A 72,089-nucleotide genomic window follows, 5' to 3' on the forward strand; every position below is an offset into this window, starting at 1 on the left:
ATTCCTAGGTATTTACCAGATTGGTTAAAAACTTATGTTCCCATAAAAACTGCATGTATATAGGAACTTTATTCATAATTACCAAAAACTATAGAAAACCAAGATGTCCTTCAATAGGTGAATGGATTAAAAAAACTGTGGTATATCATACAATGGATTATTTAGCAATAAATAAAATAAGGTATCATGTCATGAATGTATATTCAGGAAACTGAAGTGTATATTGCTAAGTGAAAGCAGCAAATCTGAGAAGGCTGCATACTTATTCCATCTATATGACATTATGGAAAATGCAAAACTATGGAGGCAGTGAAAAGATGTGTGGTTATCAAGGGTTCAGGGGTTCAGTGGGGTGGATGAATAGGTGAGGTACAGGAGATTTCAGTGCAGTGATACTATTCTATATGATAGTATAATTTTCGATATGTGGTTTTATGCATACTGTGTCATCAATAAGAACCTAAAAGGAATGATGCCCTGGCAACAATGAGCATGCGTAGTGCCCAGATGTTTGTTTCTAATATCATCTCCAGTAAAAGGAACAGACATCCTTCGAGAAGTGGCTGATTATAGAAATAGGGCAGAAATACACAAGATAAGCCTGGAACATTCTGTAATGCCAGAAAATAAGGAAATGTTCAAATATATACACACTCACCCATTTTGATGGAGGATATCAGGGTATATCAGGAACCAAATGAAAGAGCTCCCACTGGGCTAAACTGAAAAAATTTGTAAAACAAAATAAAATAATATTTAATCCAAATAAGTATCTTAATCCAAGTTATAAAATAAATATCCATGAGCCCATATTGATATAAATGATTGAATAAATTAATGAGTAGGGTAGAAATTTTCCATACAGAAGAATTGCAAGTAAATTATATAGACACTCTAACCTAAACCTAAACCTGGAGGAACATAACCCCTCATTTCTTAAATACGGGTTCAGCATGATGATTTCTTTCCAAAGTGTACAGTATGGAAAGCAGGGAAAAGTAACTTTACAATGAAGAAAACTGACAAACACTATTTCAGCCTGATAATCAAGGCCACGAGAAATGAATATAACCTTGATAGGAGGTGATTAAAATGGCACTTTATTTGTGGTGTTCCTCCCCCAAACCCATGACTCTGGTCTAATCATGAAAAAAAAAATCAAATACATTCCAATAGAAGGGTATCCTACAACATTTATGACCAGTGCTCCTTAAAACTGTCAAGTTCATTAAATACATAGAAAGTCTAGGTAAGTATTACAGCCAAGAACAGCCTAAGGAGGTATGACATCAAGAAAAAATAAATAAATAATTGTGTATCAAAGTACAATATCAAGAAAGTGAAAAGATAGTATGTTAGAATTGGAGAAAATATTTGCAAGTCATATATCTGATAAGGGTCTTCTATTCACAATATTTAAGGAACTCTTATAACTCAACAGTAAAAATAAAAACCAACTCAATAAAAATGGGCAAAAGACCCGAATAGACATTTCTCCAATGAAGATATACAAATGGCCAACAAACACATGAAAAGATACTCCACATTGTTAGTCATTAGGGAATTATAAGTCAAAACCACAATGAAATACCGCCTTTTGACCATTAAGTTGTCTATTAGCAAGAAAAAAAAACAAAAAAACAAAATGAGTGTTGGCTAGGATGTGGAGAAATTAGAACTTTTGTGCATCATTAGTATGAATATAAAAAGTGACACCCACTGTGGAAAACAGTATTGCATTTCCTTAAAAAGTTAAACAGGGAATTACCATATAATCCATTAATTCTACACCATATAACCCATTAATTCTACTCCTAGGTATTTATACAACATATTTGAAAACAGGTAAAAAAAAATCTTGTGCATGTATATTTTTAGTAGAACTTTTCACAATAGCCAAAGGTGGAAACAATGCAAATGTTTATCATCTGATGAATGGAGAAACAAATGTGGTTTATCCACACAAAGGGATATTACTCAATCATAAAAAGAAATGTACTGATATACACTTCAATATATATAAACTTGAAAATTCTAAATGAAAGAAGCCAGACATTAAAGGTCACATATTGTTTTGATTTTATTTATATGAAATATTCAGAATAGGTAAGTGCATGGAGACAGAAAGCAGATTAGTGTTTGTCAGGAGCTGGAAGAGAGGAATGGCCAGTGACTGCTCGATGGATATGGAGTTTTCCTTGTGGTGATGGAAATATTTTGGAACTAGATAGAAGTTGTGGTTGCAAAGAATTGTGCCATTGGATTCTACCCTTCAAATGATCTTGTGTTGTGTGAATTTTCCCTCAATAAAATTAAATACCTGAGAAAGATAAATGAGGACATATTATTTTCTATTATGAATTAAGATTTTAGTTGTCCACTTTGTTTTGGCATATTGTTTTTCAGTCATAGTTGGATTAGGTTTACCTTTCCCTCTGCTAGATATTTAGGTGAAAATTCAGTTTTGATCTAAAAAAGTATCTTAAAATTCACACACTAAGTTTTTGCTCATTTTAAACTCTCCAGGTCAGATATTATGTAGAATTTAGTTTAAAAAATTTTATATAATGAGAATAATTATTAACAATTTAATAACAATCAAGTTTATTAGAACAATATGTTGAAATGGAGCTCTTATAATAGTGTTACAAGATATGAGAATGTGTGATATTTTTTCTTCTTTGTGTCTTAAAAACAGACATTGCTTTTCTAAGCAGTTAGAGACATTCAGTACATCTGAATTCAGTTAATGAATAAAAAGATCACTGCACTGAATCCCAAGGAACATGAATTCTAACTATTTTCTGCTATTAACTGGATATAACTGACAACCTGTTTCTTCATCTTATAGGGAGGAATATTGCATTTCCATCTCACCATTTTGTTTGAAAAAATAAATGAGATAATATGTGTAAAAACACTCAGAAAATTTAAAAGACAAATCTGTAAGTTCTTATTTTTATGTTATAGCAATCATATAAAAGGATGCAGTAGAGTGTAGGATTAAATCCATGTACTTTGAAATAAAAAAATAACGGTTTTTGAATATAGATCTGACTCTAGCATAGTGACCTTTGCCAACATGTTTAGTCTTTTTCTGGTATATAATATTAGTATCTCTAAAATGGGGATGTTAATTGTATAAATGAGGTAAAAAGCAAGTACAGTGTTTCCAAGGATAGTCCATGGATATGCTTTCAAAAATATCCTAAATAATTCTTAATGAGTTTGTTAGTAACTATTCCTTTTTCACTGGTATTTGATCTAAATGATAATTAGTTTATAAATAGACATTAAAATTTTAGAAGATGCTAACTTTCCTTAAAGATATTTTGCTGTCATAGTTTATTATACGTAGTTTCCTTTGCTTTCCATTTACTTATTTAACCAAACTTCTAATACTCTTTCCTTCTCTTAATGCCATGCCATGAGAACTAAGTAAAACTCCCATGATGAATGGCTTGGGGACTCAGGTCATGGAACCATTAAGTGGTCCCCAAAAGGTGTTGTTAGATTATTGTTAGAGCAGGAGCAGCTGTGAGAAGCACTACCCATATAGCATCAAAGAGGGAAACATTTTTTTGAAAGATCCAGTAACAGTGAAAATATTACTTTCTGGGTTAAAAAAATTTTTTTTTGGCCAGGTAAGTGGAGATATTATGTCAATAGCCTGCTAAAATTATTGGCTATTCTTTTTATCCTAACAGTGTATACATTTATGGCACAACATTAGAAAATCTCTCCCTCTTTCCTTTTTTTTCAAATTCCATTTCTGGGTGGAGATTTCCACTGGGTGGCTCAGTCGGTTAAGCAACCAACTTCGGCTCAGGTCATGATCTCATGGTTTGTGGATTCGAGCCCCGCGTTGGGTTCTGTGCTGACAGCTCAGAGCCTGGAGCCTGCTTCAGATTCTGTGTCTCCCTCTCTGCCCCTCCCTTGCTTGTGCTCTCTCTCTCCCAGAAATAAATAAATAAAATTAAAAAAATAATAAAAATAATAAATATCCATTTCTGTTTTCCAATTTGACAAGCACTTTTTGGACACCCAGTGGTGCTGGTCTCTCCAAGGGAAGTGAGAATTTTCATTTCAGGCTGTATGTATTGCTCCATAAGCCTAGATTATGTCTTGATTTACAGGGAAATTTCTGAGTCTTGATTGTATTACATTTGGATAGAGACTAGAAAAGATCTTAGCAACTGGTTTTAATGTGAGTAACCTTATACCTGCCATATATTTGTGGCAATTTCTAGAGTGGCAATTGTTTTCTATTCTACTGGAAACAGTTTTCAATAGGAATAAAGTATAAAATCAAAGTCTTTATCACAAAACCATTACCATCAACTATCCATGCATCTATATACATATGCATGCCCACATCCATCCAACCACTCATCTTTTTCCCCAAACTCACAACACTCACATGGGCCAGCATTTATGACTAAGCACAGTCCCTTCTCTCAAGAAGCTCATAGACCTAGCAGGGGAGATGGAGAGACTATTTAAGTGTAAATTATATTATCATGAAAAATTTATTATGAAAGGTTTGCAAGTATGATGTGAAAGCATAGAAGGGGAATATCTAATCCAGACTGGAGGAGAGTGAGACATCATTGACTAGTTGTGGAATAGATGGAATGAATTTTTATAATAAGAAATAATCAGCTAAATGAAAAAAGTCAGGGTGCCTTAAGTGCAGAACAAAAGTATGGGTAAAGCTGAGCATTCATGAAGGAGCAAGGTAGTTCATGACATTTGTGAGGTGCTAGAAAGATGGACAGCTCCCAAGAGTTTTATATGCCAAAATGCTGTGATGTTGAGAGAGCAGGAAAAATTACTGCGTAATTTTAAGCAGTAAGTAGGCGACAGAAGAAACAGGAAATATTCTCCTGGTATGTATGTTAACTGCCTCTCTTAAAACCTTTATGGTAGTCCTTGCTTCTATTCCTCTCTCTTTCTTTTCTTTCATTGCTCCTGTCCTTTCTCGCTCCTCCCTTCTCCTGCCTTTTCCTACCCTCTCCTTTCTTACTAGTATCCATCAACTAAACAATAGCAATAGACTGCTCACAAGTCACTTTATCATGGCAATGAATCTCTGAGAACATTTTTAAAGTGACGGTTGTGATACTTTTATGACTATACAGTTGTTCACACATTTGTAAAATTTTATTTCAATTTTTAAATGCTTATTTGAATATTGATATCACTATAATCTGAATTTGAAAGGGTGCACATCTTGAACCCCTTATTTTGTATTTAAAAATCATACTTTTTAAGTCAAAAACAATAAAAGTTGTTTCAGATCATTTAAACAGAACAGAAATACAGACTTGAGGAAGTGAAAGCCACATGTAATCTTACTTTTCAGGACTTACTATTTATAATATTTTGTATTCATTCTTGGAGAATTTTTTTATTCAAACACAAAGTTTCATATTAATTTTATGCACTTTCTTTTCACTTAAAATTTAAATATTTCCAGATCTGTATGTGTAGAATTATTTAGTTGATTTTAAGAACTTCAGGGTGGGGCGCCTGGGTGGCGCAGTCGGTTAAGCGTCCGACTTCAGCCAGGTCACGATCTCGCGGTCCGTGAGTTCGAGCCCCGCGTCGGGCTCTGGGCTGATGGCTCAGAGCCTGGAGCCTGCTTCCCATTCTGTGTCTCCCTCTCTCTCTGGCCCTCCCCCGTTCATGCTCTGTCTCTCTCTCTGTCCCAAAAATAAATAAACGTTGAAAAAAAAAAAAAAATTTAAAAAAAAAAAAAAAAAAAAAAAAAAAAAAAAAAAAAAAGAACTTCAGGGTATTCCATTATATAAATATACTAAAATGTGATTAATACCTTTTCTATTGATTGACATGGGCCAACAACATTCTATTATTTGTATACATGTGTGTATCTGTTTGTAAATACATATATATTATATGAACATATGTGCTGCATGTACATAATATTTGCTCTTATGCTAGTACTTCTAGGAATATATTTGTACATTTTAAATTCTAACAAATATCAATTTATAATCCCTTCATCAATGTATAAGAGCACCTTTTTTTTGAAACCTTGATAATACTGAGAATTCTCTTTCTCTGTTGATCAGTAAAACACAAAACAATGAAGATTGATGATGATCACTGATGATGATGAGACTAAATATCAATAAATATGTTTATTGGCCAGTTGTATGTGTTGTTGCTGTTCCTGGTGTTAGTTACCTGTGCATGCCTTCCCACTTTTTAAAGTTAGACCTTCTCCTTGTAGAGTTAATATATTGATTTTTCTATCAAATATACCACTCTGATTGATGAGAATATTTTTCCTATCTATTGAAATGTGTCAAATTAAGACCACTTGTTTAATAAAGGATTTTTTAACATTTGGAAGATAAAGAAAATAGAAAAACAGGGAAAAACACCTAATTTTCCTGCAACTAAGAAAAAAAATAATCTTTTATTTTTACTGACTTTTCTGTTGGTCGTTAAAATATTTTTATTTATTTTATACAGTTGGGAACATACTAAATGTGTGTCTTTTTGTATTCAAGAATATCCATATTTTAAAATATCCACACATTGTGTGCTCAAAATCTTTAGATAGAGTTGATTATAGGTCCTTTGAGATATCATATCCACTGCTATTCAGTTCTGTAATTACCCCATTATTCTTTGCTAATCTTTATGTATTTTATCTCAGTTATTGGCTATAAAATTCTACATCCATTGCCCTTGTGGTGGGTCCTCTTAGTAGGACCTCTGTAGTGTTTCCTTTTGGCTACAGTAACCCTCAGGATTCCTATTACTGCCTGGCCTGACTCCTCTCAAGTCTATTCTTGGCTATAGTGGGAGCATGGTGCTCCCACCTTCTTATGCTGCTTTCCTGCTGAGGAAGCACAGACTTGTGACATGCAGGAACCTGGGTATGATGTGGGGTAATAAAAGGGAAGAATGATGACATAAGAAAGAATGGTTGTTAGTAGTGTGGGGCTGGGGGGAAAATTGGTGGTGGCAGTGCATTGGGGGAACCACGTTACTTAATTCAGGCATGAAATAAGCATCCATAATTTAGTTTGGTTGCTTAATGGTAGTTTAGAAAATTATGTAAGAAACAAATTAATTAATATATTAGATTGAAATTTATAACATTAAAATTTAATCATCTTTGGACCTACAGAAAGAACAATTCCATATGCTTCAAACTAATAAATACACAGAAGTCCAGAGAGTAACAATTTATTGATAAGCATAGAAGATAAGAATTTCTATTTTTTTTTTCCTGGACATATAAGTTTAAAAAATGGGTTTCCTATTCATTTGTTTCTCTCAGATCTAGGGTTAGGGTTAGGGTATGTGCCTAATATCCTGCTGTTCAGAGACCTCTCCCAAGGTTATGGATTAGGGGTTAGGATTTCCTATTCATCTTATTTGATAACCATTTCTTTTTATTCAATGAAAATTATTCATATATTTTCATGTTACTGACTTTTATTTCATTATACATGTTTGAATGGCTCCTCAGGTGGAATTATCATTAATAATTTAATTCTCTATTGTAGACATTTAGGTTATTTCTAATATTTTTTAATAAGTATGGTTCTAATATATATGTAGCCCTATAGCTTATTTTTTAACTAATCTATTCTAGCATTAAGCAAATTTTCTTCAAGTGATATTCTTGGTCATAAATGAAGGATAATTGAAACTTTTTGGTGTGTATTATTATTATTTTTTTTCAACATTTATTTATTTTTGGGACAGAGAGAGACAGAGCATGAACGGGGGAGGGGCAGAGAGAGAGGGAGACACAGAATCGGAAACAGGCTCCAGGCTCTGAGCCATCAGCCCAGAGCCTGACGCGGGGCTCGAACTCCCGGACCGCGAGATCGTGACCTGGCTGAAGTCGGACGCTTAACCGACTGCGCCACCCAGGCGCCCCTGGTGTGTATTATTATTGTCATGTCAAAGAATTCTGGTTTATTTTTTATTGAAGTATAGTTCATATACAATGTTATACTTGCTTCAGGTGTAGAGTATAGTAATTCACCAATTCTATACATTTCATAGCACTCACCATGATAAGTGTAGTTACTGTCTGTCACCGAACAATATTATTACAGTATTATTGCCTATATTCCCTAGTGAGCTACTTATTTTATAATAGGAAGAGTACCTCTTTGTTTTAAAATTTTTAAATGTTTATTTAGTTTTGAGAGGGAGAGACAGAGCATGAGAAGGGGAGGGCCAGAGAGAGAGGGAGACACAGAATGTGAAGCAGGTTCCAGGCTCCAAGCTGTCAGCACAGAGCCCAACATAGGGCTTGAACCCATGAGCTGTGAGATCATGACCTAAGCTGAAGCTGGACACTTAACTGACTGAAAACATACTGTTTTCCACAGTGGGTATGCCAATTTACACTCTCACCAATAATATATAGGGAGGGTTCTTTTTTCTCCACATCCTTGCCCAAACTTGTTATTTCTTGTTGTTTTGATTCTAGCTATTCCAACAGGTGTGAGTTGATATCTCATAATTTTGATTTGCACTTCCCTGACAATTAGTGAGTGAGCATCTTTTTACTTGTCTTTTGGCCATTTGTAGGTCTTTTTTTGAAAAATGTCTATTTGGGTACTTTGGTGATTTTTTAAAATTATTTGGTATTTGGTATTTGGTTTTTTTGGTATGAGTTTTATAAGTTCTTTGATATTTTTTGATATTTTTTGATATTAACCGCTTGTCAGATGTATTATTTACAGATATCTTCTCCCATTCATAGGTTGCCTTTTTTGTTTTGTTGATGGTTTCCTTCATTGTGCCAAAGCCTTTTAGATTGATGTAGTCCCAATAGTTCATTTTTGCTCTTATTTCCCTTGCCTGAGGAGACATATCCATATGCATGTTGCTAAGGCCAATGTCCAAGAGATTACTGCCTATCTTTTATTTTAGGAATTTTATAATTTCAGGTCTCATATTTAGGTCTTTAATGCATTTTGGGTTTATTTTTATGTATAGTGTAAGAAAATGGTCCAGTTTCATTCTTTTGTATGTAGATGTCCAGTTTTCCCAACACCACTTATCGAAAAGATTGCCTTTTCCTTATTATTGCCTCCTTTGTCAGAGATAAATTGTTCATATAATTATGGGGTTGTTTCTGGGCTCTTTATTATGTTCCATTGACCTAACATGTCTATTTTTGTTCCAGTTCCATAATATTTGATTATAAATGATAGCTTTGTAGGATATCTTGAAATCAAGGCTTGTGATAATTCCAACTTTGTCCTTTTCTCGAGATTGTTTTGGCTATTTGGAGTCTTTTGTGTTCCATACAAAGATTAGGTTTATTGGTTTTAGAGCTGTGAAAAATGCTATTTGTATTTTGATAGGCATTGCCTGAAATCTGTAGGTTTCTTTGGGTAGTATGGACATTTTAGTGATATTAATTCTTCCAGTTCATGAGCATGGTATATCTTTCCATTTCTGCATGTTGTTTTCAATATCTTTCTTCAATGTCTTATAGTTTTCAGAGCACACTTCGTTGATCTTCTTTGTTAAATTTATTCTTAGATATTTTTTCTTTTGGGTACAATTGTAACTGGTGTTTGTGTGTTAATTTCTCTTTGTTACTTCATTATTAGTGTATACAAATGCAACAGATTTCTGTATATTAATTTTGTTTCCTGTTACCTTACTGAATTGATTTACCAGTTCTAGTAGGTTTTTTTTTTTTTTTGAGTCTTGAGGATTGCCAATGTAAAGTATTATGTTATCTGCAAATAGTGACAGTTTTACTTCCTTCTTATCAATTTGGATGTCTTTAATTTTGTTGTTATTGTTATTGTTGTCTGATTGCTGTGGCCATGACTTCCAGTGCTATGTTGAATAAAGGTAGCACTAAGGGACATCCTTGTCTTGGTCCTGTTGCTAGAGGAAAAGCTCTCAGTTTTTTTTTTTTTTTTTTTTTTTTTTTTTTTATCATGGAATATGATGTTAGCTGTGTGTTTGTCATATGTGGCTTCTATTATGTTTTGGTATATTCTATCTAAACCCACATTGTTGAGAGTTTTTATCAGGAACAGATGTTCAATTTTGTCAAATGCCTTTTCTGTATGTTTTTATATGATTATATAGTTTTAATTCATTTTGTTAGTATGATATTGATTTACTTGTGAATAGGGAACCATCTTTGCTTCTGTGGCATAAATCCCACTTGATTGTGGTGAATGATCCCTTTAATATATTGTTGAACTCAGTTTGCTAATATTTTATTGAGTATTTTTGCATGTCTATTCATAAGGAATATTGGCCTATAGTTTTTCTTTTTAGTAGTGTCTTTGGTTTTGATATTGGCGTAATGCTGGCCTAATAGAATGAATTTGGAAACTTTCCTTCCTCTTGTATTTTTTGAAATAGTTTGAAAGAAATTGGGAATAAATCTTTAATTGTTTGATAGAATTCACCTGTAAATCCTGGTCCTGGACATTTGTTTGTTGAGAGTCCCCCCTGCCTCCCCAACTCAGTTTCATTACTAGTAATTTGTCTATTCAGATTTTCTATTTCTTCCTGATTCCATTTTGAAAGGTTGTATGTTTCTAGGAATTTATCCATTTCTTCTAGCTTGTCTAATTTGTTGGCCTTTTTGTATCTATTTTGAATGTACCTTCTGGAGAATTGTATTAGTTTGTACTACCATTATCAGTGTATGAGTGTGTCTGATTCCTCACAGCCTCATCCATGACAATCATCATTTTTTTAAACTTAGACAATTTGTTAGAACTAAATAGCACTCTAGTGTAATCTTAGTTACATTTATCTTATTAAAGAGTGTTTTATTTTTCATGATTATGATTAATAGACATTTTGCTTTTGTCAATAGTCTTCATATGTTCTACTCATTTTAAAATTGATATATTACATTTTTGAAATGTATTTGCAAGAGGTAATTTCATATTACAAATATTAATCATCTGGGAGTGCCTGGGTAGCTCAGTCAGTTGAGTGTCTGAGTCTTGATTTCAGCTCAGGTCATGATCCCAGGCTAGAGAGACTGGGTCCTGTGTTGGGCTCTGTACTGAGTGTGGAGCCTCCTTAAGATTCTCTGTGTCTCCCTCTACCCCTTACCTTGCTCGCATGCACATACTCTCTCTCTAAACAAACAAACAAACAAATCTATTTCCACAGTGTTTTTACTTTTATTTTTATAGCACTCTTATCTTCATGTAAAAATACCTATGTGTATATCTATATATACTGTCCTATATCTGTGTATATCGACATATAATGTGATTTTGATTTCCATGTCTTGGTTACTGTCAACTATTTCCTCCTTGTTTTGTTAATGAAGGGTGTTAAGAATGAATTTTCCATCTTAATGTTTGTTTTTAGTATTTATATATTTCTTGTGTTTTTTTCTTAACATTTAAGTATTCATTAAAAATTTCCTTATGTTTATGTTAGAAGGCAAAGATCTCCATTTATCCAAGTTCCATCTGCTGTTCCAATCTTGTTAGTTGGATACTTCACCCTATCCACACTGATATGATTCTTCAGTAGTCTCACTAAGTTTACTTTAGGCCTTTCATTCAATTCCTTACATTGAAGCCTTGTGACTGTTTGACAGCAGAAATATATCAAGCCACTCCTTAAAATCCCTAATAATTCTCTATTGCTCATAGGATATAAAGCAAAGTTCAATTTATGGATACAAACTTTCATCCTATCTGGCCTGTTACTCCAGCCTGATCTCAATTGTTTATCCCTTTGCCCTGCTAACCTTCCTGTTTCATGATCTTTGCACTTGGCATTTCCATAGTGTGGGCTCTACTTTTCAGTAGTAACTCCCTGTTAAGCAGAATCTGATCAATCACCACTTGGATGAGCCACATTGTTCTTATGGTACTCTGTTCTTTAAAGGAAAAGAGGGTTCTATCTGTCTCTAAAGCTATTTAATGTCTAGATCCACCATTAGCCTGTAAGCCTCCTAAAGTCAGGGTCAGTGTTTTACCTCAAAACTGGACATATGGTAGCCTTCAATAGGAATATTAGTTATACTATGTGTGTATATTAGCTGAACAGATAAATTAACATGATATTTTAAAAACACCTGTTGGCTGTTACTAAAGATTTCTTCTTAAAACCAGATTTAATGAAAGGTTAAATCTGTTTTAAAATAATAATTTTTGGTAAATTCCTTTTTTATTGTTTTGTTTTTGCTCTTTTAGGTATCACCAGGTAAAGCCAATGTTTGAAACAAATTACTCTGAAGTGTCTCAATTTGTGTTGCTGGGACTTTCTACCTATAGACCAGTGCAGCATTTCCTCCTTGCTTTCTCTACCGTGTTTTATGTAACAATTGTTTTGGGAAACCTTTTTGTTGTGTTTACAGTGACTTTTGACCCATATTTACATTCCCCCATGTACTTCCTTTTAGCCAATCTCTCATTTATTGATTTGTGCCTTTCTACCTTAACAGTTCCTAAGATGATTCATAACCTATGTTCTGGGCACAAAACCATATCCTTTCAGGGCTGTGTTATCCAAATATTTGCCCTACATGTCCTGGGTGGATCCGAGATGGTCCTGCTCATCGCCATGGCCTTGGACAGATATGTGGCCATATGCAAGCCCCTCCACTACCTGACTATCATGAGCCCACAGATGTGCATTTTGCTTCTGTCCGGTGCTTGGGTTATTGGCCTCATTCATGCAGTGGTCCAGGTAGCTTTTGTTGTCCATTTGCCTTTTTGCGGTCCTAATGAGATAGATAGCTTTTACTGTGACCTTCCTTGGTTTATCAAAGTTGCCTGCACAGACACCTACAGAATGGAATTCATGGTTACTGCCAACAGTGGGTTCATTTCCATGGGCACCTTCTTCTTATTGCTCATCTCCTATATCGTCATCCTGGTCACTGTATGGAAATGTTCCTCAGGTGGTTTGTCTAAAGCCTTTTCTACTCTGTCAGCTCACATCACTGTGGTGGTTTTGTTCTTTGGACCGTGCATCTTTGTTTATGTGTGGCCATTTCCCACAGTGCCAGTGGATAAGTTTCTTGCCATTTTGGACTTTATGATCACACCCATTCTGAATCCCATTATCTACACATTGAGGAACAAGGACATGAAGATGGCAATGAAAAGACTGAGTAGTCAATTCCTGAGTTTGAGAATGATCTCCTAAATAACTCATGGGAAAACAAGTGGTGCCTTCTGCAAGCAATACTGTATGGATAAGTGTTGAAGGGTTATATACTATCTTAAGACAATTAATTTTTCAGTAGAACAAAAATCTCAGATAGTTTATTCCATGTTAATGGTCAGTGGTGTGGTTATATGCATATTTATTTATCTAAGACCATTTTGCCTATTTTAAAATTTTAAAATACTGAAAACCTGCATTTTGTGTGGCTCATGAATTTGAAGTCACTGTGCTGTATTTGCAGAGCAATGGTGTAAACAAAGTTTTCTGTGTTACTGGATTGGAATATATTCTCATGTAGACAGAATGATTGATTCTTACAACTTTTTTTTTCGGGGGGGGTGAACAAAGCATTTAAGTTGGTTCAGGTGTGCTGCTACTTTTTCCTTTTCTTTGTTACTTATGTTAACAGATATACTCCATTACATGAATATAATTTTTGTCATAGATTATATATTGTCTGATATTCACATAAGCAGAAAACAACAAAGTGGGCAAACAACAACAACAACAACAACAAAAAACAGTCAAACAGCTCTTAGTATTTGCGATCATATTAAGATCTGGTTTCCAAGTGGGCAAAGTTATAACTTCTTCCTCTCAACTCTGCTTTTAACTATTCCCTTTAAATGTGTACTGGTGTTAGAAAGATGTGAATTAAGAAATAACATATATTAAAGAGAATAGAACTAGGATGGGGTTTAGAAAATGTTAAAGACAAGGAACTCCTATGTAGTATTGCCACATATCTTTATGTAGCATGGATACAATGCAATACTGAATACCACTCCATGCTCAAGCATTAAGCCTGTGCTGTTTAGACTTATAGGCCTGACAGTTCACCACCCCACGAAGCAAAACGATGCCTTTTGAAAATGCTTACGTATTGAAATTTTATTGTTTCATTTTGTTTTTAAAGTTTATTTATTTTGAAAGAGAGAGAAGGAGGAGCAGAGAGGGAGGGAGAGACAGAATCCCAAGCAGGCTCCGCATTGTTAGCACAGAGCCTGATCCTGCAGATAATGAGATCCTGACCTTAGTGGAAATCAAGAGTGGGATGCTTAATTGACTGAGCCACCCAGGCACCCCTGACATTTTATACTGATATTGAGATGGAATTTGCTTCCTTATGTATTTCATATTGTATTTCTTATTTGTAACCTAGAATTGTGCCTAATGAAATATCTTCCATAATGTCTCCTCCTTTTATGTCTGAAAATAAAAATGGCAATATAATATCTTCTACTGTTAAGATAAACATTCCTTCTGAGGCTACACATCTTAAGTCTTTTTAAGCAAAATTCCTCATTTAGAAATTTTCATGAGGGTTATGTATGTATGTATTTATGAGGCAGCCTGAAATGTCAACTTAATTTTCTGTTAAAACTTATTTCTTTTGGAATCTGGGCATAAGCTGATACTGATTCTAGCCACAAAGCAGAGAAAAATTATATGATAATATTCTATCATAAGTGAAATGTCATTAAACCTGTAACACAAGATATATAAGAACATTTGGATCAGAAATTCAAAATCTCTAACTGAAAATGAATAATTTGGAAATAAAAAGTAAGAGCCAACTTATACTCAGAACAAAATTTGAACAAGACAAAATCATTTCAGAAATGAGAAATAAACTACTAGGTACTCAAAAGAGACCAGAATGGCCAAAATTACAATGAAGGATACAGGAAACAAAGATGAAAAGAATCAAGAAAATAAAACCCAGTTAAAGACAAAAGTAAAAAATTTTCAGAGAGAAAGTTGTATAGAAGTAGGCAAATGATATTCAATATTTGTATAATTTGAAAATGAGACAATATAATAGAATTAACATTTTATACTGTTATTAATGTGTCAGAAATAAAAGACCGGAATCTGTATAATGAAATACCTTATAGTCATCTTGGGAAATCTGATCCAAGATGGTCAATTTCAAGATGTATACTAATAAAATTATTGCTATTTAAAGTATTGTATCTTCTGAGCCTCCTTTCAAAGTAACTGAAGTAACCTAAATAGGACAGAAAATCAGGCTGGCGGCAATGTATAGTTGCCCTTAAGGTATAGTTAGTCCATCCTTCAAATCTATCAGTATTAAAGAAAAATGATGTTAAGAAAGTAACATTTTGTACAATGTTGGATGTATAGCAAAACAACAAAATAGGACAGATTTATTGACAGTCGTTGATAAACAGTGTTCAATCTAAGACAGGTCAAGTGGGAAATACAATAATTGAAAATTAAAATTATCAGAAATATGATCACACTAAGCTAGATGTTTTGGGTCTGTGGATATATATCAGATTTTTTAACCTAATTATAATGAATACACTTTTCAGGTGTACATGTAACATGTAACTGGATACACCAGTGAATGGTTATTTAATGTCTAGTTCCTTCACTAGGGAGTATACTTCCTGAAGGCAGGTGAAAGTTTTATGCCAGAACTTGACACAGTATCTGGTGTTTATTGGGTATTTTCAGTAGGAGGTCAGGGATGGAATGAATGAATTCTTAAAAGCAGCTTGTTCCTGGTAATGAAGATTGTTTCCAATTGCCCACATTTGGAAACCAATTGAGATCTTCTTTCAACATTTCTAACATACTATATTTCAGTTTTTTTTCTTTCATGTGAACATCCATGAATAGAGGAAATTAATTTGTGGTGAGTGAATTTACATTCCTGACCTTTTATAAATTTTGGCCAATGCAACACTTCCTATTTTTCATTTCCTAAAACATGTTCATCACCCAAAATAAACCCCATACCAGTTAGTAGTCAGTCCCAATTCCCTTCTCATCGCATTTCCTGGCAACCATGAAACCACTTTTTGTCTCTATGGATATGACTATTTTGGACATTTCATATAAATGGAATTTTGTGTGTTTGTGTGTGTGTCTGGCTTCTTTCACTGGGCATAATGTTCTGAAGGTTCATCTATATTGTAGCATGTATCAGAATTTCATTCATTTCAATGGCTGAATAATATTCCATTGTATGACCATACCACACTTTGCTTTTCCACTCATATGTTGACAAATATTTGGATTGTCTCTACCTTTGGCTATTGTGAGTACTGTTCTACAAACATTTGTGCTATTTTTTTGTTTGCTTGTTTGAACACCTGTTTTCAATTATTTTGAGTGGAATTGCTGTCATATAGTAACTTTATGTTTAGCATTTTGAAGAACTGTTAAACTTTTCCACAGTAGCTGCACCATTTCACAATCACATCAGCAGTGTATGAACATCCTAATTTCCCCATATCCTCAGCAACACTTGTTATTTTATTTTATTATTTTTTTATTATGGCCAATCTAATGCATATGAAGTAGGATCACATTGTGGTTTTGATTTGCATTCCTCTAGGTGTCGAGCACCTTTTCATGTGGTTCCTGGTTAGCCACTTGTTCATCTTCTTGAGAGAAATGTCATCTCATATTTTTTGTCGTTTGTGGTTTTTTTTTCCCTTGTGATACATTTATTTCCCAAGCTTCTTTTTTTTTTTAATTTACGTCCAAATTAGTTTTGTCGTTTATGTTTTTATTATTGAGTTTTGAGAGTTCTTTATATTTAGACCTGTATTAGCTTTCTAGGGCTGTCATAACAAATTAACAGCCTTGGTGGTTTAAAACAGAAATTTGGTCTCTGCAATTTTGGAGGCTAGAACTCTGAAATCAATCTGTTGGCAGGGCTACGTTTCCTCCAAGGCTCCAGGGAAGAATCCTTCCTTGCCACTTCCAGCTCTGGTTGCTCCAGATGTTCCTTGGCTTGTGACTATAAGAGTTCATCCTCTACCTCCATCTTCACATGGTCTTATCCTCTGTATTCTTGTCTTTTCCGCTTTGTCTTTTATTAGGACAGTTGTTAATTAGATTTAGAGCCAGCCCAGGTTCTCCAAATTAATGTCATCTCAGCACCCTTATTACATTTGCAAAGACCTTTTTTTTCCCCAAGGGAGGTCACATCAACAGTTTCAGGAGTTGTGATATAGCATATAGACCTATCTCTTTGAGGGCCACCACTCCACTGGCTACAAGACCCTCATCAGAGGGTCTTACAACTACGTTCTCTCATCCGCAGGTTTTATTTTCACTTTCTTGAGTGGAGGCTTTGACACAAATATTTTTAGTTTGGATGAAGTCCAGTATACCTATTTTTTCTTTTGTTGATTGTGCTTTGGGTGTCCTTGTAAAGAAACCATCGCCTACAATAAACAAACAGCAAATAATAAATATACTATGAATTTCTAGGATTGTATCATCTGTGGTTTTTGTTTTGTTTTCCATTCATGGCCTGGAGAAGCTGAGATGATAATGAGGAGCATGGTTTTGAGGTGTGTCTGCAGACAGAAACCACATTATGCAGGTATTGAAAAACATCACAGTTTGAACTTTATCCTAACAATAAATGGATGGCCTTTGGGAGCTTTCATAGTATGTATGTTTGCTTTGTGAAAGACACTGTTAAGTGTTTTATGTAAGTTATGCATTTTATCCTTAACATGCTATGAGAATGTAGTGCTATTTTACAGAAACTGGTTTAGAGAAGTTATGTTTCTTCTCAAAACTCCTACACTGACCCCCTTTCATAGGTGTGAGTTTCCAGTGTGTGGGGTCCTCTAAGCTTCTGAGTTTTAATAATGCCAAACTCTCCCCTTTATTCCTGCAGCCCTGAAGCTGGTATTTTTTTTTCCTTCAGCTGCTTTTAAAATGATCCCTTAGTGCTTTAAAAAGTCTGTTTTTAGTTCTTCAATACCTAGGTAACCATCTTTAAATGATATTTTTTTATTAAAAGAACAAGTAAGTCTTTTTTTGGTGTGTTCTAATTTTAAATTTGTAACAGAATTGGTCCCAGGAAGTAGCTCCTTAAATATGGGGATTGGGAATTGGCTTGGTCTTGTCCTTGGGAATGAGCACAGCCTGAGATCCTTGCCCATGGGAAATGGCATGCTAGTGACCCATTACCAGTAGGCAGTGGCATTACAAATAATTGTGTTGATTGTATTGAAGGCTAACTGAAAGCAAGTGGCTATTGTACTTGACCATTTTGTTACTAATGATGATTTTAAGGAGTGTGGTGAGTGGTGGATTCTTCTGAATACTTATAGAAAGAATTGACAAACTCAGATTTTTAAAAGTTGACTTCAGGTTGTAGTCTGAGAACCAGAAAAACATTATGGCAGCTCTTAAATATCTTACTTCTGTACATATAGATATGATCCTGCTGAAGTTGGCCACAAAATTTATTTTTGTAGTTTGCAGAATAACAATATAGTTTGTGAAATTTAGGGCATTACTTAGGAAGAAGTGGAAATATTTAGAATTAAACATGTAGGGGCACCTGGGTGGCTCAGTTGGTTAAGTGTCCAACTACGACTCGGGTCATGATCTCCTGGGTGGTTCATGAGTTTGAGCCTCCCTTTTGGCTGTCAGCACGGAGCCCTCTTCAGATCCTCTGATCCCCTCTCTCTTTGCCCTTCTCCCACTCATGCTCTCTATCAAAAATAAATAAACATTAAAAAAAAACATGTAGGGGCACCTGGATGGTTCAGTTGGTTAAGCTTCTGGCTTCAGCTCGGGTCATGATCTCATGGTTTGTGGGTTCAAGCCCTGCATCAGGCTCTGTGCTACAGTTTGGAGCCTGGAGCCTGCTTGGGAGTCTGTGTCTCCCTCTCTCTCTGCCCCTCCCCCCCGCCCACACTCTGTCTCTCTCTCAAAAATAAATAAACATTAAAAAAATTAAAAAAAAAGTGTAAACATTCTTACAAACTTCCAATTATTTCCCTCTTTTGTTCATTAAAATATGCAACATAAAGCGGTAAAGTGTCCAAAGCTTATTGGAGGCAATCTTAGTGACCAGCCAACTATGTTATTTAAGTAAAATACATGGTACTATCTTTAAAAAAAAAACTAAAAAAGTACCTCTTACATTTTCTGCTAGTTAACAAGTGTATTTTTAGCAACCCTATAGGATATACAGATGCAAAAGAAGTTTCAGACATGCTGCTTGCTTTACAGTAGCTTAGCAACTTTTTCACCTTTTACTTCTGGCTTTATCCAAGAGGGGTTATTCAATTTTAAGAATCTCTACCAGAGGCATTAGCACATTCTATTAAAGCATGTTTGAAATTCTTAGCTGTAATTCAGAGAATTTTCACAAGAAGTGTAATAATAACTTTGGGAATAACTTGAAAAAACAGGGAAAGGAGACAAATTGAGTTACTCTTTTAGGAGTATTAAAATATGGCAACACATTTTCCATGCTCTTCTGGATTCAATGTCCATCCACTAAGATTTTTTTAAATAATAATTTTTCTAAAACTGTGAGAATCTTATCATTTATGTTTTTTCAAGGAGAGACTTGGACTCAGCGAATTTAATCATTGCCTAAGATACCCCCTTGGTGAGGTGTTCAGGAAGTAAGTCCAAGTTCCTTCTGCTAGCTTAAGGTGCTTTCTTTTTCTCTCAGGTTCTGAGTTTTATCTTATTTCTGTAGTAATTCAGTTTTATATCACTTCTCACCGGATATATATCCGTTTTTACTTCTATCTCTATGTTAAAAGTTGTTTTAAGATAAAATACTCTATCTGATGTGAAAAACTTTATCTCCTTAAATGGAAAAAGCCACTTGAGTCAAGATAGCTGGAATTTGCTAATATCCAGTAGCCATCAAAGAATGGAGATCTTCCAAAAGCTGACCTGAGAACTTCTCTGTGGTTCTGCATGATGATGATATGTACACCTTTGTCAAAGAGACCATAGAAGCTCCCATAGGAATAGGATGGGAGGAGAAAAACTATATTACCTTCTTTAAAGGTCAGAAGTTAAACAAGCCACACTCAACTCGAAGCAAGTGGGCATGGGTAATGCAGATACATACAGATATTCTAAAAATTACTTTAAGAAGAGAGTTACAGAGAACATGAGATAACTTACTAAACACAAATTTTCTCTAAGACCAGATTGCTATTTCCTCTTCTCTTCTGATTTATGCTTGAGACGACATTCGCAGTTGGGTGGAGACAGTATCTGTAGAAGTACTTTCCCTCAGGCTGACACATATTCACCACTAGAAGGAATCCTTTGGGTGAAATTCTCCTATTCTGTATTCTGGGAAGAACAAGAATCATGAAAATACATTGGACATCTCTTGGGGACTTCTTTGTCAAGAAAAACTTTTTCATATTCTAGAAATCAGAACAAGGAGACAAGACAAATTACACTTTAAACAGCTATGGTTTAACATTAGTGAAGTTTTAAAGTATTTTTCATTTAACATATAAGTACTCAGGACATGTCTTTTGCAATATTAATCTCTAAGTAGATTTATATCATCAAATTCAATTAAGGTTTTACTTCCAGTTGCCAGAGGAGTCATATCCTGACTGGTATGATACATAACCAACATCATAGGTGACCTCATGATGAGAAGCTCTCTGTACCCACCTGCCCAATCTTAAAGTTAATATAGCGGCCTTAAGTGGATTCAGCCATGTATAGTGTCCAGACAGTCTCAACACCACATCACTCTCTCAAGGCTGTATCCTTGGGGCAGCTTCTGGGAGGGAGGAAGGTATGTGGAATGCACATTCCAAGTACAGGGGAGGTGGGGGGAGCCTCCCATTGCCCAGTTCTAACTCATGGATCAACTGGTGATCATGTCCTCTCGATGACCTCCCCTTCCAATTCTCTGATTATATTTTTAAAAATTATTTCCCCTTGCAGCTCTATCAGTTTTTGTTGCATATATTTTAAAATTCTGTTATTTGGGACATAAATAATTAAAATTGTTACTACCTCCTGATTAATTGATTTCTTTCTTAGTATGAAATAACTGTCTTTATCCCTGGTAATATTCTCTGCTCTGAAATATACTTTGATACTAAAATAGCCACTGATGATTTCTTTTGATTTGTGTTCATATGGTAAATATATATCTCATTCTTTTATTTAAATTTTTAAATGGACTTTTTCTTTAGAGTAGTTTAAGATTTACAGCAAGATTGAGTGGGATGTACAGAATTCCCATATACCTCCTGTACTCCCACATACACAACCACCTCCACAGTCAACATTTGATATTACAGTGGAACATTCCTTACAATTAGTAAATCAACACTGACATATCACTATCGCTCAAAGTCTATAGTTTACATTAGGGTTCACTTTTGGTGTTGTACATTCTGTAGGTTTTGGAAAATGTATAATGACATGTATTGACCATTGTAGTATCACACAGAATAGTTTTACCTCCCTGAAATCATCTGTGCTCTGCTTACTTACTTTTCCCTCTTTCCTAACCCCTGGAAACTACAAATTTTACTGATTCCATAGTTTTGCATCTTCCAGAATGGCATATACTTGGAATCATACAAAATATACCCTTTTCACATTGGCTTTTTTTTTTTTTTTTTTTTTTTTTTTTAGTAATATGCATGTAAGTTCTTCTGTGTCTTTTTGTGGCTGGATAGTTTATTTACTTTTAGCACTGAGTAATATATCATTGTCTGGATGTAATACAGTTTATATATCCATTCACTGTATGAGGCAGATCTTGGTTGATTCCAAGTTTGGGAAATTTTGAAAAAAACCTCCGTGAACTTCAGTATGCAGGGTTTTGTTCCAATGCATTTGGGTAAATAGCAACCAGCACAGCTGGATTGAATTTGGTAAGAGTTTGTTTAGTTTTGTAAGAAATTGCCAAATTGTCTTCCAAAGTGTCTGTACTGCTTTCCATTCCCAATCAGGATTGGAGTTCCTGTTGCTCCATATGCTTGCCAGCGCTTGATGTTGTCAATGTAGGTAGTAAGTAAGCCTAATAAGTTTATTGTGGATCTTGTTTTCATTTTTAGTTCTCTAATGATACATGATGCTGAACATCATTCACATGCTTATTCGCCATCTATATATTTCTTTAGTGAGATGTTTGATCAGGTCTTTTGCTTATTTTTTAATCAAATTGTTTTCTTATTGTTGTGTTTAAAGAAATATTTGAGTATACTGGATAATAGTTCTCTCTCAGATATATCTTTTGCAAATATTTTCTCCAAGTCTGGCTTGTTTTCTCATTCCCTTGACATTGTCTTTGGCAGAGAAGTGGTCTAAATTTCCATGCAGTCCAGACTGTCAGTTACATCTTTCGTGGACTGTGCCCTTGGTGTTGTATCTAAAAGATAATTGCCACATAAAAGGTCATCTAGATTTTGTCCTATGTTATCTTCTAGGAGATTTATTTTTTTTCACTTCACAGATCTGTGATCTATTTTGAGTCAAATTCTGTGAAATGTGTAAGGTCTGTATAGATTCTTTTTTTTTTTTTTTGCATGTTGATGTCCAGTTACTCAAGTGTTATTTGCTGAAAAAACTATCTTTGCTCCATTGCATTGCCTCTGCTACTTTCAAAGATCTGTTGCCTAAATGTATGTGGGTCTATTTCTGGATTGTATATTTCATTCCACTGATATGTGTCAACACCATATTGTCTTGGTTACTGTAGCTGTATAGTAAGTCCTGAAATTGAGTAGTGTCAGTCCTCTGACTTTGTCCTTCTCCTTTTCTTTACATGTTTAACCTATCTGTCTTTATATTTAAAGTGGGTTTCTGTGCTGTAGTATATCATTGAGTCTATATTGATGGAAGATTGGTTTATAGTTTTTTTGTTTGTTTGTTTTTATTTTGTGCTGTTTTTGTCTGGCTTTGGTATCTGGGTAAAACTGCCCACATAGAGTGAGTGGGCATTCCTCCATTTTCTGGAAGAATTTTTGGAGAATTGGTCTTATTTCTTCTTTAAAAATTTGGAGAATTTATCAGTGAAGCCATCAGGGCCTGGAGTTTTCCTTTGAAAAGTTTTAAAATTATGAACAAAATGTCTTTATTTCTTACATGTCTCTTTAGATTTTCTATTTCTTATTGTGTCTTTTAGGCATTTGTTCATTTTATATAATTTATGTAATTTGTTGGCATATAGTTTTCCATACTATTCCTTTAAAATGGTTTTTATTTTTTTTAGGGTCCCTAGTGGTGTTTCTTCTGTGACCTTGATTGTTTCAAACAATAGGCCTTGGACATAGATTTTCTGCATTTGTCTCCAAATGAAGTCCCCTCCCTCAGGCGGGGCTTCCAGACCCCTCTTGTTTACAATGTTCACACTGGGCATCTCTCCATATCATGAGGCCAGATCCAAGAGGGGAAATGGGAGCCACTAGATATTAAGGCCACAGCATTTGCTTACTTTGTGTCTCTGTGTTATATTTTGGTAATTCTTACAATATTTAAACTTTTATATATTTGTTAGGGTTATCTGAGATCATTGATCTTTGTTGCTTTCATTGTAATTTTTTGGGGTATATGAACCATACCCATATAAGATAGCAAATTTAATTGGTAAATGTTTGTGTTGACTGCTCCAACAACTGTTCCCCCATCTCTCTCCATCTCCACAGGGCTACCTATTCCCAGAGGCAAACAACATTGATATTAGGCCAGTTAACAATCCTACAGTGGCCTTTAGGTGTCCAAGTAAAAAGAGGAGTCACACATCTCACCTCAAATTAAAAGCTAGAAATGATTACGCTTAATGAGGAAGGCATGTTGAAAACTGAGACAGGCCAAAAACTAGGCCTCTTGTGCCAAACAGCCAAGTTGTGAATGCAAAGAAAAAGTTTTTGAAGGAAATTAGAGGTGCTGTTCCCAAGAACACATGAAATAGTAAGAATGCAAAACAGCATTTTTGGTGGTAGGCAGAAAGTTTTCGTAGTTTTGGATAGAAGATCCAACCAGTCTCAGTATTCCCTTAAGCCAAAGCCTAAGCTAGCACAAGGCCCTAACGCTCTTCAATTCTAGAAAGGCTGAGAGAGGTGAGGAAGCTGCAGGAGAAAAGTTTGAAGTTAGCAGAAGTTGGTTTATGAAGTTTAAAGCAAGAAACTACCTCTAAAACATAAAAGTGCAAGGTGAAGCTGCGAGTACTGATGTAGAAACTGCAGAAAGTTATCCAGAAGGTCTAGCTAAGACAGCTGATGAAGGTGGCCACAGTAAACAACAGAATTTCAATGTAAATGAAACAATCTTATATCTAAAGAAGGTGTCATCTAGGACTTTGACAGCTATGAAGGGAGAGTCAGTGCCTGGCTTCAAAGCTTCACAGACAGGCATACTTTCTTGTCAGGGGCTAATGCAGTTGGTGACTTTACGTAGAAGCCAGTGCTCAGTTACCATTCTGAAAATCCGAAGGCCCTTAAGAATTATGCCAAATCTTCTCTGCTTTGCTCTATAATTTCAACAACAAATCCCGGTAACAGCAAATCTGTTTACAACATTATTTACTGAATACTTGAAGCTCACTTTGAGACAACTCCTTAGGAAAAAAGATTCCTTTCAAAATAATACTATTCATTGACAACGTACCTGGTCACACAAGAGCTCTGGTGGAGATGTACAATGAGAATAATGTTGTTTTCCTGCCTGGCAATGCAACATCCATTCTGTAGCCTGGCGATCAAGGAGTAATTTCAATTTTCAAGTCTTATTATTTAAGAAATACATTTTATAAGGCTATAACTGCCACAGATAGTGATTCCTCTGATGGACTTAGGAGAAGTCGATTGAAAACCTTCTGGAAAGGATTCACCTTTCTAAATGCCATTAAGAACATTTTTGATTCATGAAAAGGTCAATATAGCAACATGAACAAGAGTTTGAGGAGCTTAAACTTTATTTCTGAATTCATAGTTTTAGATGGAACTAACACCTGTCAGCTTTCAAGATTCCTCAGTGCTCGAAGACTTCTCCAGTCCCAGTAATTGTTCCCTCCCTGCCTTCCCCAAGCACTCCCAACTATAAACATTATGTTGCTCTTTTATTGACTCCCATTCTTTTCCTCATTCCTCAAATGGTAAGGTCCAATTTGTTGTTTTCTTTACTTTGACCTAGTCAGTCTTTCCAGAGCCCCTTTTCCTTTCTTTGTTTTCTAGCTCAATATACAACGAAAAGAAAGTGGGTGATGAATTTTTGCTCTTCCCACTGAGGATAGGAATTGGACAGGGCTGCTGAGCACATCATACAGAAAAGGGAGCCCAGGCTCAGGGAAGTAGAGGTAATTATGGGTGAGGTCACTGGAATTAAGCTGATCCCAGGTGATCTCATTTTGGTTGTTTATGCAGGTTCTGTATTGTATAGCATCGTGTTATACTTTCTAAACTCTTTGTTCTTTCTAGCTGCACAGGAACAGTTCCAAGATCAGCAATACATCTCCTATAATTTCTTTATTGGAGCTGGTGTAGTCTAAACAACCACATCAAAAGAAAACCCTAAATAAAGCTATCTGTTTAGGTACAAAAATGCTTAAATTTTCTTAAATTAGCATGGGTTATTGATAGCTGGCTATAAGTTTTAATAGCTTAATTTAGAAGCAGCCTCACTCTCTTTGAAAAGGCTTGTAAAAAAGATAGATTCAGGAAATTTAACTCCATATCAAGAAGAGATACATGGACCTACATAAATGAATCCTCTTGACTTTATCACTGTTTTGCTTTGTCCTTAATGCCTACATAAAATTCTCAGTGGATCTTTTCCTAACAAGTTGAGTCATAATTAATGCTTCTCATCTCTGTGCCCTCATGGTACCTAGTGATATAATTATTTGTATATATATAGAAATATATATCTTTCTTCAAAGACTATAAATTTTTAAAATTTATTTATTGTCATGTTAGCTCCTAGCATGCTGCCTGGCAAAAAAATCTTTCCTCAATGACAAATGCAGTCATTTATTGAGATTCTGCTATTTGCCATATTATGTTTTTAGGAAATTCATGTAAATTATCGCTCTTAATTCTCATAGCTCTGACTTAAATTTTCTTTCTAGCTCATCCAGAATCTCTGACACATCGTTCCAAACCTGAGTGTGCTTTTCACTACTGATTATAACAAACTCAGCTAACATTTGCTATTTTGTGTGAGCTTTAACAGGCAAGTGGTTTGACTTTATTATCTTTGCAACATCTCTTTTGCTTACCAGTTCAGAGACAGTTACAGGCAATGTGTTGAGATGGGAAAATTTCTAGATGGCTGCGAATCTTCTGAATTCATAATTCTTTTAGAAGGATCAGATTGATAAGATGTATAAACTCCAACCTAGATTTCTGAATATAGTTTCTATTGGTATCAGGTAGTGTGTACTAGAAAATTCTCAGAATCTTCAGTAGGTGATTCTATTGGGAATTCTGTCTGTTGAGAGAATAATGCTTCACAAAAATGTGTTTTGTGATGGTTTCATCTTTTAGAGCAGTAACAGTTTGAAAGGACAGATGAGGTGAGACCACTAGGGAGATTAGGGATATTTTTAGAGCTGGTGGCTTACTTTCTTCTCTTGTCTTCAGGTGGCTATGCAACCATTAAGTTTTAAAAATTTTTTTGGTTGTAAAACTCTCCCATGGATAGAGATATGAGATGGATGGAATATAAGTCATGTACTTGCATCTTGGCTGTGAATCTGGTTGAGAAATATAGTTTTTATTTTATTTTATTGTATTTTATTTATTTTATTTTTTAAATGACTTTTTAATGTTTGTTTTTGAGAGAGAGAGAAAGAGAGAAAAAGGCAGAGGATTCAAAGAAGGCTCCACTCTGACAGCAGACAGCCCAATGTGGGGCTCAGACTCACAAACCGTAAGATCATGACCTGAACTAACTGAGCCACCCAGGTGCCCCAGGAAATATATCCTTAAAAAAATCCCTTATTGGCAAGGCAGTTACACTAATGGGATTACCAAAATGTGAAGGTGTTCAAAGCTTTTAATAGAAGACACAAAACATAGAATTCTCTACATATAAATCATTTGCAATGAACTCAGATATTAATGCAAAAACATGTCACCTCCTTACCCCAGGGAAGATGTGATCGGATTACTTCCCTAGAATTTAAATGTGGTTCAATCCCTCTCTAAGTGTCCTACAGTGGGATAGGAGAGATGGGGAGCAAGTTTTCAGTGTTTGTACTTTGAATCAAACCTCACCAGCAGAGAATATGGAATTCATACAGGATGCTGTTATAATGTAACTATGAAAACAAAATAATGACATCCCTGATATATTGGCATCCAGATATTAGTGAATATAGACTCTTTAATTGAGGTCAAACTCTGGTGACACCGATATGAGAAGAAAGTGAATGATCTGAGAAACTAGAGTAAAATTTATGAGAATATCTTGAAGCATATGGTAGCCCTGATCTGACATGAATACTTTAGTCCCAGGCAGATGAGGGCTTGTGAGGGTTGTGTGACAAGCTGCCACAGAACATTTGATTTGTGCTGCTTTTCTTTTCTTTTTTCATTATATTTAGTAGAATATTTGATACACACAGCTGTGATGAAGAATGGGAAAGATCTTTATGACCTGATACGGAGGTCATGTGACTTGTCATTTCTAGGATACAGTGTCAAATGAAATGACCAAAATAATGTCTATAGTATGCAAGCAAAGAGGAAAATAAGGGGGGAAGGAACCATATAGCTTCACATTTGTGCAAAATTAAACATAGGAAACAAACCACCAAATAATGAGATTAGTTACTTACAGGCAGTGAGTGCATGAAAATTAAAGAAAGATTGAGGAATTGTTGAAGATTACTTTAAAACAAGAGACATGGCATTGGAATACAACTTGTGATCCTGGATTGGTCCTGGACCACATACTTTCTTTTCTTAAAGGACATTATTGCCATAATTGGCAAAAAAAGGAATAAGTTTGATAGATTAGACATCCATATCATATTAATATTCATTTCCAAATTTGAAAATTACATTTTTTTAGAAAATACATACTGAAGTAGCTAGAGGTAAAAGAGCATTATGTCTAGAACTTACTCTCAAAATTCAGAAATAAAAATATATGTGTATACATATAATATACATATATCACATATGTATTATATACATATGAATATATACACATATAATTATATCTATATACACATATAATTTAATATATGTAAATATCTATTTATCTTATATTTACATAGATTTATATATGCAAATATATTTTTTGTATACCTATACTATATACCTTTATATGTACCTATAAAAGCACTGTTAAATATTATTAATATTACAGCAGAAATGAACTTTACTAATTACCTATAATAGGCAAACTTAAAATTATGTTTGCAAGTTGAAAATATGGATGATACTATAGAAAAAATTAAAACCTCTGTTAGGAGATAAGGATTACATTTTGATTAAATGGAAGGACATATCATGCTCATAAATTGAATGACATAACATAGCAATGACATTAGTATTGTCCTAAATATATGTATTCTACTGCTAAATACTGTCCTAAATATATGTATTCTTACCTGCTTTTTTTATTAAATTTTTAAATTTAAGTTTATTTATGTTGAGACAGAGAGAGAGAGAGAGAGAGAGAGAGAGAGAGAGAGAAAGTAAGTATGAGTGGGGGAGAGGCAGAGAGAGGGAGAGGGAGAGAATTCCAAGCAGGCAAAGTCAAGAGTTGGATGCTAAACCTACTGAGCTGCTCATGCCCCAAAATTTAGCTGCACTTTAAATGAGCTTACAGTGAAACCTACATAAAGGTGCATGATTTTCTAAGTGAACTGTGAATAGAATAACAAAACGGGTGAACATATCAACTAGATATTAAACCATATGTCAAGTGAGAGCACCAAAAATAATAAGGTAATGATAAAAGACGAATAGATGGAACTGAGTAGAAAACTCAAGTCATGTATGTATATGCATACAAATGTCTTCTGAGATACATATATGTAAGAGTGTACATATGAGATATACATATACAATGTACATATAAACATATATACACACACATATATACATATTTACACACACACACACACACACACACACGTACTTATGTGATGACCAAGCAGAACAGTAAAGAAAGGACAGATTGATTTGTAGTTGCTTCTGAGACTAGTGGTACTAAGAGGAGAAGAATAAATTTGGGTCCCTACCTTTCAAATATACAAAGGTGGTCTGCCGAAACCATTTTCGGCACATTTTAACCACAAAATGTGGTTAAAACCATTTTCGGCACATTTTAACCACAAAAATGTGAAAAATATGATCATAATAGAAGAAAATGTTGAGGAATATCTGTGTGGTTTATGGTTGAGGAAGAATTTCTTATAATCATATCTTTTTTAAATGAATAAAAAGACAAACGTTTAATAAGTTCCTGAACACAAATTTTTATCCAGTCAAGGAAACTAGAGACAAGAGTAATGCATGAGAAATTCAAAAGAAATATTTGTAATCTATTAATTAAAGTTATATTAATATCTAATCACTTTTGCCAAATAGAACTTTCTATGATAATGAAAATGGTTTATACCTACCTGTCTTGTCCCATTTGGTAGCCACTATTTACATATATCTATTAAACACCTGAAGGAGACTAATATGAGTTAGTCTCCAATTTTATTTTAATTTATTTATTTTAATTCATTCAACTTAGAATTTAAACAGACATATAAGGGGTGCCTGGGTGGCTCAGTTGGTTACGTGTCTGATTCTTGATTTTAGCTTAGGTCATGATCTCGTGGTTTGTGAGATCAGCCCCTAGTTGGGCTCTACACTGTGCTGACAGTGGAGCCTGCTTGGAAGGAACTCGCTCCCTCTGCCGCTCCCCGACTTGCACTTTCTCTCTGTCTCAAAATGAATATAAAAACTTAAAAATAAACAGATATATATGTTACCAGCTACTGTATTGAACAGTGCAGAAGTACAGCATGCAAATCAACAAGAAAAGCTCAAAAACTTAAGTCGGCCAGAATCTTAAAAGAATAGCCATAGGAAAACTTGAATAGCTAATAGGTATGAGAGGGGTACAAAATTCACTGATAACCAAAAAAAAAAAAAAAAAAAAAGCAAAAAGAAGGCAAATTAGAGCAACAAGATATTCTTTTACATTTAAACAAAAATTTAGAAAGGCTAATTACAGTAAATTTTTTAGTGGGGACATGAGCAATGGGAATTCTTGCTGTGTAGCTGGAATTAGAGTCACCCTGGAAAGCAGTTTGTAATATTTAGTGAAATTATGTGGGTAAATGCTTTATTATCCAGTTTTGCTTCTTTTGGGTGTTTATCTCAGAGAAATGCTTACTCCTACATAGGGCTGTTGGACAAATATTAATCATGAAATCATTTATGGTAATAGGAAATCATAAGCAGTTTAGCTGTCCATCATTTGATGAGTAGGTAGTAACGAGAGTTTACTAGTGAATAATAACAATGCTTTGAATAACAATGCTTTGATGAACTCTCTTTGTATTAAAACAATATGAATTGTATTCAGAGGAAAAGAAAATAGAACGGTATTTTTGTAAATTAATGCACATAGATTTATAAAATAAGGAAATTGTCATATTTAAAGGGGAATAAATATATTTAGAATGAGATCATTTCAGTGAAGAATTAATTTAGGAAGAAAAGATAAAAATAAATAGACTCTTATGTACAATAAACTGCGGCATTGTTTTTATCTCGATGCTACATAAAGGATACTATAGAAAAGGGAAAAACGACTGATAAATGACATCTAAATCTTTTCCTCTCTGCATGATATAAAGAAGCAATTAATTAATTAAGTCCTGTTATGAAGAAGAGTGTCTCTCAAATTTTGGCTACAATTTCCCTTAAAAATTACAAGGAAGAATGAGCTTATGTATTTGACAAGGTAAGTCAGTGACACCTGAAATCTAATTAGTCACTCAGTCAAGCAGTGTTTATTAAGTAACTACCGTATGGCAGACATGTGCTAGGGATGTTCCAGTGAGTACGGTAGACATGGTCCTTGACTTCATGATTCCTTTATGTTCTATTGGGAAATATAGATAGATGTAAGCATTTGATTAAATAATTTACAGTATGACAGACATAAAAAACAGCAATCTAGGCTGCTTTGGAGTCCTGCAACAGAGTTCTGCTCACGTTTGCAGGATTAGGGAAGGCTTCTCTCAGATGAAGTCAGAGCTCTCCCTGAAAATGAGTAGGTGTGAGTTTAGAGAAGATGGTGGTAGGTGAAAGAGCTTATAGTCCTTTTAAAACTGAGCTATCGTTAATGTATTTTAAACCTTTTCAGAAAATAGAAAGAGAAAGTTACACAATGAACAATTCTAAAACAAACCAAAACAGAAACAACTGGTAAAATAATTCTGATAAGATGAAAAGCAAAATAAAATCCATATTATTACAAACTGGAGCTTCAAGTACAAATTCAAGGACATGTTGACAATATTAAGTCAATCCACTAGTGTAACAGATTAAATGAAGAAAGATACAATTATCTCAAAATGTGCATAAATTTTTCATAAATTCAACAATCATTTATGATTTTAAAAGATTGGAAATTAATAAAAGAGACATATCTTAATTTTAAAAAATATAGTCCATGATATTTTGTGAACAAACGCTGTAAATTCAGGGTTAAAAAAATGCCTTCCCTTCAGCATTGTACTGATTGTTTTAGCCAAATTAAATCCAACCTACTAAAATATCACTAAATATATTATAAAATAAAATATAACAAAATGAAAAGATATGCTACACTGATGAACTAGAATAATAAAAATTACAAAGTTGTTAATTTTTTCTAAGTCTATAAATTCTGATTTCAATTGCTATTCTAAATTGTTTCTCTAGAATTTGGTAAGTTATCCTAAAATCATCTGAATGAGTTGATTGACAAGAACAGGGATATATTTAAAGTAGAGCATTTTGAGGGTGCAGATTCCCTATGACAAATAGCAACTATGTTTAAGATTGTGTAGTGTTTTCCTTGAGAAATAAAATGTCCATTAGAAGGGGTGACAGAGGCCAGGAATGGATGCCTGGATACTCGGCATATGGCAAGGGTAACAATCAGTAGGGAGAAACTATTTAGTAGCTGGTATTTGGATGATAATTTATATTCATATAAAAATAAAGTAGATTCCTATCAGATACCAATATAAAATTTAACTTCCAGTTGGATTAAATAATTAAATGTGATGAGAAAAGTTTAAAATTATAAAAAAGAAAAGAATATTTTGGGCTATCAAATGTAAAGATGTATTACATAAAAGACAAAATCATAAACCTAAAGGAAAAGATAATTAAATGTAACAATTTTAAATTTTATAAATTTATAAACATCACAAAGTGTTAATATAATCTGTAGGAGTGAAGATGCTTTCCTTTCATGTAATTTGTGTGTGTGTGTGTGTGTGTGTGTGTGTGTATATATACACACAGTATATACATATATATTCGCTATATATATATGTAGTGAAAAGGCAACCCATAGAATGGAAGAAAATATTTATAAATTATATACAATGTAACATTGTGTATCAACTATATTCAAATAAAAAATTAAAATAAAAAAGTTAATATCCACAATATATAAAGAACTTCTATAATTTAACAACAACAACAACAAACAAACAGTTTAATGGGCAAAGGATTTGAATACATATTTATCCAAGGAAAATACACAAATAGCCAACAAGTATATGAAAAAATGCTCAACATCACTAATTATTAGAAGTACAAATCAAAACCACGCTGAGGTATTACTTCACACCTCTTAGGGTGGTCACTATCAAAATAAAAAGAAGAAGACACCAGAAAATAACAAGTGCTGGCAAGGATGTGGAGATGTGGAAAAATTGGAACCTTCTGCACTTAGTAAGAAGGTAAATGGTGCAGCCACTCTAGAAAACTATGGGAAGTTTCTCAAAAAATTAAAAGTAGAAATACCATATTATACAACAATCTGGCTTCTGGGTATATATCTAAAAGAATTGAAAACAGGATCTTGAAGACATATTTGCACACCTGTGTTCATTGCAGCATTATTCCCAATAACTTAGAGGAGGAAAAAACTTAAATATCCATCAGTGGAGGAATGGATAGAGAAAATGTGGCATATATACATAATGGCCTAGAATTCAGCTTTACAAAAGAAAAAAAAATCCTTACATGCTACAATATGGTTAACATTCGAAGATGTTATGGTAAGTGAAATAAGCCAAGCACAAAATGACAAATACTGCATGATCCACTTACATAAATCTCTAGTAGTCAAACTCTTGGACACAGATGGTTGGAATGGTGTTTGCCAGGAGCTAGCAAGATGTGGAAAGGGGAGTTTTCGGTAAATGAGGATAGAGTTTTACTTTTGCAAGATGAAAAAGTTCTAGAAATCTGTTGCACAAAAAGGTACACATAGTAACAATACTTTACACTTAAAAATATATAAAATGTAAAAAAAAATTTAAATGTTGTATGATTTTTGTCACAATAAAAAAGAACCAGAGAAGCACATATTTAAACAGATAAATCATCAAAACATTAAACTGAGTAAAAAAATACATTTTAGAATAATAACATTTATATAAATTCCATTTATATCAAGTTAAAAACACACAAAATGTTTTTATGCACAATGTATGAAATATGAGGGAAATGATTTTAAGAACATACAAAGGAATGATACTTGTGGGTTGATGATAATGATGACCTTTGCTACAATAAAAGAACTGGGTGTAGATGGTTGCTTGGGGTCTTGATTATCTCTAATAAAATATTTTGGTAGTGAAAGAGAATCTAAAATGTGGCAAAATGTTAGAAATTTGATAAAACTACATGCTATATCAATGTCTACCCTTAATTCTATGATTGAAATAATTCATAAGAAATAAATACAAATATACCCAAAGAACCCAATGAACTTTAGGGACCTGGTTCCCTTAGGTTTTGAAAATAAAATTTTAGTCTAAAATATGGCATGCATACATGGCTCAAAATACTATTTTTAAAACACTCTTTAATCTATAATTAGTATATTGCACATATTGCTTAAGAGGCAATGAAGAAAGAATTGGGTAAAAGCCTCTAAAAATGTTCCTGGGTGTTCAGAAGAGAGCAGAGCATTTGGATTTGATATCAAAGAGGCTATACAATGTCATTTTATTCTAATATCCATGAACCATAGATGAAACATTATAATTTAGTACACTTTATACAACTTGGAGAGCTTGCATACTTCCTGTTTTGTTGTAGTGTTATTTCCTGGAACATAAGGGGGCTTCTTCATTTTCCTTTGTCCATGGGGATTAACACAATATTAATGCTCTTACTGGATTCTTGAGAGATACATGAGAACAAATATGTGTATAAGCATAAATGAAAGAATAAGGTAAAATGAGCTGTGTGTAACATATATATCAGGTGGAATTTCTATTTTTTAAGAAAGAAATATGTGTTTCTTGTAAGTAGATGACAGATCTATCTTCATAGAAACTAGCCTGTTTGCCTTGTTAACAAAAGTAATAATTCTTACACATATTAGGATCCACAAAAATCTGAGCTTATGTGTTTGTGCGTGCGTGTGTGTGTGTGTGTGTGTGTGTGTGTGTGTGTGTTTAAGAGTTTAGAAGAGTTGGGGGGTGCCTGGGTGGCTCAGTCGGTTGAGCCTCTGACTTTGGCTCAGGTCATGATCTCGCAGTTTGTGAGTTTGAGCCCCATGTTGGGCTCTGTGCTGACAGCTCAGAGCCTGGAGCCTGCTTAGGATTCTGTGTCTCACTCTCTCTACTCCTTCCCCTCTCATGCTCTGTCTCTCTCTGTCTCTCAAAGATGAATAAATGTTAAAGAGTTTAGAAGAGTTAGGATGAGCATGAGGTGTTGTATGGAAACCAATTTGACAATAAATTTCATGTTTAAAAAAAACAGGGTTAAAAAAAAGACTTTAGAAGAGTTCATACAATCTTATGCACATTTAGTCAACTAGAGAATTTAGCTGAAAGAGCCCTAATTCTGAATTAAAAATAGATAAATACATTCCTATTTAATTCCTCTTTATTTAATGAAATTTAGTCTTGGACATTTCTAGGTTTCCGACTATACTTGGTGAGCCAGTTTTTTTCTTTTTAATTCTTTATTACATTGAAAAATGATTAACCCTACCTGGATTGAATTTTAATTAAAACAATTATTCTTCCAAAAAATAAAACATGTTATAGAAATGTTATAATGGAACATTTGATATTTTTAATATACATTATGTATATTTTTTAAATCTACAAACAAAATGAATTAATATCAACTTATTCTGAGATGTACTGTACATGAGTTTTGCATTGAAAAGCTTTATCATCATGATTGTTGCCTAGAAGATCTGTCTGGATCTGACATGTTGGGTCCTCAGCCTACTCATGGCTGCTTTCATCTCCTTATTTCTCAGAGTGTAAATAATGGGGTTCAGTAAAGGTGTAATAATTGAATAAAACACAGAAAGAAATTTATCCACTGAAAAGCTGCTGACAGGCCAAGCATAAATGAAGATACATGGCCCAAAGAACAGAGTGACCACAGTAATGTGAGCGGACAGTGTGGACAGAGCCTTGGAGAGTCCACCAGAAGATCGACGTCGGACAGTTACCAGAATGACAGTGTAGGAAATGAGCAAGAGTATGAAGCAGATGAAAGACAACAGTCCACTGTCAGCAGTTACCAGCAACTCCAGAACATAGGTCTCAGTGCAGGCAAGTTTTAGAACTAGGGGAAGGTCACAAAAAATATCGTCCACTATATTGGGACCACAGAAGGGCAAGTTGATAGTAAAAATCATCTGGCTCATCGTATGCACAAAACCGACAACCCAGGACAGCAGCACAGAGCTGGTGAGGACTCGACGGTTCATGACGGATGTGTAGTGAAGAGGTTTGCATATTGCAATGTACCGATCAACAGCCATGACTATGAGAAGAGTCATCTCACTGCCCCCTAAAAAGTGGAGGAAGAACATCTGAGCCATACAACCCCACAAGGAAATAGTTTTGTTCTCCTTGAGAAAATCTGTGACCATCTTAGGGGTTGTGATTGTAGAAATACACATATCCAGAAAGGAGAGATTTCCAAGGAGGAAGTACATTGGTGTGGAGTACAGATGTGAGTCAAAGGTTACGGTGACCACGATGAGAAAGTTTCCTGCCACAATAGCTGCATAGGCCAACAAAAATATGAAAAAAAAGAAAATTTCAAGTTCCCAAATGTTGGTGAGTCCTAACAAAACAAACTCTGATATCATTGAGCTATTCATTGTATCCATCTAGTCTATATAGGGGTTTTCAGAAAGTCATTAAAATGTAGAAAATCTGAAAAAAGTGATGATTTAAACTTTGATAGTTTTGAAGATATGAACATATAGAAAGTAGCATTTGATTCCTATAGAAAGAGAAAAGATGAACATTTCTGAAAAAATACATTCAATTTATTGATTTAAGCAACATTCACATTACCAAATCTATTTTCAGCCAGAAAAGCACCAAAGATAAGAAATTTATTGTAAAATTTTGTAAACAGTGTTTGCAGGTATAGAATGCATCTCCGCGTTGATATGTTGTTTCTATCATGAGTTTATGAATTTATGAACCATGAGTTCAATGTGTCAATGAGTAAAAGAGCCAAACAACCATTAGTCAAATGATTTAATTCAAGTGGGTACTAATACAGTCGTGTAACTTTGTGGTGATGGTGCTTAGTATTTGATCTTTTGCTTCTTTCCCCTTCCCTAATATAAAATATTCAGATATGTGCATGTGAGTTGATATATTTTTTTCAGCGACTTGCTTTAGGGTAATTTATTATATCAGTTATACTATATCATCACCCCTCCCTTTTATCTTAAAGAGGTATAGCAATGATTTCACTTATTCCTGAAGCTATAATCTGGTTATGGATTATCATATGTTCTTATTGCCCCCCCTAAATTATAATAAAACAAGCTTCCTAGGAAGTTTCCAGGCAAGGACATAAATGTTTCTCAGTTTCCAGGTTTCTCTCTTTCTCCCTTCCTCCTTCCCTCCCTCCCTCCATTCTTTCCTTCCTTACTCCCTACCTTCCTTTTTTCTTCCTTCCTTCCTTCCTTCCTTCCTTCCTTCCTTCCTTCCTTCCTTCCTTCCATCTTCATTTCATCCTTCCCCTCCTCCTCCTCCCATCAATGTTGTCCTCCTCTTCCTCCTTCTTCTGAATAGCGTTGTGCATTCAGAACAAAACTTGTGTCCTCCACTGCTGAGCCTTTTCGCCTATTTTCCTGAATGTATTATTGCTGGGTTCTTGGCTGGAGTTTTTTTTTCCTTGTCCCTTTATATTGTGTATATAGATGGTCTGTGAACAACGAACAAACCCTTTACAAGTAGTGTTTATGTTTCCTTGGCTCCTAAATGCTTATCATTATTGTACCCAGTGCTTTCCTCTGACACTGTTTTGCACTTGTGTGCAGACTGACTCAACTCTTATCTTGGCTCCCACATCCTTGACACTTGTACCCTGTATATGTATCCAGATTGGTCTGACACTGTTGGCTTACTTTTATCTACTTTTAATTTTGATTTAGATCTTTTGGTCCTAGCATGTTTTTCTTTCTTCTTAAAAAAAAAGCTATTAGTGATATACACCAAACACATAGGCGAAGGCTCATACATATACAAACAAAAAGCACGATACTTACAGCACATTCTAGTCCTGGAGCACCAAAACACAGCATGCAAAACCTACTCTGAATTTCTTTTTTTTCTTTTTTCTTTTGCTTAGTAGTTCAGGAAATATTCAGAAATTTTGGTTTAGCCTAACTATCAGAATTAAAAAAAGAAACTGAATCAAGAATAAAGATTTAAATTCTGCCCCTGGCCTCAACATTTACTAGAGATGTATACTCTTAACTTTTGAACGTTGATTTATTTTTCCATAAAATGAAATAATACCTACTCTACTACCTCATAGATTGTTATGAGACCCCAGGGTAACATATTTGGAATATATTTGTATATTTTATTAAACAACCATAGATCCTACATAGGTACAATCACATAATTCTATCTGTAGCATTATCTCATTTTCTGATGATTTTAAGGATGCTTAAACCAGTAGGAACCACAGAAGATTCTTACCATGTAAGACTTGGTAAAGAAGACAGCGTCAAAGTATTTTTCTCTATAAATATAAATGATGTAATTACCTTAGTTGTCTTCATTATAAAGATTTAACACCATCATTGTTATTCCATTTCATGCAGTACTTGAGTCTGCGTACTAGTTATGTATAGCTTCAAATTATGCATTTCTCAGTCTTATGGTACTAACAGGAGAAAATCTTGAGAATTATAAAAGCGATTTTGTAATATTTAATATGTAAAATTGGAAAATTAAAAGAAAAAATGGATATTTATTAATTTAGTTTTTTAAACTATTTTCAAGCCTCTTCATTAAATATATCCATCATATAGATGGATTCCATTCTGTTACGATAGATGAAATCATTCATTATGACAATTTATACACATGACCAAAGATAAAATATCTTTAAAATCTATATTTTTCTGCTCAGACACAGACAAAAATAAGATAGAGTATGAAAAAGAAAATAATTCTTCCTAACATAAGTCACAGTTAAACCTTAAGTGGAAAGTTTAAACTTTTGCATGGTCTGTATTATACAGACATGATGAGCTGAACAGGAATGAAAAATAATTGGATAAAAGTGGATAGGGCCTGGTTTGGTTTCTCTGTAGCAGGAATTTGTCTGAGAATGGGATGCTTGACCTGTGACTGGAGAGCCTGGCTCTTTCTGTGCCTTTTTTGTGACTAAAGTATGGAAACGTACTGCACTCTTTTCCACTGAGGGCACTTGTCTGGGGAAGAAAAGCTGTGGGATGCCCAATACTGAGTCTCTGTATTCAGTAACAAAGTCTTTTCCATACATTTCCACAAATGCACTTAAACAATATATGTGGAAATGTGTAACTGGCAGTTCTTTTAATAAGAATAAAGGCTGTGCACTTTTTAGTGATCTTGAGGGTTTTTTTAAATGAATAATCTTATGAGAGAATTAGGCCATGCCTACATTATCTAACCCAAGGGGAATATTCACTTTTATAGGCAAAATTCAAATTCTGCCAAAATAGCCATTATAAATATTTTCCTGATTAAAAAATAAACTTTTACAATTAATAGAAAAAGACTTAACATTATAAATACACAAAGGACTTTATTCTCATATATTGGTCAAGTTTGAAATATTAAAGTAACTTTTAAATGTAGTTAGGGGGCACTGGGTGGCTCAGTTAGGTTAAGTGAGAGACTCTTAATTTGAGCTCAGGTCATGATCTCATGGTTCTTGAGTTCGAGCCCTGGTGTTGGGGGTCTGTGCTGATAGCACAGATTCTGCTTTGGATTCTCTCTCTTTCTGTCCTTCTCTCTGCCCTTCCCCTGCTTATACACACACTCATTCTCTCTCTCTCTCTCTCTCTCTCTCTCTCTCTCTCTCAATACACACACACACACACACACACACACGTTGGAAGAAGACCAGTGGATTTAGAAAAATAGAAGATAGTCCTTGGCTTGCACAATTACCAAAAACAAATATATTACCAGTACAATTAGATAATTATATTGAATAGAAAGTTATATTACTTCAGTGAAGAAAATACTTGTAGACTTGAGGGAGAAGATTTTTTTAAAAAATACTGATTGATATTAATCATTGCTCTCACCTAATGTTCCCTAAGTGTTTTCTGTGTTGAAATACATACTGAATGTATGAAGGTAAAAACATATGTGAGTAAATTAATATGAAAAAAATAAGTCAATGTTTCCCATTTTATTATTTGAAGTGTTGATAGATTACATTTTAGACTTATCACAAATGCTAAACTTAGCCAAGTAAGAATCCGATTTTTCCATTATTTTACAACACTCTAAATTCTTTTAGTTTTTTTATCCCAAACATATTAAACTAACCCAAGTTTGTATTGCAAAAAATAAACTCGCACTGTAAAACTGACCCCTAAAATCAGGAATGTGAGTGCTATTTATCAGTCAGACTAGCTGTTCCTCTTACTGAAATTAGATACATTTGTGCAGTTGCTAGTTGACCCAAATTATCTTTTACTGTTGCCCTCATTATCAGATAATATGGTTATCATTCAGTTCTAAGTTTCTGTAAAATTCAGTTCTGAGTTTTTCTTTTATTAAAGTGTGCAACTGCAGTTTGGTGTTAGCACTGCTATCTAAACCTACCAGTTCTAGCTGAGGAGTGGTCTCTTTAAAGACGTGCAGACACAGTGAGATCCTGAATATATATCTTTTTTACACCATGAATATATATGACCATCATTTGCAGTTTTTTTAAAAAAAGGACAAGAATCATATACATAAGGTATAGGCTTGTGATCAACTCCCAAAGGGAATTATTAAAATAAATATGCTAGGGTTCCCTAGAGTTCAGAGCAAGGACCTCTTCTCTCATTATTTATTTATTTATTTATTTATTTATTTATTTATTTTTTATATATATGAAATTTATTGACAAATTGGTTTCCATACAACACCCAGTGCTCATCCCAAAAGGTGCTTTCCTCAATACCCATCACCCACCCTCCCCTCCCTCCCACCCCCCATCAACCCTCAGTTTGTTCTCAGTTTTTAACAGTCTCTTATGCTTTGGCTCTCTCCCACTCTAACCTCTTTTTTTTTTTTTCCTTCCCCTCCCCCATGGGTTCCTGTTAAGTTTCTCAGGATCCACATAAGAGTGAAACCATATGGTATCTGTCTTTCTCTGTATGGCTTATTTCACTTAGCATAACACTCTCCAGTTCCATCCACGTTGCTACAAAAGGCCATATTTCATTTTTTCTCATTGCCACGTAGTATTCCATTGTGTATATAAACCACAATTTCTTTATCCATTCATCAGTTGATGGACATTTAGGCTCTTTCCATAATTTGGCTATTGTTGAGAGTGCTGCTATGAACATTGGGGTACAAGTGCCCCTATGCATCAGTACTCCTGTATCCCTTGGATAAATTCCTAGCAGTGCTATTGCTGGGTCATAGGGAATTCAGCAAAGTTGCAGGATACAAAATCAATGTACAGAAATCAGTTGCATTCTTATACACTAACAACGAAGCAACAGAAAGACAAATAAAGAAACTGATCCCATTCACAATTGCACCAAGTAGCATAAAATACCTAGGAATAAATCTAACCAAAGATGTAAAGGATCTGTATGCTGAAAACTATATAAAACTTATGAAGGTAATTGAAGAAGATTTAAAGAAATGGAAAGACATTCCCTGCTCATGGATTGGAAAAATAAATATTGTCAAAATGTCAATACTACCCAAAGCTATCTACACATTCAACGCAATCCCAATCAAAATTGCACCAGCATTCTTCTCGAAACTAGAACAAGCAATCCTAAAATTCATATGGAACCACAAAAGGCCCCGAATAGCCAAAGGAATTTTGAAGAAGAAGACCAAAGCAGGAGGCATCACAATCCCAGACTTCAGCCTCTACTACAAAGCTGTCATCATCAAGACAGCATGGTATTGGCACAAAAACAGACACACAGACCAATGGAATAGAATAGAAACCCCAGAACTAGACCCACAAACGTATGGCCAACTCATCTTTGACAAAGCAGGAAAGAACATCCAATGGAAAAAAGACAGCCTCTTTAACAAATGGTGCTGGGAGAACTGGACAGCAACATGCAGAAGGTTGAAACTAGATCACTTTCTTACACCATTCACAAAAATAAACTCAAAATGGATAAAGGACCTAAATGTGAGACAGGAAACCATCAGAACCTTAGAGGAGAAAGCAGGAAAAGACCTCTCTGACCTCAGCCGTAGCAATCTCTTACTCGACACATCCCCAAAGGCAAGGGAATTAAAAGCAAAAGTGAATTACTGGGACCTTATGAAGATAAAAAGCTTCTGCACAGCAAAGGAAACAACCAACAAAACTAAAAGGCAACCAACGCAATGGGAAAAGATATTTGCAAATGACATATCGGACAAAGGGCTAGTATCTAAAATCTATAAAGAGCTCACCAAACTCCACACCTGAAAAACAAATAACCCAGTGAAGAAATGGGCAGAAAACATGAATAGACACTTCTCTAAAGAAGACATCCAGATGGCCAACAGGCACATGAAAAGATGTTCAACGTCGCTCCTTATCAGGGAAATACAAATCAAAACCACACTCAGGTATCACCTCACGCCAGTCAGAGTGGCCAAAATGAACAAATCTTCTCTCATTATTTAAGTGGATTGTGTGTTCATGAAGTATATCAGCCATGTGAACTTTCTCTAGTAAGTGCTTCATACTAACTCAGGTGTTTTGGTTGGGGCAGGACGAGCACATTGATAGAAAATTGATCTATTATAGATTATAGTCTTGAGGAAATAATAATTCTATTAATTTGATTTCCTCAATCTGAATATTTGTGATTAATTTGGTAATTGTATTTATTCAAGTAAAGTTAAAATATTACCCACACTGAACAAAGCATATAAGGAAATTCACAAGTATAGGCCAATTCTTAGCAGAGAAAAATCTCCTTTTAACATGTAAAGGGAGAGAGAGAAAAAGAGAGCAGAAAGAGCTTGAATGAGCAAGCTGGGGAGGCTTTCACCATGGTAATCGATAAAGGAATAATGGTAATCAATAAATGGTTAGTGGAGTTTTGCAATCAACCATTCTAAAGATAGAGAATTTTGCTAGCTCTTTATAATTATATAGAACTTCATGGTAACTCAAAAGTATTAAAAAAGATCTGTAGCAACACCTTTACAAAACAATGTAATTAAGCAAATAAAATTCTTAAAGCTATCAGTGTAACAATATGATTGCAGATGAGTTCATATGGTACAGAAATTTTTCTGAATACTCTTAAATATAACTCTTCCATGCTTGTCCAATTAAAAGCCTCTTGAAAAGATTACAAGAAAGCGAGGGTAACAAATATATGATATATGTGGTGCCACATTAATTTCCAAAGGCCACAACAGACATTGTTAACAAATTTTTCACACTTTTTGATTGAAACCAATAATTTGTTTTTTAATTTAGTTCCTTATACAGCCACAGCGATTAGAATTGCCATGAAAAATAAACCTTTTAAGAATATTTATGGTGAGTAAGTGTGTGTCACAGTTCAGTGTGGCATTTGAGATGCTTCAAGAAGAAGACTCTTGGGGCGCCTGGGTGGCGCAGTCGGTTAAGCGTCCGACTTCAGCCAGGTCACGATCTCGCGGTCCGTGAGTTCGAGCCCCGTGTCGGGCTCTGGGCTGATGGCTCAGAGCCTGGAGCCTGTTTCTGATTCTGTGTCTCCCTCTCTCTCTGCCCCTCGCCCATTCATGCTCTGTCTCTCTCTGTCCCAAAAATAAACGTTGAAAAAAAAATTAAAAAAAAAAGAAGACTCTTAAATATAGAAATCAAAAGATAATATTAGAACAGTATTATGTGCTCTGACCTAATTGTCCAAACCAGTTGGTAAGGATGGCATACATAGAATTTTTCAGAATAAATCTGAACTGTTAGAAGCACACAATCTGGAGCCAAACTAAAGTAGGACAAATATATTTTTAAAAGGATGAAGAAGGGGATAAACAGGGAAAATATCTAAGTTTGATATGCAAAGTACATTGTAAAGCTTTTGCACTGCAAAGAAAACCATCAACAGTACAGAAAGTTATCGTACTGGCTGGGGGAAGGTGTTTGCAAGTAATATATCCAATAAGGGGTTAATACCCAAAATATGTAAAGAATTCATACAACTGAACACACAAAAAGGAAAAAATCTGACAAAAATGGGCAGAGGACCTGAACAGACATTTTCCAAAGAAGCCATATAGATGGTCAACAGGCTCATGCAAAAGTGCCCAACATGACTAATCATCAGGGAAATGCAAATCAAAACCACAATGACATAATACCTTAAACTTGTCAGAATGGCTAGAATCAAAAAGACAAGACATAACGATTGTTGGTGAGGATGTGGAGAAAAAGGAACCTTGTGCACCTACCTCTGTTGGTGGGATGTAATGTACAGGCACTGTGGAAAACATTATGGAGATTTCTCTAAAAATTAAAAATAGAATTACTATGTTATCTAGTAATTCCACTGTTGGATATTTAACCAAAGAAAATGAAAACGCTAATTTGAAACAATTTATGCACCCCCTACATTTATTGTAGCATTATTTATAATATCCAAGATATGGAAGCAACCAAAGTGTCCGTTACTAGATGAATGGATAAGGAAGATATTATACATGTGCATGCACACACACACACACACACACACACACACACACAGAGAGAGAGAGAGAGAGAGGAATATTACTCAGACATAAAAAAGAATGGAGTCTTGCCATTTGCAACAACATAATGATCTACAGGGTGTTAAGTGAAATAAGTCCGACAGAGAAAGACAAATACTGTATGATTTCATTCATGTGGAATCTAAAACACAAAATAAATGAGTTAAAAAAAACAACAAAAACCAGAATTCGACATATAAATACAGTGAACAAACTAATGCTTGCCAGAGGTGAGGCAGGTAGGGGGATGGTGATGGTAAGTGGGAGATATAGGTTGCCTGTTATGGAAAGAACAAGTCACAGGAATAAAAGCCACAGTATAAGAAATACAGTCAATGAAATTATAATACTGTTTTATGGTGACAGATGGAGCTACACTTGTGTTGAGCATAGCATAATGTAAAAGTTTGTCAAAACCCAATGTTGTACACCTTAAAGTAATGTAATATGTGTGTCAACTATACTCAAAGAAAAATTTTCAAACAAAAATATTTTTATTTTATTTTATCAAAAACTCAAATAAAAATATTATTTTTCTAAACTGAGACATTTAGGGGCACTTGGGTGGCTCAGTCGGTTAAACATCTGACTTTGGCTCGCGTCATGATCTCATGGTTTGTGGGTTCGAGCCCCATGTCGGGCTCTGTGCTGACAGCTCCGAGCCTGGAGCCTGCTTCAGATTCTGTCTCCCCCTCTCTCTGCCCCTCCCCCCATTGTGCTCTGTCTCTCTCTCTCAAAAATAAATAAATATTTAAAACAATTTTTAAACTGAGACATTTAAAAATGTTTAAAAAGACTTCAAAAAAGATGTCCCCAAGATGTTCAAATACTTTTAGGTTTTCTATTTGCCTTTGGAAGTCTTTACAGTTTCCACATACTCATTGTTTGTGTTTATTTAAGAAATTCAGGTTTACTATCTGAAACAGCCCAAAAACTATTCCCTCTGCTTTCACTTTTGATGCATTATATTCTCTACTTATGAGGACTGAGGTATATACCAAACTGTAATAAATATGGCATCCCCTCCTTCCCTTTCTCAAAACACTTCGATGGCTTTACATTGGCAATAAAAAGGAACCCATTAGGCCTGAAAACTCTGGTCTCTTCCCTTCTATAATATCTCAGCACAGGGGTGCCTGGGTGGCTCCATGGCTTAAGCATCCAACTTCAGCTTATGATCTCATAGCTCGTGAGTTCGAGGCCTCTGTCAGGCTCTTTGCTGACAGCTCAGAGCCTGGAGCCTGCTTCAGATTTTGTGTCTCCATCTCTCTCTGTTCCTTCCCCCCTCACACACACTCTCTCTTTCTCTCTCAAAAATAAATAAACATTAAAAATTTTTTAAAAAAATCTCGGCATAGATCTTTTCCCTTTCATTCATCCGTCTCCTTCACAAGGTTTACTTTTAATACTTACAAACTCTTTCTCACTTCACAATGTCTATGTACACTGGCCTTTTCCTGGAATATTCTTTTCCTTGCACAAATGTCTAATTCTAGGGCTTTCTTAATGTGTTGGTATAAACATCTCTCCTTAAAGTGATCTTCTGAGACAACCACTCCTAACATAGATCTCTCACTTTGGTATTCTCTCCAGAGCAGGGACCAGGTCTGTGTCTATAACCACAACCATATATCTGTATTGCTTTGGACAGTGCTTGGTACCTAGTAAATATTTTTTTATTGTTTCATAAATGACTGAATTCAGTTGAAAAATCATTGTGTACATGTTTTCTGGTACAGCAAGCTGCACTAAGCAGTTCATGGTTTTAATCTGTAATATTTGTGTTGATATTGATTCTTAGAAAACTATTTGAGTACACAAAGGTATGTTGGAAACATTTATTTTTAGGCATATTTTTTTTACATTCTACTAAAGATGATTAACATATTGAGGCTATATAGTGAGAAAGTACTCTTATCCCCATTCAAATCACAATGCCTCTGTGAAGACTCCGTATGGTTAACAAATATTGATGGATGTTTTCACACCTATGAAGTTACTTAATATAACTTTAGAAATAAAAATTGATAATAAACACCATATAGTGTGCTCTCTTACTAAATTTACCCATTTTTACATACTGGGCCATTAAAACTATACAATTTTTGTAAGAAGACATGTGATTGGATATTTTAAACAGTCATCAGGGTCGTTTCCCTGACTTCTAAGGAAAGAAAGTACAAGGAAGTAATGAATGCACACTAATTTATGTATTAAATTACTGCTATGAACACTTTCCATTAGATTTTTAATAAAACTGACCTTAATATTCCACGAATCTTGAGGGAGGAAATTGAAAGTCTTTAAATTTTTAATTTTGATTGTTCTGATAAATATTAAATTTGATATTTAATATCAAAACCCCAATAGCAGAGAACACAAAACAGTCAGCTGTTATAAACGTTCTTTAGGAAGTGAGCCAAGAGCCAATATGCTGGCTGCTGAGTCTCTTAATGGCTGCTTTCATTTCTTGATTCCTCAGAGTATAAATAATTGGATTAAGGAGAGGGGTGATTATAGAGTAAAACACAGAAAGAAACTTATCTACAGAGTAACTCTTGAACGGGAAAACATAGATGAAGATAGCAGGACCAAAGAAGAGAGTGACCACAGTGATGTGAGCAGACAGTGTGGACACTGCCTTAGAGGATGCACTGGAGGAGTGCTGCCAGATGGTGACCAGCATGACAATGTAGGATATGAGCAGGAGAATGAAGCAGATCAGGGACAGGAGTCCACTATTTGCAATCACCAAGAGCTCTAGGATATAGGTCTCAGTGCAGGCAAGCTTGATGACCAGGGGAAGGTCACAGAAAATGCTATCCACAACATTGGGACCACAGAAGGGTAAACCTACCGTGAAAACCATCTGGCTTGTGGTATGTATGGACCCAATTGCCCATGAGAGCAGCAGAAACCCGATGAGCACCCTGCGATTCATGATGGTCTGATACTGCAAGGGCTTGCATATGGCAACATACCTGTCTATGGCCATAGCTATCAGAAGAGACATCTCTCCACCCCCAAAGAAGTGCATAAAAAACATCTGAGCCATGCAGCCCCACAAGGAGATGGTCTTGCGTTTTCTAAGGAGGTCTGCAATCATTTTGGGAGTTGCAGCAGAAGAAAGACATAAATCAAAAAATGACAAATTTGCCAGAAAGAAATACATGGGGGAGTGAAGATGCGTATCAACTATCACAGAGATCACAATGAGGAGGTTTCCTACTATGATGGCTACATAGACAAGGAAGAAGACTGCAAAAAAGAATATTTGAATTTCTCGAGAAGTGGAAAGTCCCAGCAAGATGAACTCAGACACACTTGATCTGTTGTTGGGGACATCCATTCATCCTTTCGTATGAGTTTATCAGAGGTTGCCTAGAAGAGGGAAAAACACACAGAATGTCATAGGGACTGACAAGTCCATAAACTTGATCTTTACTCACATACTGTCTCTTATCCAGGCAAACAACCCTGTTGCTACTATGACTACTTCTTTCATATTTTACAGGAGATATTTCACTGGACCACATAGTATAGAAACTGCAGGGAATGGAGACAACTAAATAAAATGGGTGTATTGGTTGGTAGGGGCAAGGTCAGTTGGACATTAGAGAAAACCTCTCCCTTCTTGTTCAGCTGCAGATCAGACTGTGTGTGAGCATTTAATTTATTAGAATGATATAAAGGAATTTTGGAAGGCAAAAGCAAGATAAATTTTATCTCTTGCAGGAAGTGCATTTACTGACATTTTTTGTGACATTCCAGTATGCAATAAAAAGTTTGCCATATTAAATATTACTGAAATCACATAAAGTGCATTATGATTCTTGAAAAGAACTAATTATAGATCATAAACATATATATTGTTGTTAGAAGATTGAATGTGGAGACAGTTATATCATTAACTGAGATCAAACCCAATTACTGAGGAAAGTTTAAGGTTTTTAGACTTGAATGACGCAGATTGACTCTCAAAACTACAGATGCTCATCTAAATATTGCCTAATTCTTCATTTCATATGATCAGACATAAAGTGTCCCATCTGTGCATTCTTATCCAGTTGTTGGAAAATTGGATCAAATAACCATTTTTATGTAATATTTTTTTAATCTTTGTTTATTTTTGAGAGAGAGTGTGTGACCAGGGGAGGGGACACAGAATCCAAAGCTAGCTCTAGGCTCTGAGCTGTCAGAACAGAGCCCGATGCAGAGCTTGAACTCACAAGCCGTGAGATCATGACCTGAACCAAAGTCAGATGCTTAACCGACTGAGCCACCCAGGCAACCCTCTGATATTTGTTAAGTCATATGTTATAACATATCTGAGTGTATAGAAATACCTAAATCACTACTAGTAGGACTAGTGAAGTTTTCCTTTGTAGTCTTGTTCCTCTTTCCTCCATTAGTGAGGGATAAAGAGTACAGTGAATCATTTATCTTTGTAAACATGACCTAACAAAACTTAAAATGTGATATATTCTTTGAAGAGAGTACTGTCTTGGATTACTTAGCCTACTTGAACTTGTACTTCCTAACAATTATTTTCTTTAAAGTTCCTTTAACTTTTACCTTTGTCAAAGATGGAAAAAAGTCATAGATATTATGTTGCTTGCTGACTGAAGTGGATTCAGCCAAGCTAAATGAACTTTTAAAAAATACACACAAGTAAAAAGAATAGGTCAGTGCTCAATCAATTTAAATGCACCTACTTAAGACCTTCCTTGTTTGGCTGATTTTAGCTCTACTTTTCAAGTCTTATTCCAAGCATGTTGTTGAACTCCAGTCTTTTCCTTGCTTTTATGAGAGCCTAGACCCAGGGCTAATGCAGATTGTCAGAAAATAAAATAGAATATATGTGATTTGGGGAGTATATTTCAACCTTTTAGTTACACAGTTCAAATTTTTTTTTTCAAAATAATTTGGTAGCATTTTATTTTATTTTATTTTTTTTATATGAAGTTTATTGACAAATTGGTTGTATATCTAGATAACCATAATAAACATTTAATCATATTCTCTTTTCTATGCATGGTTACTATCACTAAGACACACAGTTCTTGTAAATGGCCCATAATCTTCCATTTTTGACACTATCATTCAGAGTAGCATAAAAATTTCTTCTTTCACAAGGTAATAAAACCAAAAATGGACATCTTAGTTCTCATTCAAAGATGTGAATCTATATTTCTTCTTTGTGCTTTGCACTCTTATCTATAAGACAATGATCTTATCTAAACTATAGTCCTTGGACCTTCTGTATTTCTCTGAAGTATGAAATAAGTGCACCTTTAGGTACACAAGGGTCTGGCAAAGACAGAGTTCTAGACAAAATGCTATTTCTCATTTTTTTCTGGCTTAATAAGTGTTTAACTACTTGGTCATTTCCAGACTGTTACCATAGGAAAGTTGCATTTTGTCATATGGTTTTCTAGCAATTTCTAACAAGTATAATGATACCATCAATATTTTATGAGTGGTGACATTCTATTATTTTCAAACTAACGAATCAAACATTTTATCCTTGCATTTTTAAAAACAATAAAGGAACTTTCTCTATATTTCTGCTATAACTGAAAGAATAAATTCATTCAACCTGATATGTGTAGCCAAAAAATTTGAACATACCTAGATTTCTCTTCTCTAAGAATAATTTATTTAGCCTGCATTGCTGGATCATAATCTTACTTTCCAGTAATTATTGGTATAGTATTGTCTGATTTTTGTATTTTTTCAATTGTAACAAGATCAGGTTGGTTCCAGTTTAATTTTCCCCTTTCATCCCTCCCCTCAGTTATCATTTTTGGCATATGTATGTACCATTTATAGACACATTTAATGTTACTAATGAAAATAATGTGATCAGTGCGTTATATTGGTAGAGTAGCATGTCAGGATTATGTAACCTACCAGTATGCACTTGGACCTCAGAAGTAACATCAGTATGAAATGGATGCTTAATCTTCATCATTCAGTGACTTTATTTTCTTCTCTGGCCTTCAAAAGACAGCAGTATATAAGTGTATCCCTTGGTAGGAGGCACAAAAGAGAGAACTTGTTTGATTGTTTTAGATTCCTTAGAGACTGGCAGTAAAATAGTAATTGGGATTATTAAAAAAGACTTTTGACATTACAGAAATGAGATGCATTTTTCATCTATAAAATTGAAAATATTTTATTTATTTTTTTTTTAAATTTTTTTTTTCAACGTTTATTTATTTTTGGGACAGAGAGATACAGAGCATGAACGGGGGAGGGGCAGAGAGAGAGGGAGACACAGAATCGGAAACAGGCTCCAGGCTCCGAGCCATCAGCCCAGAGCCTGACGCGGGGCTCGAACTCACGGACCGCGAGATCGTGACCTGGCTGAAGTCGGACGCTTAACCGACTGCGCCACCCAGGCGCCCCAAAATTGAAAATATTTTAAAGGCAACAATCCATAACTCATGTGGTAGTGGAGAAATAGGAACAGAGTTGAATTATGAGAATTTTGTATGATCATTCTTTTGCTGTAGTTTGTTTTCTCCAAAAAGCATTGATAAATGTGATATTTAGGACAAATATAAATATTCTAGATTATTTAAATTCTACATTTTATTAAGGCTGAGATTTTCACGTTTAAACTTGAATCTTTCTGGACTTTGAGAAATAATGTGAAATGATTTTTCATCATTGCAATTAAATAATACTTCATTCCACTAAGAATTTGTTATGCTTTCTTTATAACCTTTTTAAATTTCCTGATAGATCAGACTCTTCTTCAGGTTGCACCCATTTACTGTTTTGTTTCCCTGATAATTTTTGAGGAGGTACTATATATTTTATTACTCATTAGTTTATAGTATATTTAATGTATGGAAAGGCAAGTCTGATCTCATTTCTTTTTCAATTCAGAGTGATCTTGACTATTTTCATAACTTTTTATTCTAAATTAAATTGGTTTATTTTCTAAGTTTAAATAAGTTCCACTGATGTTTTGATTTCACAGTATTAAACAATATGAAAGGCAGAAAAAAGAAACAGAATTACAAAATTGAGTCTTTCTTCCTGAAGGATTCTATGTCACTGTAAATGTCTACCTACTTGTATGACACAACAAAAATTTCCCATGTTGATCATCAACACATTTTTTGGGGGGGTAGTAACACGTGTTTTGTTAAATGTAAGTTTGCATATTTCCTACTTTGATGCCCTACTTAATATAATCTTTTCCTTAAGCATAATTGATTTTATTGCTATTGTTTCCATTTTTTTACATATTTACATGGTACATGGTTTCTTTTTTTTTAATATGAAATTTATTGTCAAATTGGATTCCATACAACACCCAGTGCTCATCCCAACAGGTGCCCTCCTCAATGCCCATCACACACCCTTCCCTCCCTCCCACTCCCCATCAACCCTCAGTTTATTCTCAGTTTTTAAGAATCTCTTATGGTTTGGCTCTCTCCCTCTCTAACTTTTTTTTCCCCTTCCCCTTCCCCATGGTCTTCTGTTAAGTTTCTTAGGATCCACATAAGAGTGGTACGTGGCTTCTTGTGGAAAGTTCTTTTGTAATTTTTTCCCCAGTTCATTGTCTTCTTTGTTTTAGGTTACTGGTAAAAGGATCAACAAACATTAATAACATTTTTTCTAATACATTTCTTGTGCCATATTCCATTAACTAGAATTTTAGAGTAACTTGTTAGTTTCTCAAACATGACACTTCCATCTTTCTTGAAAGTGAAAGCTCATTTTCTTGGAATCAGGTGTCTGTGCACTTCCATGATGTTTCCAGCACTGGCTGCAAGGCTGCATCTCACTAACCTGCGCTAATCACAGTTCTTCATTTTCCTCACCAGTGCTCAGTTTAGCAATGTGTCCAGCCCATGTATGCAGTCTGGTGAGTAGATTTCTCCCATCCTTCCTTAGTAACAGATGCCTGAATTCATTAAGCGACACTGTGCTACCTTCCTTACAAGTAGAAGTGGCAAAGATATAAGTAAGTGGTAAGATGTAGGTAAACAGTATTATCACGCAGCTACTTGGTGAAAATTTATTGTAAGGGCTCACTCCTGAGAGAGTTATGCCCTTTGTCTCCCAACTTCACATTTTCTCAAGTCTAATTAGAAATGTGTTAGTTTTTATACTAACATTTAGTAATGTAAATATAGTTAAAACGCTGCCAGTTAGACAATATACATATATAAAACAGAAGGATGTTAAGTAATTACTCAAGTGACAAAATATCTGAGTTGTTAACAGTAAATGTTCAGGGAAACCAACGATGATCATCAGCAGGAACCTACAACAAAAACTAAGCTGGAGGGGCAAGAGAAGATGCAGTCTTACCGCACGCAGCCCAAGAGTGTGATCATGTATTCATTTTCTTCTTCTTGCTTAACACATTTCCATAAAGATAGGGACTTCTTTCAACACAAATTTATTATTTTACACTCATGTAGGTCCAAAATCCAACATTGGGACAGGGGATTCTGGGAAGATGGTGGCGTAGGAGGACGCTGGGCTCACCGCGCGTCCTGCTGATCACTTAGATTCCACCTACACCTGCCTAAATAACCCAGAAAACCGCCAGAGGATTAGCAGAACAGAGTCACCCGACCCAAGTGCAGACGAGAGGCCCACGGAAGAGGGTAGGAAGGGCGGCGAGGCGGTGCGCGCTCCACGGACTGGCGGGAGGGAGCCGGGGCGGAGGGGCGGCTCGCCGGCCAACAGAGCCCCCGAGGCCGGCTTGCAAAAGCGGAGGGGCCTGACAGACTGTGTTCCGACAGCAAGCGCAACTTAACGTCTGGGAGGTCATAAGTTAACAGCTCTGCTCGGAAAGCGGGAAGGCTGGAGGACAAAGGGAGGGTGAGCTGCGGAGCCCCCAGACGACAGAGCTCAGTTTGGCGGGGAACAAAGGCGCTCGCCAGCACCATCTCCCCCGCCCATCCCCCAGCCAAAATCCCAAAGGGAACCGGTTCCGGCCAGGGAAATTGCTCGCTCCTCGCAAACACCCAACTCTGTGCTTCTGCGGAGCCAAACCTCCGGCAGCGATCTGACTCCCTCCGGCTGCCACAGGGCCCCTCCTGAAGTGGATCACCTAAGGAGAAGCGAGCTAAGCCTGCCCCCCCTGCCGCCGTGCACCTTGCCTTCCCACCCCAGCTAATACGACAGATCCCCAGCATCACAAGCCTGGCAGTGTGCAAGTAGCCCAGACGGGCCACGCCACCCCACAGTGAATCCCGCCCCTAGGAGAGGGGAAGAGAAGGCACACACCAGTCTGACTGTGGCCCCAGCGGTGGGCTGGGGGCAGACATCAGGTCCGACTGTGGCCCCGCCCACCAACTCCAGTTATACACCACAGCACAGGAGAAGTGCCCTGCAGGCCCTCACCACACCAGGGACTATCCAAAATGACCAAGCGGAAGAATTCCCCTCAGAAGAATCTCCAGGAAATAACAACAGCTAATGAGCTGATCAAAAAGGATTTAAATAATATAACAGAAAGTGAATTTAGAATAATAGTCATAAAATTAATCGCTGGGCTGGAAAACAGCATACAGGACAGCAGAGAATCTCTTGCTACAGAGATCAAGGGACTAAGGAACAGTCACGAGGAGCTGAAAAACGCTTTAAAGGAAATGGAAAACAAAATGCAAACCACCACAGCTCGGATGGAAGAGGCAGAGGAGAGAATAGGTGAACTAGAAGATAAAGTTATGGAAAAAGAGGAAGCTGAGAAAAAGAGAGATAAAAAAATCCAGGAGTATGAGGGGAAAATTAGAGAACTAAGTGATACACTAAAAAGAAATAATATACGCATAATTGGTATCCCAGAGGAGGAAGAGAGAAGGAAAGGTGCTGAAGGGGTACATGAAGAAATAATAGCTGAGAACTTCCCTGAACTGGGGAAGGAAAAAGGCATTGAAATCCAAGAGGCACAGAGAACTCCCTTCAGACGTAACTTGAATCGATCTTCTGCACGACATATCATAGTGAAACTGGCAAAATACAAGGATAAAGAGAAAATTCTGAAAGCAGCAAGGGGTAAACGTGCCCTCACATATAAAGGGAGACCTATAAGACTCGTGACTGATCTCTCTTTTGAAACTTGGCAGGCCAGAAAGAATTGGCACGAGATTTTCAGGGTGCTAGACAGCAAAAATATGCAGCCAAGAATCCTTTATCCAGCAAGTCTGTCATTTAGAATAGAAGGAGAGATAAAGGTCTTCCCAAACAAACAAAAACTGAAGGAATTTGTCACCACTAAACCAGCCCTACAAGAGATCCTAAGGGGGACCCTGTGAGACAAAGTACCAGAGACATCACTACAAGCATAAAACATACAGACATCACAATGACTCTAAACCCGTATCTTTCTATAATAACACTGAATGTAAATGGATTAAATGCGCCAACCAAAAGACATAGGGTGTCAGAATGGATAAAAAAACAAGACCCATCTATTTGCTGTCTACAAGAGACTCATTTTAGACCTGAGGACACCTTTAGATTCAGAGTGAGGGGATGGAGAACTATTTATCATGCTACTGGAAGCCAGAAGAAAGCTGGAGTAGCCATACTTATATCAGACAAACTAGACTTTAAATTAAAGGCTGTAACAAGAGATGAAGAAGGACATTATATAATAGTTACAGGATCTATCCATCAGGAAGAGCTAACAATTATAAATGTCTATGCGCCGAATACCGGAGCCCCCAAATATATAAAACAATTACTCATAAACAGAAGCAAACTTATTGATAAGAATGTGGTAATTGCTGGGGACTTTAACACCCCACTTACAGAAATGGATAGATCATCTAGACACACGGTCAATAAAGAAACAAGGGCCCTGAATGAGACATTGGATCAGATGGACTTGACAGATATATTTAGAACTCTGCATCCCAAAGCAACAGAATATACTTTCTTCTCGAGTGCACATGGAACATTCTCCAAGATAGATCATATACTGGGTCACAAAACAGCCCTTCATAAGTTTACAAGAATTGAAATTATACCATGCATACTTTCAGACCACAATGCTATGAAGCTTGAAGTCAACCACAGGAAAAAGTCTGGAAAACCTCCAAAAGCATGGAGGTTAAAGAACACCCTACTAACGAATGAGTGGGTCAACCAGGCAATTAGAGAAGAAATCAAAAAATATATGGAAACAAACGAAAATGAAAATACAACAATCCAAACGCTTTGGGACGCAGCGAAGGCAGTCCTGAGAGGAAAATACATTGCAATCCAGGCCTATCTCAAGAAACAAGAAAAATCCCAAATACAAAATCTAACAGCACACCTAAAGGAAATAGAAGCAGAACAGCAAAGGCAGCCTAAACCCAGCAGAAGAAGAGAAATAATAAAGATCAGAGCAGAAATAAACAATATAGAATCTAAAAAAACTGTAGAGCAGATCAACGAAACCAAGAGTTGGTTTTTTGAAAAAATAAACAAAATTGACAAACCTCTAGCCAGGCTTCTCCAAAAGAAAAGGGAGATGACCCAAATAGATAAAATCATGAATGAAAATGGAATTATTACAACCAATCCCTCAGAGATACAAACAATTATCAGGGAATACTATGAAAAATTATATGCCAACAAATTGGACAACCTGGAAGAAATGGACAAATTCCTGAACACCCACACTCTTCCAAAACTCAATCAGGAGGAAATAGAAAGCTTGAACAGAACCATAACCAGCGAAGAAATTGAATCGGTTATCAAAAATCTCCCAACAAATAAGAGTCCAGGACCAGATGGCTTCCCAGGGGAGTTCTACCAGACGTTTAAAGCAGAGATAATACCTATCCTTCTCAAGCTATTCCAAGAAATAGAAAGGGAAGGAAAACTTCCAGACTCATTCTATGAAGCCAGTATTACTTTGATTCCTAAACCGGACAGAGACCCAGTAAAAAAAGAGAACTACAGGCCAATATCCCTGATGAATATGGATGCCAAAATTCTCAATAAGATACTAGCAAATCGAATTCAACAGCATATAAAAAGAATTATTCACCATGATCAAGTGGGATTCATTCCTGGGATGCAGGGCTGGTTCAACATTCGCAAATCAATCAACGTGATACATCACATTAACAAAAAAAAAGAGAAGAACCATATGATCCTGTCAATCGATGCAGAAAAGGCCTTTGACAAAATCCAGCACCCTTTCTTAATAAAAACCCTTGAGAAAGTCGGGATAGAAGGAACATACTTAAAGATCATAAAAGCCATTTATGAAAAGCCCACAGCTAACATCATCCTCAACGGGGAAAAACTGAGAGCTTTTTCCCTGAGATCAGGAACACGACAGGGATGCCCACTCTCACCTTTGTTGTTTAACATAGTGCTGGAAGTTCTAGCATCAGCAATCAGACAACAAAAGGAAATCAAAGGCATCAAAATTGGCAAAGATGAAGTCAAGCTTTCGCTTTTTGCAGATGACATGATATTATACATGGAAAATCCGATAGACTCCACCAAAAGTCTGCTAGAACTGATACATGAATTCAGCAAAGTTGCAGGATACAAAATCAATGTACAGAAATCAGTTGCATTCTTATACACTAACAATGAAGCAACAGAAAGACAAATAAAGAAACTGATCCCATTCACAATTGCACCAAGAAGCATAAAATACCTAGGAATAAATCTAACCAAAGATGTAAAGGATCTGTATGCTGAAAACTATAGAAAGCTTATGAAGGTAATTGAAGAAGATTTAAAGAAATGGAAAGACATTCCCTGCTCATGGATTGGAAAAATAAATATTGTCAAAATGTCAATACTACCCAAAGCTATCTACACATTCAATGCAATCCCAATCAAAATTGCACCAGAATTCTTCTCGAAACTAGAACAAACAATCCTAAAATTCATATGGAACCACAAAAGGCCCCGAATAGCCAAAGGAATTTTGAAGAAGAAGACCAAAGCAGGAGGCATCACAATCCCAGACTTTAGCCTCTACTACAAAGCTGTCATCATCAAGACAGCATGGTATTGCGACAAAAACAGACACACAGACCAATGGAATAGAATAGAAACCCCAGAACTAGACCCACAAACGTATGGCCAACTCATCTTTGACAAAGCAGGAAAGAACATCCAATGGAAAAAAGACAGCCTCTTTAACAAATGGTGCTGGGAGAACTGGACAGCAACATGCAGAAGGTTGAAACTAGACCACTTTCTCACACCATTTACAAAAATAAACTCAAAATGGATAAAGGACCTAAATGTGAGACAGGAAACCATCAGAACCTTAGAGGAGAAAGCAGGAAAAGACCTCTCTGACCTCAGCCGTAGCAATCTCTTACTCGACACATCCCCAAAGGCAAGGGAATTAAAAGCAAAAGTGAATTACTGGGACCTTATGAAGATCAAAAGCTTCTGCACAGCAAAGGAAACAACCAACAAAACGAAAAGGCAACCAACGGAATGGGAAAAGATATTTGCAAATGACATATCGGACAAAGGGCTAGTATCTAAAATCTATAAAGAGCTCACCAAACTCCACACCCGAAAAACAAATAACCCAATGAAGAAATGGGCAGAAAACATGAATAGACACTTCTCTAAAGAAGACATCCGGATGGCCAACAGGCACATGAAAAGATGTTCAGCGTCGCTCCTTATCAGGGAAATACAAATCAAAACCACACTCAGGTATCACCTCACGCCAGTCAGAGTGGCCAAAATGAACAAATCAGGAGACTATAGATGCTGGAGAGGATGTGGAGAAACGGGAACCCTCTTGCACTGTTGGTGGGAATGCAAATTGGTGCAGCCGCTCTGGAAAACAGTGTGGAGGTTCCTCAGAAAATTAAAAATAGACCTACCCTATGACCCAGCAATAGCACTGCTAGGAATCTACCCAAGGGATACAGGAGTACTGATGCATAGGGGCACTTGTACCCCAATGTTCATAGCAGCACTCTCAACAATAGCCAAATTATGGAAAGAGCCTAAATGTCCATCAACTGATGAATGGATAAAGAAATTGTGGTTTATATACACAATGGAATACTACGTGGCAATGAGAAAAAATGAAATATGGCCTTTTGTAGCAACGTGGATGGAACTGGAGAGTGTGATGCTAAGTGAAATAAGCCATACAGAGAAAGACAGATACCATATGGTTTCACTCTTATGTGGATCCTGAGAAACTCAACAGGAACCCATGGGGGAGGGGAAGGGAGAAAAAAAAAAAAAGACGTTAGAGTGGGAGAGAGCCAAAGCATAAGAGACTGTTAAAAACTGAGAACAAACTGAGGATTGATGGGGGGTGGGAGGGAGGGGCGGGTGGGTGATGGGTAGTGAGGAGGGCACCTTTTGGGATGAGCACTGGGTGTTGTATGGAAACCAATTTGTCAATAAACTTCATAAAAAAAAAAAAAAAAAAAAAAAAAAAAAAAAAAAAAAAAGACATCCAGATGGCCAACAGGCACATGAAAAGATGTTCAGCGTCGCTCCTTATCAGGGAAATACAAATCAAAACCACACTCAGGTATCACCTCACGCCAGTCAGAGTGGCCAAAATGAACAAATCAGGAGACTATAGATGCTGGCGAGGATGTGGAGAAACGGGAACCCTCTTGCACTGTTGGTGGGAATGCAAATTGGTGCAGCCGCTCTGGAAAGCAGTGTGGAGGTTCCTCAGAAAATTAAAAATAGACCTACCTTATGACCCAGCAATAGCACTGCTAGGAATTTATCCAAGGGATACAGGAGTACTGATGCATAGGGGCACTTGTACCCCAATGTTCATAGCAGCACTCTCAACAATAGCCAAATTATGGAAAGAGCCTAAATGTCCATCAACTGATGAATGGATAAAGAAATTGTGGTTTATAGACACAATGGAATACTACCTGGCAATGAGAAAGAATGAAATATGGCCTTTTGTAGCAACGTGGATGGAACTGGAGAGTGTGATGCTAAGTGAAATAAGCCATACAGAGAAAGACAGATACCATATGGTTTCACTCTTATGTGGATCCTGAGAAACTTAACAGGAACCCATGGGGGAGGGGAAGGAAAAAAAAAAAAAAAAAAGGACGTTAGAGTGGGAGAGAGCCAAAGCATAAGAGACTGTTAAAAACTGAGAACAAACTGAGGGTTGATGGGGGGTGGGAGGGAGGGGCGGGTGGGTGATGGGTATTGAGGAGGGCACCTTTTGGGATGAGCACTGGGTGTTGTATGGAAACCAATTTGTCAATAAACTTCATATATAAAAAAAAAAAATCCAACATTGGTCTTACTAGGATACAATCAAGTTGTTGGTAGGACAATATTCCCTGCTGGAGGCTTTGAGGGAGAAACCATTCCCAGACTCATACTGGCTTTGGGCCAAATTTAGTTCCACATTGTTGTACAATAACATCTCCATTTCTATGCTGATTTTTAGTCAGGGGTTATTCTCACCTTCTAGACTTTGCCTATATTCCTTGGTCATGTCTTCTTCCTCTTCAGAGCCAGAAACAGTGAATCAAAGCTTCCTCAAGTCTCATCCTTCCTGGCTTCTTTTTTCTTTGGATTCATGAAAAGTTCAATTCTTTTAAATATTCATGCATTACATTGAGGCCATCCAGACTATCCAGGATAATCTCCCCATCTCAAGGTTTATAACCAATCATATCTTTAAAGTTCTATTTGCCATATTAGTTAACATATTCACACGTTTCCATGATTAGGGTGTGGACTTCTTTAGGAGACAGTTATTCTGTGTATAGCGTCTTGTATACAAAGGTGGGAAATGTAGTGGCCGATTTCACTAGGTGAACTAGATTCACAGAAGTGTTGCTGAGTTCCAGAGTAAGCCATAGAACTACTGCAGACATTTGGGCTAAGGCAGCGTGTGTGTGTGTGTGTGTGTGTGTGTGTGTGTGTGTGTGTTTTATTCTCCTTTCCTCCCACTCTTTATTAATCTAACATTGATACCCATTTGTAACCATCTGGAGGTCAATTGACTTAGTGTGCTGGAAAAGCCTTCTTCATGGATTGGGGCTTGCAGTAATACAGAGCAAATTTGTAGAAATGAAAAGAATGGATTGGAAGGAAAATGGGTCTGTAATGGCACACATCATTTTCTTATTCATTATGTCTGGAATATTAATATGGCGTGTGGAATTTTTACAAATATTTTGTGACAAACTATTTTATTTTATTTTTTTTCAGTATATGAAGTTTATTGTCAAACTGGTTTCCATACAATACCCAGTGCTTATCCCAAAAGGTGCCCTCCTCAATACTCATCACCCACCCTCCTTTCCCTCCCACACCCATCAACCCTCAGTTTGTTCTCAGTTTTTAATTGTCTCTTATATTTCAGTTCTCATCCACTCTAACCTCTTTGTTTTTCCTTCCCCTCCCCCATGGGTTTCTATTAAGTTTCTCAGGATCCACATAAGAGTGAAACCATATGGTATCTGTCTTTCTCTGTATGGCTTATTTCACTTAGCATCACACTCTCCAGTTCCATCCACGTTGCTACAAAAGGCCATATTTCATTCTTTCTCATTGCCAGGTAGTATTCCATTGTGTATATAAACCACAATTTCTTTATCCATTCATCAGTTGATGGACATTTAGGCTCTTTCCATAATTTGGCTATTGTTGGGAGTGCTGCTATAAACATTGGGGTACAAGTGCCCCTATGCATCAATACTCCTGTATCCCTTGGGTAAATTACTAGCAGTGCTATTGCTGGGTCATAGAGTAGGTCTATTTTTAATTTTTTGAGGACCTCCACACTGTTTTCCAGAGTTGCTGCACCAATTTGCATTCCCACCAACAGTGCAAGAGGGTTCCCGTTTCTCCACATCCTCGCCAGCATCTATAGTCTCCTGATTTGTTCATTTTGGCCACTCTGACTGGCGTGAGGTGATACCTGAGTGTGGTTTTGATTTGTATTTCCCTGATAAGGAGCGACGCTGAACATCTTTTCATGTGCCTGTTGGCCATCCGGATGTCTTCTTTAGAGAAGTGTCTATTCATGTTTTCTGCCCATTTCTTCACTGGGTTATTTGTTTTTCAGGTGTGGAGTTTGGCAAGCTCTTTATAGATTTTGGATACTAGCCCTTTGTCCGATATGTCATTTGCAAATATCTTTTCCCATTCCGTTGGTTGCCTTTTAGTTTTGTTGGTTGTTTCCATGGCTGTGCAGAAGCTTTTTATCTTCACGAGGTCCCAATAGTTCATTTTTGCTTTTAATTTCCTTGCCTTTGGGGATGTGTCAAGTAAGAAATTGCTACAGCTGAGGTCAGAGAAGTGTTTTCCTCTTTCTCCTCTAGGGTTTTGATGGTTTCCTGTCTCACATTCAGGTCCTTTATCCATTTTGAGTTTATTTTTGTGAATGGTGTGAGAAAGTGGTCTAGTTTCAATCATCTGCATGTTGCTGTCCAGTTCTCCCAGCACCATTTGTTCAAGAGACTGTCTTTTTTCCATTGGATATTCTTTCCTGCTTTGTCAAAGATGAGTTGGCCATACGTTTGTGGGTCTAGTTCTGGGGTTCCTATTCTATTCTGTTGGTCTACGTGTCTGGTTTTGTGCCAATACCATGCTGTCTTGATGATGACAGCTTTGTAGTAGAGGCTAAAGTCTGGGATTGTGATGGCTCCCGCTTTGGTCTTCTTCTTCAAAATTCCTTTGACTATTCAGGGCCTCTTGTGGTTCCATAGAAATTTTAGGATTGCTTGTTCTAGCTTTGAGAAGAATTCTGGTGCAATTTTGATTGGGATTGCATTGAATGTGTAGATAGCTTTGGGTAGTATTGACATTTTGACAATATTTATTTTTCCAATCCATGAGCAGGGAATGTCTTTCCATTTCTTTAAATCTTCTTCAATTACCTTCATAAGCTTTCTATAGTTTTCAGCATACAGATCCTTTACATCTTTGGTTAGATTTATTCCTAGGTATTTTATGCTTCTTGGTGCAATTGTGAATGGGATCAGTTTCTTTATTTGTCTTTCTGTTGCTTCATTGTTAGTGTATAAGAATGCAACTGATTTCTGTACATTGATTTTGTATCCTGCAACTTTGCTGAATTCATGTATCAGTTCTAGCAGACTTTTGGTGGAGTCTATCGGATTTTCCATGTATAATATCATGTCATCTGCAAAAAGCGAAAGCTTGACTTCATCTTTGCCAATTTTGATGCCTTTGATTTCCTTTTGTTGTCTGATTGCTGATGCTAGAACTTCCAGCACTATGTTAAACAACAACGGTGAGAGTGGGCATCCCTGTCGTGTTCCTGATCTCAGGGAAAAAGCTCTCAGTTTTTCCCCGTTGAGGATGATGTTAGCTGTGGGCTTTTCATAAATGGCTTTTATGATCTTTAAGTATGTTCCTTCTATCCCGACTTTCTCAAGGGTTTTTATTAAGAAAGGGTGCTGGATTTTGTCAAAGGCCTTTTCTGCATCGATTGACAGGATCATATGGTTCTTCTCTTTTTTTTTGTTAATGTGATGTACCACGTTGATTGATTTGCGAATGTTGAACCAGCCCTGCAGCCCAGGAATGAATCCCACTTGATCATGGTGAATAATTCTTTTTATATGCTGTTGAATTCGATTTGCTAGTATCTTCTAGAGAATTTTTGCATCCATATTCATCAGGGATATTGGCCTGTAGTTCTCTTTTTTTACTGGGTCTCTGTCTGGTTTAGGAATCAAAGTAATACTGGCTTCATAGAATGAGTCTGGAAGTTTTCCTTCCCTTTCTATTTCTTGGAATAGCTTGAGAAGGATAGGTATTATCTCTGCTTTAAACGTCTGGTAGAACTCCCCTGGGAAGCCATCTGGTCCTGGACTCTTATTTGTTGGGAGATTTTTGATAACTGATTCAATTTCTTCGCTGGTTATGGTTCTGTTCAAGCTTTCTATTTCCTCCTGATTGAGTTTTGGAAGAGTGTGGGTGTTCAGGAATTTGTCCATTTCTTCCAGGTTGTCCAATTTGTTGGCATAGAACTTTTCATAGTATTCCCTGATAATTGTTTGTATCTCTGAGGGATTGGTTGTAATAATTCCATTTTCATGATTTCATGATTTCATGATTTTATCTATTTGGGTCATCTCCCTTTTCTTTTTGAGAAGCCTGGCTAGAGGTTTATCCATTTTGTTTATTTTTTCAAAAAACCAACTCTTGGGGCGCCTGGGTGGCGCAGTCGGTTAAGCGTCCGACTTCAGCCAGGTCACGATCTCGCGGTCCGGGAGTTCGAGCCCCGCGTCACGCTCTGGGCTGATGGCTCAGAGCCTGGAGCCTGTTTCCGATTCTGTGTCTCCCTCTCTCTCTGCCCCTCCCCCGTTCATGCTCTGTCTCTCTCTGTCCCAAAAATAAATAAACGTTGAAAAAAAAAATTTAAAAAACCAACTCTTGGTTTCGTTGATCTACTCTATAGTTTTTTTAGATTTTATATTGTTTATTTCTGCTCTGATCTTTATTATTTCTCTTCTTCTGCTGGGTTTAGGCTGTCTTTGTTGCTCTGCTTCTATTTCCTTTAGGTGTGCTGTTAGATTTTGTATTTGGGACATTTCTTGTTTCTTGAGATAGGCCTGGATTGCAATGTATTTTCCTCTCAGGACTGCCTTCGCTGCATCCCAAAGCGTTTGGATTGTGGTATTTTCATTTCCGTTTGTTTCCATATATTTTTAAATTTCTTCTCTAATTGCCTGGTTGCCCCATTCATTCTTTAGTAGGGTGTTCTTTAACCTCCATGCTTTTGGAGGTTTCCATACTTTTTCCTGTGGTTGATTTCAAGCTTCATAGCATTGTGGTCTGAAAGTATGCATGGTATGATTTCAATTCTTGTATACTTATGAAGGGCTGTTTTATGACCCAGTATGTGATCTATCTTGGAGAATGTTCCATGTGCACTCGAGAAGAAAGTATATTCTGTTGCTTTGGGATGCAGAGTTCTAAATATATCTGTCAAGTCCATCTAATCCAATGTGTCATTCAGGGCCCTTGTTTCTTTATTGACCGTGTGTCTAGATGATCTATCCATTTCTGTAAGTGGAGTGTTAAAGTCCCCTGAAATTACCACATTCTTATCAATAAGGTTGCTGATGTTTATGAGTAATTGTTTTATATATTTGGGGGCTCCTGTATTTGAAACATAGACATTTACAATTGTTGGCTCTTCCTGATGGATAGACCCTGTGATTATTATATAATGTCCTTCTTCATCTGTTGTTACAGCCTTTAATTTAAAGTCTAGTTTGTCTCATATCAATATGGCTACTCCAGCTTTCTTTTGACTTCCAGTAGCATGATAAATAGTTCTCCATCCCCTCACTCTCAATCTGAAGGTGTCCTCAGGTCTAACATGAGTCTCTTGTAGACAGCAAATAGATGGGTCTTGTTTTTTTTTTTTTTTATCCATTTTGATACCCTATGTCTTTTGGTTGGTGCATTTAATCCATTTACATTCAGTGCTATTTATAGAAAGATACGGGTTTAGAGTCATTGTGATGTCCGTAGGTTTCATGCTTGTAGTGATGACTCTGGTACTTTGTCTCACAGGATTCCCCTTAGGATCTCTTGTAGGGCTGGTTTAGTGGTGACGAATTCCTTCAGTTTTTGTTTGTTTGGGAAGACCTTTATCTCTCCTTCTATCCTAAATGACAGACTTGCTGGATAAAGGATTCTCAGCTGCATATTTTTTCTGTTCATCATATTGAAGATTTCCTGCCATTCTTTTTGGCCTGCTAAGTTTCAGTAGAGAGATCAGTCACGAGTCTTATAGATCTCCCTTTATATGTTAGAGCACGTTTACCCCTTGCTGCTTTCAGAATTTTCTCTTTATCCTTGTATTTTGCCAGTTTCACTGTGATATGTCATGCAGAAGATCGATTCAACTTACGTCTGAAGGGAGTTCTCTGTGCCTCTTGGATTTCGATGCCTTCTTCCTTCCACAGATCTGGGAAGTTCTGATCTATTATTTCTTCAAGTACACCTTCAGCACCTTTCCCTCTCTCTTCCTCCTCTGGAATATCAATTATGCGTAGATTATTTCTCTTTAGTGCATCACTTAGTTCTCTAATTTTCCCCTCATACTCCTGGATTTTTTTATCTCTCTTTTTCTCAGCTTCCTCTTTTTCCATAATTTTATCTTCTAGTTCACCTGTTCTCTCCTCTGCCTCTTCAATGTGAGCCATAGTTGTCTCCATTTTATTTTGTAACTCATTAGTAGCATTTTTTAGCTCCTCCTGGCTGTTCCTTGGTCCCTTGATCTCTGTAGCAATAGATTCTCTGCTGTCCTTTATACTGTTTTCAAGCCCAGCGATTAATTTTATTACTATTATTCTAAATTCACTTTCTCTTGTATTGTTGAAATCATTTTTGATCAGTTTGTTAGCTGTTGTTATTTCCTGGACGTTTTTCTGAGGGGAATTCTTCTGTTTCGTCATTTTGGATAGTCCCTGGAGTGGTAGGGGACTGAGGGGCACTTCCCCCATGCTGTCTTGAATATCTTGAGTTGGTGGGCGGGCGCAGTCAGACCTGATGTCTGCCCCCAGCCCACCGCTGGGGCCACAGTCAGACTGGTATGTGCCTTCTCTTCCCCTCTCCCAGGGGCGGGATTCACTGTGGGGTGGTGTGGCCCTTCTGGGCTACTTGCACACTGCCCAGCTTGTGGTGCTGGGGATCTGGCATATTAGCAGGGGTGGATCGGCAAGGTGCACAGGGGCGGGAGTGTCAGGGTCAGCTAGCTTTTCCTTTGGAGATCGGCTTTGGGAGGGGCCCTGCGGCACTGGGAGGGAGTCAGACCCGCCGGAAGGATGGATCCCCAGAAGCACAGCGTTGGGTGTTTGTGGGGTGCAAGCAAGTTCCCTGGCAGGAACTGGTTCCCTTTGGGATTTTGGCTGGGGGATGGGCGAGGGAGATGGCGCTGGCTAGCACTTTTGTTCCCCACCAGGCTGTGCTCTGTCCTCCGGGTCTCAACAACTCTCCCTCCCATTGTCCTCCAGCCCTCCCTTTCTCTGAGCAGAGCTGTTAGCTTATAACCTTCCAGATGTCAAGTCCCTCTTGCTGTCGGAACACACTCCGGCTGTCCCCTCCGCTTTTGCAAGCCAGACTTGGGGCCTCTGCATGGCTGGCAGGCCGCCCCTCAGCCCTGGCTCCCTCCCACCAGTCCGTGGAGCGCGCACCGCCTCGCTGCCCTTCCTACCCTCTTCCGTGGGCCTGTCATCTGCCCCTGGCTCCGGAGACTCCGTTCTGCTAATCTCCTGGTGGTTTTCTGGGTTACTTAGGCAGGTGTAGGTGGAATCTAAGTGATCAGCAGGATGCGTGGTGAGCCCAGCATCCTCCTACGCGCCATCTTCTCTCTCTCTTTTTAAAAATAAATAAATAAATAAATAAAATAAAAAATAAATAAAAATAAAAAAAATGACAAACTATTTTAAAAAAGAGCATACATATAGGAAGTTTTGGAGGCTCTGGTCATATTGTGACCCTGCCATGCCAACGTTGGACTAAAATGCTATGATTTCTTTTACCCTAGGGAAAAAAAAAAAACCTTCTATTTAATTTAATTGAAACACCATAATCATGGTTGATTACTAGCAAGACCAACAGCTACAAATACAATTCTAGTCAAGGTCATGTGGTACACAGTTACCTAAAAGGAAGTTAAGTGAAATTTTCAATATTCCTATAATAGGCCATAAGAAAAATAACATTTCCTCTCCCCAGATAAGTGAATGTAAAGGACCAAGTGTGAGGATAAAAACCTCATTCATTTAAGATGGCAGGTAATGCCACATTTATGAAGTTTTGGAGAGTTTATACAGGGCAAGGATGCTGAGGCATCACTTTAAAAGTTAAAATATTGCATCTTGTACCATCACCATACACTAAGAAGAAAGATTAATGTCTGGTAGTCCTCTCCAAGTTTGCAGTATATTCCAACTTGTATATATTACTTATTTATTGATTGACATGAGGCTTCCAATTTTGTGAACTTAGTTCAGGAAAGACATCTTTGCAGATCTAGTACAGAGTAAATGCAGTCTTACTACTAAGGCCATATATCCAGGTACATCCAACAGTATTAAAATTACCTAGCTGGAAAATAGACCTTTTATAAGTTATGCCATATCCTAACAGAATCACAATGTAGTTTCATAGGATTATGTAGCATGGCTCTTCCATGTGCAACAGAGAACTATACATGAGTTGGAAATCAGCTTGTGGCATTCTACTATGCCCCAGTAGATATGGACCACCTGATCATGGCACTTCAACAGACTATAGGGATGGAGCTGTCCATCATGCTTTGTGTCATTTTATATTGACTGATTAGAGAGCATCACAATTTTTAGATTGTATCCTGCTATCTTGATATGGCATCTTCTAGAACGTAGTGTATGCTCTTACTTAATGGCATTATATGTATTCTTTTTCCCAGTAATAAGATTCTGCAGGCTTGGGAGCAAGGATATTCCTCATATAGCTTCAATCCCTGTAAAACACTTGTACAATTTATGCTTTATTTTCCCACAACTTCATGCTCTCTAGTTCTAGAAGAACTCCTTTCACCAATGACACAGTAAGATTTCCATTAACTTCAGGCTATTGCTGCTACTCATTCACTTTGCATTTTTCTTTCTAAGAGACATGAAGGCAAGGAAAGGTGTCACCATCTTGTAAAGGGTAATTTACTGTGATCATCAGAAGAGATAGTACTACTACTATACAGTGATTAAGAATGGTCATGGGAGATTTTTTTAAATCTGAATTGAAATATGGAATTGAACTATTGTACTTCTCAAGTGAAAAAAATGCATTGGAAGGTATTACAGAGATGACAGTGAAGAGGAAAAAAATTAGTGAACGTGAAGGCATAGCAATAACATTATACAAAATGAAACATGAAGAGGATAAAAATAATTTTTATTATACAACTCTCTTTAAAAGGTAAATGATAGTACACAGTGAATGTAATAACAATATGTTGTTGAATGTATTATCTCAATAGGTAATAATACTCATTAATATAAAACAGCACAAACAGGCAAATGGAAGTACAATGTTATAACTTTCTTATATGATACCTGGAAATATGTAATATTGAATTTAGACTGTGATACATTAAAATGTACAGTATGTATTATCACCCTAAAATAAACACTAAAGGCTTCAAGAAAAGAGATAGCTAAGAGGTCAAGATTATTACTATGAATAAATTGAACTCAATAATAAATATAAACAAAAGAAATATAAATAACACTCAGTGTTCAAGAAAATACATAAATAAGACAAAAGTGGAAAAAACAGATGAAACAAATATAAAATAAAAAGATGGTCAATTTTAACTGAACTGTGTCTATCTATTATCATGATATCTGTAAATGACCTAATAACCTATTTAAAGGCAGAGATTATTGTATTGGTTAAGATTTATGTTACATACAAGAAACTGTATTAAAAATAAAGAGCCATACAATGAGAAAGAATGAAATATGGCCCTTTGTAGCAACGTGGATGGAACTGGAGAGTGTTATGCTAAGTGAAATAAGCCATACAGAGAAAGACAGATACCATATGTTTTCACTCTTAGGTGGATTCTGAGAAACTTAACAGAAACCCATGGGGGAGGGGAGGGAAAAAAAAAAGAGGTTAGAGTGGGAGAGAGCCAAAGCATAAGAGACTCTTAAAAACTGAGAACAAACTGAGGGTTGATGGGGGGGTGGGAGGGAGGGGAGGGTGGGTGATGGGTATTGAGGAGGGCACCTTTTGGGATGAGCAGTGGGTGTTGTATGGAAACCAATTTGACAATAAATTTCATATATTGAAAAAAATAAAAATAAAAAAAATAAAGAGCCATATAGATGAAGAGTAAAAGGATAGTAAAAGAAATACTATGTTACTATATTACTATTTAACCAGACTGTGTTGTCTCTATTTACTATTTATCTTAACAAATTACCCCAAACTTAATGACTTAAAATAGCAAAACTTTATTCTCATACAATTCTTTAAGTCGAAAGTCTGATCCAGCTCTCATTGGGCTATACTTGGAGAGTTGGCAGAGTTCCATTCCTTTCCAGAGACTATAAGAGTATCTGTTTCCTTCCCTTTTTCAATTAAACCAAAATGAAGCAGAGAATGTGAAAAATATAAATAAACATAAAACATGTGACAAGAAAGAAAATTTTAATCCAGTCTATATCAATGATAATCCTATTATGTGTCTATCATTTTTTCATGACTATTGTCATGCATTTACACACACACACATACACACACACACACACACACATACAAACCCTAAAAGACATCATACCATTTTTTGTACAGTGTGTAGTACATATATATTTACATATATCAACATATTTGACAAGCTACCACATTTCTCTTTGTGATATTCCAATGTACCAATTAATAAAATCTCTGTGCCTTTGTACTAGTCATCTTCTCTGTCTAGAATTTTCTGTCCCTGGGAAATTGCACAGGTATTTCTCTCAAGTCACCTGGATATCAGCTAACTACCACCAACAAGACCTTGCTTAACAACCAAAAGCAAAGTAACTTCCATCTCCTGTCAAACTCTATCATGGCAGTATTTTTCACTTGCTTCAGAGCACTATCTCTCTTGGATATTATGGGTTTTTTTTTTGGGCCAATTTAATACTTTAATCTGTCTTTATCTATTTCAATATAACCCCAAGAGACCTAGAATCTTACCTGCCTTATTCACATACCTAGAATAGTGCCTGAAAATTGGAATTGCTTAATAAATTCAGTATTTCCTAAAATGACTGACTCACATAGTACACTAATAAATAAATGATTTAATTAATTCCAACTGAACTTTCTCCTTTGTTGCATGTCTCACTCTTCTATTCCATTCAGCAAACCATGTGACGACTCAGTAACCTCCTCATGGAAGCTTTTACTTCCTGGTTGCGAAGGGTATAAATCACAGGGTTCATCAAAGGAAAGATCACTGTGTGAAAGAGAGAAACCACTTTGTCGGCTGGGAAAGCTCTGAAGGGACGAGTGTAGATGAAGATGGCAGGTCCAAACATGAGAAACACAATGATAATGTGTGTGGTACATGTGGAAAGAGCCTTGTGTTTGCCTTCAGAGGTGTGTCCCTTCACACGATAGAGGATGACAGCATAAGAGGCCAGAAGCCCCAGGAAGCACAGCAGGGTAAGCAGGCCACTGTTGGAGACCATCAGGAGCTCCACCACAAAGGTGTCTGTGCAGGCCAGCTTGATGACCTGTGGCACATCACAGAAGAAGTTATCCAGCTGGTTTGGGCCACAGAAGGGCAAGTGGAGAATAAGGGCTACTTGCACAATGGAATGAGTAAAGCCCCCAAGCCACAGAGCCAACAGCAAGGCACAGCAGATTCTAGGGTTCATAACAGTGGTATAGTGCAAAGGATGACAGATGGCCATGTAGCGGTCAAAGGCCATCACAACAAGAAGGAACATCTCCCCTGCCCCAAGAAAGTGCAAGAAAAAAAGCTGAGTGATGCAGCCCCTGTAGGAGATTATTTTCTTCTCAGAGAGGAAGTCCACCAGCATCCTGGGGGCCACAATGAAGGAGTAGGATGCATCCAGGAAAGCCAAGTTGCCCAGAAAGAAGTAGAGGGGGGCTGTGAGGCCAGGGTCTGATCTGATGGTGAGGATGATGAGTAGATTTCCAGGGAGAATGATGAGGTAGAAAACTAAGACTAGCACAAAGACCAGGAGTTGAGCCTGTTGAGACTGGGTGAGACCAAGGAGGATAAATTCTGTCACCACTGTGCTGTTCTCCCTCTCCATCTCTCCTCTGTCTGCAACATAACAAAGAACAAAATATTATCTGTTATAACCACCTTTTCATCTACTCCATAGCTCTTTTCAGATAAAAGCATTTACCACTTCCAACACTTGCCTAGCAGAAAAAAACACATGCCCATAATTGTCTTATGTCTTGAGTTGACCTTTCTACCCTTCATTTCTTGATTCCCCCCTAAGCCATTGTTCTTATAACCACTCTCATTCCCATTTAACCATGAGCTTCTATGTAATGTGCTCCTCTAGGACTCTGGGCTAGTTTGCTTGAGGTATAGTTGAAATTTCCTCATTAAAAAAACTTTAATCATTATGAAATTTGTCAGGCTTGTTGTTCTTTTGGTTAGTGGTGGTGCACTGTCTCTAATGTTATAATAGTTGCTGGGTTTTGGTCACTTCTCATTCCCACAGACCAAAGTACTTTGGCAAATTCTTCTTTCATTTCTTTCCTGTAGACTCCCTAGTTCTATGCCTTCTTTTTTTTTTTTTTTATATTCAGAAAGAGATTTATTATAAGGAATAGGCTCACAACTTGGCAAGTCCAAAATCTACAGGGTGGGCCAGCAGGCTGGAGACACAGGAGAGCTGATGTTTTAGTTCTAGTCTGAAGGCAGACTGCTGGAGAACCAGAAAGAGTTGATATTGCAGATGAAGTCCAAAGGCAGTCTGCTAGAGAATTCTCTCTTGCTTGGGGGAGACTGGGGTTTTGTTTTTGTTGTTGTTGTTGTTATGCCTTCTTTTCTAAATGTGTTTCTTACTTGTTCTGCTTTGGTGTCCTTGTACACCTTTATTCCAAAATGGTTTAGGGTCTCAAACAAGAATCCTACATTTTCCTAACTTAAAGGTTTTCCCCTACTTACCCCCTTGGTTGGTCCCCATCCTGAATCTACTACATACCCTGTTCTTAA

At 36.3% G+C, this 72,089-nt stretch overlaps 4 protein-coding genes across 4 annotated transcripts; 1 reads left to right on the forward strand and 3 right to left on the reverse strand.

Moving 5' to 3' along the window:
* The first annotated feature begins 12,225 nt into the window (after window positions 1–12,225).
* On the forward strand, window positions 12,226–13,164 carry LOC124508136 (olfactory receptor 4F6-like). Its single transcript, XM_047074551.1, has one exon. The coding sequence runs from the start codon at window positions 12,226–12,228 to the stop codon at window positions 13,162–13,164; it is 939 nt and encodes a 312-aa protein (XP_046930507.1).
* Window positions 13,165–35,376: 22,212 nt separating this feature from the next.
* On the reverse strand, window positions 35,377–36,318 carry LOC124508137 (olfactory receptor 4L1-like). The gene has a single exon (XM_047074553.1). The coding sequence runs from the start codon at window positions 36,316–36,318 to the stop codon at window positions 35,377–35,379; it is 942 nt and encodes a 313-aa protein (XP_046930509.1).
* A 10,475-nt stretch (window positions 36,319–46,793) lies between these two features.
* On the reverse strand, window positions 46,794–47,735 carry LOC124508138 (olfactory receptor 4K13-like). Its single transcript, XM_047074554.1, has one exon. The coding sequence runs from the start codon at window positions 47,733–47,735 to the stop codon at window positions 46,794–46,796; it is 942 nt and encodes a 313-aa protein (XP_046930510.1).
* Window positions 47,736–70,242: 22,507 nt separating this feature from the next.
* On the reverse strand, window positions 70,243–71,169 carry LOC124508139 (olfactory receptor 4N5). Its single transcript, XM_047074555.1, has one exon. The coding sequence runs from the start codon at window positions 71,167–71,169 to the stop codon at window positions 70,243–70,245; it is 927 nt and encodes a 308-aa protein (XP_046930511.1).
* Between the last annotated feature and the right edge of the window lie 920 nt (window positions 71,170–72,089).

Source organism: Lynx rufus, unplaced genomic scaffold (assembly GCF_022079265.1).
Source record: "Lynx rufus isolate CCGP_SWC_20201006 ecotype Redwood Valley unplaced genomic scaffold, mLynRuf1.p SCAF_13, whole genome shotgun sequence".
Lineage (NCBI taxonomy): Eukaryota > Metazoa > Chordata > Mammalia > Carnivora > Felidae > Lynx > Lynx rufus.

What these genes read in the sequence shown, in the direction of transcription:
- LOC124508136 (XM_047074551.1), top strand. Translation starts at nt 12,226, where the DNA reads ATGTTTGAAACAAATTACTCTGAAGTGTCTCAATTTGTGTTGCTGGGA.
- LOC124508137 (XM_047074553.1), bottom strand. Translation starts at nt 36,318, where the DNA reads ATGGATACAATGAATAGCTCAATGATATCAGAGTTTGTTTTGTTAGGA.
- LOC124508138 (XM_047074554.1), bottom strand. Translation starts at nt 47,735, where the DNA reads ATGGATGTCCCCAACAACAGATCAAGTGTGTCTGAGTTCATCTTGCTG.
- LOC124508139 (XM_047074555.1), bottom strand. Translation starts at nt 71,169, where the DNA reads ATGGAGAGGGAGAACAGCACAGTGGTGACAGAATTTATCCTCCTTGGT.